The 72,089-nt window shown below is 33.2% G+C and overlaps 2 protein-coding genes across 4 annotated transcripts in view; both read right to left on the bottom strand.

Annotated features, from left to right (window-relative positions):
- The window catches only part of LOC132733005 (L-proline trans-4-hydroxylase-like), a 6,744-nt gene extending 3,825 nt beyond the window's left edge, over positions 1-2,919 (bottom strand). The window contains exons 1-3 of the mRNA XM_060719566.1: positions 2,762-2,919; positions 2,038-2,119; positions 1,130-1,240 (exon numbers count right to left, since the gene is read on the bottom strand). Of these exons, the coding sequence (XP_060575549.1) occupies positions 1,130-1,240; positions 2,038-2,119; positions 2,762-2,850 (282 nt within the window). The 5' untranslated portion in view covers positions 2,851-2,919. The remainder of the gene's footprint in view (positions 1-1,129; positions 1,241-2,037; positions 2,120-2,761) is intronic.
- Positions 2,920-13,887: 10,968 nt separating this feature from the next.
- LOC132733010 (spermatogenesis-associated serine-rich protein 2-like) lies at positions 13,888-66,221 on the bottom strand. Of its 3 annotated transcripts, none has more exons than XM_060719571.1 (15): positions 66,099-66,221; positions 50,954-51,033; positions 41,940-42,048; positions 36,481-36,527; positions 35,988-36,171; positions 32,743-33,093; positions 31,764-31,847; positions 30,780-30,912; positions 30,032-30,090; positions 29,037-29,146; positions 26,083-26,182; positions 19,610-19,738; positions 18,659-18,762; positions 16,869-16,959; positions 13,888-16,323 (listed from the first exon to the last, which is right to left on the bottom strand). In XM_060719571.1, exons 1-15 carry the CDS (start codon positions 66,124-66,126, stop codon positions 15,845-15,847), a joined length of 2,088 nt encoding a protein of 695 aa, XP_060575554.1. In that variant the 5' UTR covers positions 66,127-66,221; the 3' UTR covers positions 13,888-15,844. The 3 variants fall into 3 exon arrangements, with proteins under 3 accessions (XP_060575554.1, XP_060575556.1, XP_060575555.1); XM_060719573.1 differs by lacking the exon at positions 66,099-66,221 and adding an exon at positions 60,828-61,029; XM_060719572.1 differs by lacking the exon at positions 66,099-66,221 and adding an exon at positions 55,316-55,468.
- Positions 66,222-72,089: the final 5,868 nt, after the last annotated feature.

The following is a 72,089-nucleotide window of genomic DNA, read 5'->3' as shown; positions in this document are numbered from 1 at the left end:
AAATTGTTCTTATTTTGGCGTGCTTCTTTAAAATATGGAAATGACGGCAACGTTCTTTCATATCGTTTATAGAACATTTAAAAAAACAAGCGTCGCTACTATTTCTTATGTTTGTTGGAGATGTTAATGGAGACAGGGGTGTGCCACCAGAGAGGAGTACGACGTTGTTGGAGCAGAGAACAGTAATTAAGTTCTGTGTAAATCTTGGTATGACCCCAAAGCAAACTATCTTTATCTGGAACAAAAAAGTGTCTTATTCGTTAGTTTATAAGTGACACATACACTTCTGTGTGGGTAGAGAAGAACTTCAGGATGATAAGAGATGTGGCAGACCTATTGAAACTTGTTGCGATGCGAACGTTATGCGAGTGAAATTGAAGGCAGAGTTAAAGGAACACAAAGTTTAAAAACCGGGGTTCCATGATTTACAGTCCATAAAGGCATTGTCTGTTTGCCATTAATTGATACTTTCATTGCATAAGAAACATTTTCAGTCGGTGGGTACACAGCATGAACGATGTGTAGAAGTTGGGTGAGAAGATGTTACGCAGACGTCACGACGTAACGTAAGTGCGAATTTGAGCTGCGGCGATCAGCTTTAATTATTTCTGAAAACTGTCATTTCGGATAAAATATATGGATTATTTATCTGAAACTTACACATCAAATTGATAAATAATTGAATAAATGTCAAATATAATTATATTAACTTTCCTTCCCCAAAAAAACAATTTATGGAGTGTGTCCACGAATTTATTGATCAACCCTCGTATGTACAATTGCCTTTCAACTTATGCTTTGAATCAAGGCTTCAAAAACTTCTTGATTGGAAATGACTTTATACCATTTTAGCATTTTGTGTAACAACTACATCCTAACAATTAAATTACAAGTCTGAAATGTTTCTAAATAAGTTATCTTTCTTGATACCATAACAATGATAACTTTTTATGATGCAAAACATACATTATAAAATTTATTATTCACTTTCGGATACATATACATTGTACATGCATAGTGTATTTGAACCAAGAAAAGTGGCAATGAGGGAATTATATATATTGTACACGTATTTGAACCAATGTAATAAATATTAAGTCAAGAGAGAATAATTTGGTACTGTTTTCACCTGTTGACATGTGCCGGCGAGTTTTTCACACCTAGCTGCCATACCAAATATATCATTTCCTGGAAAATTCCAGGTAATCTGGGCACTCTCATTACCTTCTTTGTCTTTTACCTGCAAAATGAACAAATACAGATGATAAGAGGTTTTGAATGTACACCATGTCCGATGTTCTCAGTGCTAAATGTATATAGTGCAAGTAAAATCATAAATATAGTTTTTTTTCATAAAGTTTACAGTGGGTAATAGTTCAGCAAAAATCCATGCTAGAGTTATGAGTCTTGGTAAGTTGGAATCATGCTAGAGTTATGAGTCTTGGTAAGTTGGAATCATGCTAGATTTATGAATCTTGGTAAGTTGGAATCATGCTAGAGTTATGAGTCTTGGTAAGTTTGAATCATGCTAGAGTTATGAGTCTTGGTAAGTTGGAATCATGCTAGAGTTATGAGTCTTGGTAAGTTGGAATCATGCTAGAGTTATGAGTCTTGGTAAGTTGGAATCATGCTAGAGTTATGAGTCTTGGTAAGTTGGAATCATGCTAGAGTTATGAGTCTTGGTAAGTTGGAATCATGCTAGTGTTATGAGTCTTGGTAAGTTGGAATCATGCTAGAGTTATGAGTCTTGGTAAGTTGGAATCATGCTAGAGTTATGTGTAACATGCTAGAGTTATGTGTCTTACAAGTTGAAAACATGCTAGAGTTACGTGTCTTGGTAGGTGACCTGAAAACATGGATGCAGTTTCAAGTGAATATGTTTAATCATGTTATCATGCAAAACAATAACCTGATGCTATGCAAGAGCTAATAACTGTGGCAAGTTTAGGATAGTTCCCCATTTAATTAAACAAGTTTAGCTGAAAATAATATGTACTATTATTATTTACAGCTGTATGTAATATTTAAACAACTTACCATAAACTTGTTTTTATGATAGTCCTCCCCATCCTCGTAATTTTTCTTCATTTTTTGAAGTTCCTCATTGCAAAATAACTTTCTGAAATGGAAAACGAAACTTGATTGGCAATGACACAATTTCATATGAAGACTGTCCATAAATTCATATGAAAGAATACCTCAGGTGCCCTACAATGCCATGCATAACAAGCACTCAAGTAGAACCGTCTCTTTACCTGGACTTGCTCGCCCTGTTAAGCCAACCACCATCTAGGAACTTAGACAGACCCTCTTAGAGGAGTGGGTAAATAATTATGCTTGAAAAAAAAAATTCTGATGTTATGCAATGGTGGTTTGAATCCCACAAGACACCATATGCAGGCTTATCAGTAACATGAGGAGATGGTGTCAGGCCGTAATCAACGCAAATGGACACCACACTTGATAATGACATCATCTTTACACTTTTTGGTCCTTTCAAATTAATTCCACTTTCATCACCCAATTGCACCCATGCACAAAAACCTAAAAAGCCACCCTTGTCCAGATAACACTGCTGTCACGCTTCAGTGATTAATAAGAACATAACAAAAATAACAAATTACCACACTTTAATATCAAAATATCACTTCTAACCAATTAATTGTTGTTTACCTATAAACGTACGTACAATCGAATAAGTGATGCCAATCAAATTTTTAGTAGTATTTTATAAAACCAATATTACCTTGACATGGCTTACCTTACAATCAGATACCCATCTTTATTAAATGCATCTTTCATTTCATCAGTTATTGTTAACTGGTCTCCATTGGTGTAAGTAACTTCCATATTGACTGCAAGGCTCAGAGTGATGATTTTTTTTTATAATATCTCATACCCTACTTAGTAGGATAGTATCAGTAACTTGAAACACTGACCTTGAGTTGAATAAAACTTGATAAGAAACTGATAACTGATAATGCAACATACTGACAGTGAAACATAACAAAACAAGAGATGATTGTAAAATACGTATGTCATCCTATCACCTCAATGTGTAATTTTCCTTAACCACTGTACCAAATCTGAAAATTGATGGCCAGCTTCTGGGTTGTAGGTCATAGTGACCTTGACTTTTGACCTACTGACCTAAAAAATGAAAGGGGTCATCTACTTGCCATTAACAACCCCATTACCAAATATGCTGTAGGCCAAAGCATTTTTTGATTATTGATTGGATAAGTCTTAGTGTAAAAATCTAGTAATATTAGACCTTCTGACCTCAAAATACATATGGGTCATCTAAAGGTCATGACCAATTTCTACACCAAATCTGAGGACTTTAGGCAAGAGCATTTTTTAGATTAATCAGGCAAGTTTTTAGTGAATGCATCATGTATTCACCAAAATGTTACAAAGACATCAAAGGGAGTAGAATGTTTTGAATTGACAAGCTAAAGTTCTATTTTCAACCATAGTGACATTAACCCACTGTTAATGACCTCAAATGCCACCTGAGGGTCAAGTTCCAAACAAGGTCTTTGCATACCAAATAGCCATTATAATTGTCTACATATTTTTTTTTTTTTTTGGGGGGGGGGGGGAGAGGGGATATGGGGAACCACTGATGTTCAGTAAATTAGCCTGATAGCTTCCTCACATGAAAGGATCCAAAATCCCTGGCTGAATTCAACACACATTGGTACAGGTCAACAAATAACAAACACCATTGTCAGTGTAAATCATCAACTATAGTTGTCTCTGTTGGAAAATGTTGAGGGAGCAAAAATGTTGAGGTAATGTTTAACATTGGGTCTGTTTGCTTCGTTACATTTACACAGATTCTTTTTTTTATAGTTCTTGGTCACATCTTTGTGGTCAGTCCACTTAACCAGCTTTCCTGGTTTACTAACCAGTAATTACATATTTCTCTGCAAGTGACTGACTTCTTATCCTACACATTTTGAATTGTAAATCAATCAAGTGAGACAAAATTAATGACCATTAGACTTAAAGTTCGTGATCAACTGTTGTCACGGAGAAATTTTGCCTTGTCTGAGGATCAATCCAGCAACCCATGGATTACAAATCCAATGATGCCACTTTACAGCCATGCAGGTAGACAGAAATAGTGGGATCAGCTATTGTAGAAGGCAGCAAAACACAATAAGGCCTGCACACAAGTATTGTTTGTTTTTGTTTATTTTGGGTTTTTAAGTTGCACCAACACAATACAGGCCATATGGTGACTTTCCAACTTTACTGGCAAAAGAAGACCCCAAGTGCCCTTTATTGCATTATTTCTGTCACCCATGGACACCTGAGTAGAACCATCAACATTCTGTAAGTTGCATAGCTTCCTCACATGAAAGAATCCAAAATCTCTGTCTGGATATGAACCCACAGTAGTGAGACAGACAAGTATTCATGGTCATATAAAATAAAATATCATCAAATCTTGATTAATTTCATATAGTTTATTTGATATATTTATAACATGATTTGCATTAAATATATTTATCTCTATTCATATTTCCAACACAATGAAATTTTCCATTTTTTTCTAAATCGGCCAATCATCACATTTAAACCACAACAATGATCTGCTTTAGGAAACCAAGAAAAAAAATAGAATTATACGTCAATTTTTTTTCTCACATTGATTATGTAACAAAAAAAACCCCAGCCTTTTCTTTGAGAGAGAAAAAAAAACCTTGACAAAACCTTAAACATATCATTTTAACAAAAAAATAATATACATTCAACTTCTTCACATGTATCCCCCTCTCCCCAATAAGCTAGCATCACACGCTGTTTAATTTATACAATGAATACTTTAAATGTAGTATAAATAGTCATAGTCAATTAATTTAGTGTACAAAAATAGTGTCTACATAATTATACAATACCACAAAAATACCTTCTGCAATGCTAAAATTACAATAACATGAACATGTACAGTGCATTTTTTATTTTTTTTTATCAGGTAAAACATTCTACAATACTGATCAGAGATTGGTAAACTTCTTGTTATCACTTCCTGGGATTTACACCATGATAATACATTTACTCATTTTTCTTTTGTCCATCTGTCTTTATTATAAAATCTGACATTACAAAAATGTTCCTGGTTTTACTAATCAAAACCTTTCAATAAACAATATACTCAAAACCCCTAAATATATGATTTCATAAAAACCTCTCAATTTTTAAAATAATCAAAACCTCTCAATTAATAATATAATCAAAACCTTTCAATCCATGATATGATAAAAGCTTCTCATTTTTAAAAAAAATATAACCTTATTATTTTATTTGAATCAAAACCTCTCAATTCATGATATCATCAAAATATTTCATATTTTTATAAAACAAAACCTCTCAAATCATGATTATGAAAAACCTCCCAATTAACAATATCATAAAAACTGTCAATATTCAACATAATCAAGTCTCCTAATTTTGACACAGTAATTACCACTTTAATTTATGGCACAAACCACCTCTAAACAATCAAATCAAAAGCACTATATTTTTTTTTATTTAACTCAAAACCTTTTTTTAAATATGGTCAAATAATCTCATTTAGACATCATCAAGACATCTCTTAAACATTTCATTCACCAAACCAATTATATGTTTGACAGAGGTCTTTGGCTATTTCTTACAATTGAATGGTTATAACTATGCCTGGCAATTGAGTCTGACTACAAAATAGCAAAATCATCAAGAACCATCACCTGTCAAAGAAGTTGCTTTTCAAATCCTATTTTTTTCTCCTGTCTCACTAAATTAATCAATTATGTATTTGAAACTTTAAACATGATACACAGTAAAAAATAAATATCTTCCTAGGAGCTAACAGAACAAAGTAGGATGATAGGATTGCATTAATTTGCTAGCAGGCATGAAAAATAACAAGGCACTAGAATATGTAATAATTGATCTATGGTCATAATATGTAAGGACATATTTTGCTCATATTTTGTGTAATTACAAATTCAGCATACTACTAAACATAGTATGATTGTACTTTGTGTTACAACAAGAGTTGTTGGTAGGACAGCTTGCATGACTATTCTCAGTGCTTGATAGTAAAACAACAGCCTGAATAATGTAGAATTTTCTAAAATTTAAAAAGGGCCATAAATCTGTCAAAATTCTCTATAGAGCTTTGGACCTTGGAAAGTGACCTCCTATTACGCTCTAAATAAAGAAACCTGTCATGCATACAGAAATTTATCCATTATACTTTCCGGCTTTGTATTTCTAGGAGATGATAATAAAAACAAGTTATTAATTGTGACATGATTCATACAACAGTCAATTACAACCCAGTCATCCGTGTAAACCCCTAAAATAAAGCATGAATATACAACCTTAATCTACTCCTGCCTCCAGATTGAAATATGAATAAATAATGAGGTGACTTTTTTTTTATTACATATATTTTTGAAATTTCTTTGTGAGCGAAAATGGAAAATGTATGAGCAAATGAAAATGTATGAACCCAAACAAAAAGAAATTGAAATTATCCCAAGAGCTATTTCCCTTACTACATGTAACATAAAAAAATTCCCAAAAATATTTCCCAAATACCATTTTAATATTTTTTTTCCCCAAAAAAATATTTCCAAACTACCATTTTAAGAAAGTTTCCCAAAACTATTTCTCGACTAACATTGCAAGAAAAATTTCCAAACAACCAAAAAATATTTCCCAACTACCATTGCAAGAAAATTTCCCAAAATATTTCCCTACTACCAATGCAAGAAAATTTCCCAAAAATATTTCCCATACTATCATTCAAGATTTTTTTTTAGTGAAGTCCAACCAAAATTTTTGAAATTATGGTCCAGTCTAAAACCATGTCATCTGATTGGCTGATGATGGTCTTACTTAGTGATGATTGGTCAATTCATAGCAGCAATTTTAAATTCAACCACTGGTAGCAATTTTTTGTCTAGACTGTCATTATCTTTTTTAAAATAAATATTGAACACCAGTGACAAAGTTTTTTTTACATTATCTGTAACAATACAGGTATCAGTTTCCAGATTACTGAAACTTTTTAATGATCATTTAAAGTACCACTCTGTAATTCCCCCTTTAACATCATCACTGGTGTTAACAAAATTTCTTTCCAATTTTTTTTTTTTCCCGATTGAAGTTTAATATTGTTTTGAATTTTCATAATTAAACAATTAAATAAACTTCAATTGAACTGGATAACAAAAACCTGACACTCTTTAAAACAACCTTTGATGGTTACTACAGGTACATGTAGGCATACTATTGTATTTAACATCATTTATGAAGAACCCCACCCCACCACCACATGTGAAAAGTTGTTGTTTTTTGTTTTGTTTTTTTTTTAAGTAAAAAATGCAATTAAAGATATAAATATATGTCCCAGCAGTAGTAGAAGAGACGGGCCATAAAATATTTATATAGTTTCTGATTTTTACAATATTTACCTCCCTTGCCAAGAGTGGCAGCCATTTTGGGGGTCAATTATCGATATAGTGACAAAATATGAAAAGAAAAAAAAAATTCAATAATATAAACAGCTAACTTAGGTGAATCATCAAATTCTGTTTTACATATGAAGGAAAATAATAATATTATAGGTCCATTTGATATGTGAAAGATTTTTTGATCGATTTTCATGAAGGAGATAGAATTACGAGAGATTTTTTATCTTATCTTAGGCATATAATATATATTGGGAATGACCCTTAAAATGGCGGCAAGGGGAGGTAATAATTGTTATGTGAAAAACATATTTACATTGTACAAGTCACGTATTTGGATCTTCCACATGTTTAAACAACTATCTAACTACCTTCAGCAGCTGTTTCGTTAAACTGAGCAAATGTTGCAATGTTTAGCTGTTTTGACATACAAATAACAAACAAACAAAAACTCCACACATTTTATAAAATAACTTTGAAACAAATAATGGACAAACATGGACCACAGCAGTTGTTGCCTTTTTTAAATTTGTATGGCATCATGCCTTTTATGAATGTTTTAATGGCTATTTTTTGTTTTTGTTTTATTTTTTGTGTGTGAAAAGTTACCAATTTCTAAACTGTGCATTGTTACTTCAAGTAATTTCAATTTCTAAACTGTGCATTGTTACTTGCAGAGGGTTTCAATTTCTAAACTGTCTATTGTTATTTGGAGAGGGTTTCAATTTCTAAACTGTCTATTGTTATTTGGAGAGGGTTTCAATTTCTAAACTGTCTATTGTTATTTGGAGAGGGTTTCAATTTCTTAACTGACTATTGTTATTTGAAGAAGGTTTCAATTTCCAAACTGTCTATTGTTATTTGAAGATGGTTTCAATTCCTTAACTCAATGACTGTCTATTGTTATTTGAAGAAGGTTTCAATTTCTAAACTGTCTATTGTTATTTGAAGAGGGTTTCAATTCCTTAACTGTCTATTGTTATTTGTAGATGGTTTCAATTCCTTAACTGTCTATTGTTACTTAAAGAGGGTTTCAATTTCTTAACTGTCTATTGTTATTTGAAGAGGGTTTCAATTTCTAAACTGTCTATTGTTATTTGTACAGGTTTTCAATTTCTAAACTTTCTATTGTTGTTTGAAGAGGTTTCTATTTCTAAACTTATTGTTACAGTTACTTGAAGAGGGTTTCAATTGCTAAACTGTCTACTTTTTAAGACGGTTTCAATAACAAAACACTAAAATTGGAAACAGTATACAGTGTTGCCAGACAGCAGTGTGTTGTCAGATTGTCAGTCAGCAGTGATGTGTTGTAAGACAGCTGCTATGTGTTGTCAGGGAACAGCTATTTGTTGTCAGGGAACAGTGACATGTTGTCAGACAGCATGGATGAGTTGTCAGAGATGCATTTATGTGTTGTCAGCCAGGAATAACATGTTGTCAGAGTGCAAACATGTGTTATGGGCTGCATTAATTCCATATTGAGACCTGTTAAATCCTGCCAATACCTTATAAAGATTAAACAATAGTCAAAGATAATTTCCTTCTTGTACTTTGACTTCACTAAAATGTGTTCTTGGACAAGACTAGTCTTAGCTGTTCACTATTAGCCATTATAGCATTTTTCTTTGATAAAATCTTTTTCTTAATTTCACATCTTGCTCAATATAAAAAAAATATATTCATTTTTGATTTCCCAGTTAAACAAATAATAAAATCTGACCCAAGATACACAAAATTATTCACAAAACAAATACTGTACAATTATTAGACAGGGGTTAACAAAATTTTATCTTAGGAAAAAAAAATGTGCCCAATTTTTATTTCACAATAATGAAAAAAAAGAAATACCCATAGTACTGTGCAACAAGTAACAAAGCAAAACCTGAATATCTATGACTAGAAGAAAGGTATAGACACATGGATTAAATCAGTATATATAAGTATATGTATATCATAGTATTTATTGTAAGTTTTACACACCATAAATAACTCCTTTAGTTCTTTACCTCCTAAAAGTAAAAGTGATTAACCTTTGCCATAAGAAAAGTGCCTTGTGAGTCTGCACATCCATGCAGTCTGCCCAGGCTTTTTACCATTGGTAGCTGATATTTTATATTTTGATAAAGAAACACTTTAAAGGAACTCCACTCAGGTCCAAAAGCCTAACAAACATAGAATTCGAATTTCTTACATAGATCAACTGCGGCACCTAACACATAAAGATGTGCAAAAGATAATTAAGAAATATACTAAAAAAATGACATGAAAATTGTATTTTTGTCCTATTCTATCCTATTTGTTGTAACGCTCTTCAATTTTGGACCATTTTTCACATTTACAATGATAATTCTGGAAAACCATGATCAGAAATTATGCACACAACTTATTGGTCTAGCCCTACATAAAATGGAATATTCATCTCGAAAACTTTTTTCCATTCCCATCATGTCAAAAAAACCCAAAAAAACTAAGTAGAGTCCCTTTAAACTTTGAATAAACTATTCCAAACTCAAAACACAAATCCAGCAAGTGAATGGTCTGCAAAATTCCAGAATTACCATGTACAAATCATTGGGTACCATTTATATAAAGTTATAGCAGTCAAGATTTCCGTTACATCACAAATCACAAGCAAAAGATTACATGTATGTGTTTCCAAAACTTATATACTGGCTAAAATTACCTTAAAAAACTTACAACAAATATTTGAGCCGCGTCATGACAAAACCAACATAGTGGGTTTGCGACCAGCATGGATACAGACCAGCCTGGGCATCTGCGCAATCTGATCAGGATCCATGCTGTTCGCTTACCAACTCTATTACAAGAAGAGAAACTGATAGCGAACAGCATGGATCCTGATCAGACTGCGTGGATGCGCAGGCTGGTCTGGATCCATGCTGGTCGCAAATGCCCTATGTTGGTTTTGTCGTGACGTGGCTTATATAACAAATCTTTATCCAGAGAAGTATGTTTAATAAATAATTTTCAAAAAGATATCCTTTAAGCATATAGTAAAGGAACATGCTACTGTATGGTGTATTGACAACCTTAAATTAAATTTCAGTTTGAAAATCAGTGAACTGGCCAAGACTTAACAATACATGAAAAGTTTTTTGCAAAAATATATATATTTAGATCTACATGTGAAACTGCTAACTCTTATATATATATATTAAAAAATTAAAATTTTCTGTAACAAAAATATATAGATCTACAATGGAAAATTAAATTTGTTAACTCTTAAATAAAACAATAAAAAAAATATAAATGTGTCTTTCAAAAATATTTGATTATAAAGCTTAAACAAACATACTACACAGTTAATTAGGACATTTCATATAAACACAATCTGAAGGTGTCTCAAAAAAGTAATAACAATAATAATAAAAATAATTCTTTTAATCTTGCCCTTGTGTACAGAAATATTTCATTTTTCTTAATATTTCAAATTCATTTTAAAGATCAATAATAACTTCATAATTAGAAAGTCATCTGACATTTTTATGAAATGTTGTTCTTATATACAGAAATAGTAAATTTTTCTCTCTTTTTTTAATAAATTCAAAAATGATAAAGAAAGAGATTGTTTAGAATACTGTAATTCTGACCTGACCTGCAGGTATCTTTCTATCAAATCACACTCCCTTTCACACCCATAACTTTTCTTTTAAATTCTATCTCTAAAGTTAAGTATTTTCTAGCATAATACAGCAAAATCTCTCAAAATGAGAACCCTAACAAACCATTTTTTTTCGTTGCTAAAAGTAAGTCAATTCAAGCACAATACAGCTAAACTTCCAAAATATGAACCCTTATAAACTATAAGAAAATAATATACATAGTGACAATGTTAAATCCTGTACACAAACCCCCCCCTCCCCTACCCCCACCCCACAAAACCAAAAACACAAAAACAACCTCAACAGTTACAAGAAACTTTACAACCTTTTTTTATAAATGCCACTAATAATACCATTTTGCAATCATGTTAACAATGTGCATATCTCTAAATTTTATTTAATAGCCACATGATTCCAGACGAGTGAACAAAGATTGAAAAAAAAAATCAAATTTGAAAAAAAACAAACAACATGAATCTCGGAAATACATTTCCAGTCCCATTATGTAAAAAAAACCCCACTGGAGTCCCTTCAAAGTGTAATTTTGACAACACTTTCACTACTGAGAACAATCTTTTAAATGTTTATGAAAATAGGCAAAAAATCTATAGGCATGCTGCTTTAAGGTCAAAACTCACACTTATGAAGGAGTGGCCTAACATGTATAAAGAGCATAAGGCACATGTTGAAACATCTTTAGAATTAATAACTTCCTATCTTTTGCTTCCTTTTGTTAAAATAGCAAAGAAATGGGGGACATTAAAAGTTTTCGCATACAGAAGAATATTATACTTTTAGTTACTTAAAAAACTAATTTTTTTTTTGTTTTAACATAAGACATGGGACATCATGACTATACATAGATTAGCTCCTTCTAAACTTCAAAATGATATAATAATAAACCTACTGAAAAAAGGAAGCAAAATAAACTATATTTTATATATACAACACCATCTGCCAACTATTATCAATATATATGTATTTTATATATAATAAATCTCTACATCTACTAAGCAACAAATTTGGCACAAAACAACAACAACAACAACAACTTTTAAGTAGCTACTTTTTAGAATCAGGTGGCTATAAAATACGCTATTTAATATTTTCATTAACATATACCAGTACATTATAGCAAGAAATCAACACATCTGAGTATAGGTTAGAGTGCATATTGGGTGTTCCTCGTAAATAAGAAAGCTAAAAAGGAGCGGAGCTTGCGAAGCGACTGTAGCTTTCTTATTTACGAAGAACATCCAATATGCACTCTAACCGGCTTAGTGCTCCACCCACTTGCGTTTTATAATATAAAACGTCCAGTTTATATAAAATCTGTTCTATTAAGATTTGAAACCTGAAAATTTGAAAAATCCTCGTCGGTGATTGGCTTAAAAAAATGGCGAGCACTAAGAAAGTTTAGCTACTCCTTACCCTTCCAGATAAAATTTTTATGTTACTAATTGCAAGTTTATTATAATATGTTTGGTAATTAGGACTATAAAACAAAATGACCAATCTTATTTTTTATTAAATGCCGCAATAACATAAAATCTTGGCTGGAATATTAAACCATATTTAATCCAATGCAAGACTGGTTCCCCCTCTTCCCATAAAATTTCAACAACTATAGTTACCATGTGACTGGTTTCTGTACTTGTTGTGATCCCAAATGAGCTAATGAACTCAAAGGAGAAAAATTCAAACCAAAGGAAAACATAAGTGCAAAAATTTAGACCCCTGTCTTTTATGTGACCAGTTTTATGGGTGAATAACTACTGCAAACTATCAGAACACTTAGAGTTGATTTACAACATTGTGTATAACAAAAATGCCAGTTTAGAAAATCATTACAACAAAAGTTTTACTTAAGCAACAAAAAACAGCATGCAAAGAAAATAAAATTTCAAAACATTTACATACACATTGACTGGTGTTATTCTTAATCTTATCTTTGTTTAAACAAAGAAAAAATCTTGTGCATATTTCAATCTTGGAGGGATAGAAAATATTCTATATACAAATTTAATATCTCAGTCTGACTGTGGAAAACAGAAATTACACCAGAAAATATTTGACTATCTTGAAGAAAAGAATATATTCCTTTAACGTTCTATGGGAATAGAACATAGTCCATTTATTATCACATGTTTAAATCTCTAAGGGAATAAAACATATTTCCTTTAAATATTTCAATATGTGGGAGGGGGTGTCAGAAAATATCTATCATTTCTATTTTCAACAGTCTGGGAGAAAATAATATAATGTTAAAGGCACCTTTTTTCTTCTTTCGAGAGGCCGAACATGTGTTTGGTAATGTTTAAATGAAGGATTAAAGGACTAGAAGATCTTTTCATAGGAATTAGTACTGCTGAATGTGGAAAATTTGTCATAAAGTAAGAAAAATATAAGCAAAGTGGAAACTTGACTTCCATACATTTTTTTTTTTGGGGGGGGGGGGGGGGCTTCATGGTCCTTTAAAGGGACTCTGTAAGTGTATCACAAAAATGTATTATTTACAACCATTTTCTCTTATTACATAACAGCTTTTTTTAATAACATCTATTTCTATAACATAAGTTAATATGAAAACTGGTTACCATGGCAACCTTTTCCCCCCCTCTATGATTGAAATTAAAACAGAATCTGTGGCATAGTGTGTACTCAAAAAGTAACATATCAATACTTGTTAACCATGCATATAATAATACTTCTTATTTAACACATAAAAAATATTGTAATAAAATTCAAGGACATAGAAAAAAATTTATTCTACAACATTAACTCAGATATTTATTTCAGATTTTATTTTCCATTTTAACTGATAGTTTCACTATTTCTAACAATATCAATAGTAAGGTTATACAAAATATATACTATATATTCTTTTAAGTTCACCTACTTGATATGTACCTTGGATAATCCAGTTAAATACAAGACAATGATAAACATATATAAACCCTTGACATTACGAAAGAAAATATACTAAAAGTGCATAGCTAGAAATGTGAAAGTGAAATGCATAATTCAATAATGCAAGTTATATATGAGAAAAAAGCTTTTTTTTTGTTGCATGATTAGTAAGTAAGGCAGCTGCATCAATTTACATCAACAACATTTCTCAATGAAAGATGAAAATCCAACATAGTGATTGTCTAAATCTATATAAATGATGTTTGTTTTACTAATTATGTTCACAGTCTGAAATTTAATTGTTATAACCAGTCTAGGAATTAAGCTCTACCATTGGTCAATTTTCAAAAACCATATTCAAAATCAACCAATCAGAATCTTTAATGAGTCTAGGCTGGTTTTCAAACTTAATTTTTTTTTCAAAAATCTGGGAAATATTAAAGATTTAATGCAATCATATTATTTAGTTACAATTAATTTCATAATGAAAAAACATCTTAAAAAATAAATCACAAACACATATCATGAAATATAATCACATCTTACGAAATATATCACATGGAGATTAATGGGTGACAAAAAAAACCCAAAGCTTATTCAATCACAAATCTCAATAAGTATTTCAGCCCTATTTTACAGACATATGGAAATCATTTTAGTGAATTTCTCCACAATAAACAGAAGGAAAAAATACCAACATTATTAACCTAGTATCATTTACACAAAGATATCAAAAACGATTGAGAGAAAATAATAGGAATCTTGAAATTGAAAAAAAATCTCACTTAACTAACACAGGCTTAAGAAGATTCTAGTTCCAACAAAAGATGTCAAAAAACTTAGCACATGTTCTTAAAATATTTAAATTTTGTAAAAGGAACATAATAAAGATATAAACTTTGCATTTGTTTCACACATTATCGAAAGTTTGTGTACCAGGGTAAAAGATTACGTCTGGAAATACAATATTTATTAGCACGGACAGTAAAATAATTTCCAAGCACAGCTCAAGACTTTTGCTCATACAACACATGCCCGACTAAATAACAACACTATCTTGATTTGACTAATGAACTAACTCAACCATGATTATATTAAATGCATCAGTAAATAATTGAATGAATGGGCACATTATATATATATATATAATAAAATCTCTCCGTACAATACCTGTGATGTGACAATAATGTGCGAACTTTACATATACAGTGAAAATGAAGTAGCAGTTTCTATATCCCCAAAGCAAAGAGGTGACCGAGAGACAAAAAAAAAAAATTAAAATAAATGACAGAAAAATGAGATGTTAATTTTTTTTCTCAATGAATACATGTTATGAAATGATGGCATATTTTTTTTTTATTAATACAGATGTATAAATCACGAAAAAATAATGATATTTCTTCAATAAATATCCATATGACTAAGAATTAACACCTTTATCCAGAAAATCGCTATTAAAGTACATAAAATACATAACATAATTTACATGTGAATCATTCCAATAACGAAAGTATTATACTATAATATACAACAATAATCACCTACAGGTACAATTAGCGTATAATGTACACACGTACACCCTGGCGGTAACAGTCAATGAATAATTTACATCATTTTGAACATATATAAGTAGATTGCATATTTAACAGACAAAAAAAACGTGAAATCAAAAATAGAATCTGTAATAGTAACAATGATTTTTTGTTGTCTCTTGTTTTTTTTGTGATTTTTTTTTTCCTTCAAAAAAAATATAACAATTATACATATATATATTTACATAAACACAGAAAGTAGCTGGGCTACTATTCGTTGACTAGTTTTAAATCTTTTTTTTCTTTACCCTTCTGTTTTCTTATCATTAGAACTATTCTGCTGTATATTTGAGGCGTTGGAACCGCTTGGATTATTACGACGCCCAGGTTGGCCTCGACCCCCTCTTCCTCGACGGGGGCTCCCTGAACCCTCACGCTGTGGCAATGGTTTGCTAGGACTTGAATCTTTACTACTAGAAGAGGTTGACGAACCTTGCACTCCCGACCCTAAATTTTCTTTAGAATTATTTGAAGTGTCTGTATTCGGTCCCCTATTCATGTTTGGACCGCCTCCTCTGCCTCGCCCACCACCACCACGGCCCCGCCCACCTCTAGGAGGTCTTCCTGAGGTTTGTGGGCCTGTTTTACGTCCAATTAAAATCACTCTCTCACCATTTGGAGCTTGATTAAATGTTGCACGATTATCCTCTTTTGGTCCATCTTGACGCGGAGGTCTATCACGGTCATTTCTACGTCGGTAACGATTGTTTCTTCTTGCACCAGCTGTAACCGGAACAAAACAACAATAACTATCAAATGCGACTTGATACAAATATCATAGCTGGCAAACAAATGACAATAATTTTTGTTGTCGAAAAGGTACGAAAATTATAAATGGTAAAATTATGTTGTTTCCATAACCAAATAGTAGTCTCTCGGAGAGTTGTAGCATAGAATAATTCTGTTATTTTACACAAATAAATATTGCAATTAACTCGTAAATAAAAAAAAATGTTTCGGCACAAAATATCATGCCGATATTTTCAATAAGGTTTTTACCGTATAGCAAGGATTTCATGCAAGTACCATCTGCTGTTAAGGACAAATGCAAACATATATCTATCATATAGGTATTTTGAATTTATACTTGTGGTCAAGGTGTCATTCAAACCAGGAATTACTGGTTTGAGCCCTCCTGGGAGTCTCAACCACATTACCTCATATGCCAGTACTGGTCAGTTCTAGGGAGCTGACTGGAGAATGGTTTCAAATAAGCTTTAGACTTTCTTTCTCAATTAAGCTTAACAGAATAATATCTAAAATTTTACCAGTTGATGGCGTGCTATTATTTCTAGCTGTGGAGTTAGTTGCTGTCGGAGCACTCTCTGGTCGTTCAGGGTAAGTCTTCACTGGTATACCCTATAATGTACATATAACAATTATCCATTGTGTTACATAGAGTGGTGTACCCTACAATGTACATATAACAATTATCAATCGTGTAACAAAGAGTGGTGTACCCTACAATGTACATATAACAATTATCCATTGTGTTACATGAAGTGGTGTACCCTATAATGTACATATAACAATTATCCATTGTGTTACATGAAGTGGTGTACCCTATAATGTACATATAACAATTATCCATTGTGTTACATAGAGTGGTGTACCCTATAATGTACATATAACAATTATCCATTGTGTTACATGAAGTGGTGTACCCTATAATGTATATATAACAATTATCCATTGTGTTACATGAAGTGGTGTACCCTATAATGTACATATAACAATTATCCATTGTGTTACATGAAGTGGTGTACCCTATAATGTACATGTAACAATTATCCATTGTGTTACATGGAGTGGTGTACCCTATAATGTACATGTAACAATTATCCATTGTGTTACATGAAGTGGTGTACCCTTTAATGTACATGTAACAATTATCTATTGTGTTACATGAAGTGGTGTTTCCCTATAATGTACATATAACAATTATCTATTGTTGTTACATGAAGTGGTGTACCCTATAAATGTACATATAACAATTATCTATTGTGTTACATGAAGTGGTGTACCCTACAATGTACATATAACAATTATCCATTGTGTTACATGAAGTGGTGTACCCTATTATGTACATATAACAATTATCCATTGTGTTACATGAAGTGGTGTACCCTACAATGTACATATAACAATTATCCATTGTGTTACATGAAGTGGTGTACCTATAATGTATATATACAATTATCCATTGTGTTACATGGAGTGGTGTACCCTATAATGTACATGTGTGTACCTATATGTAATATAACAATTATCCATTGTGTTACATGAAGTGGTGTACCCTATAATGTACATATAAACAATTATCCGTTGTGTTACATGAAGTGGTGTACCCTATAATGTACATATAACAATTATCCATTGTGTTACAAAGAGTGGTGTACCCTATAATGTACATATAACAATTATCCGTTGTGTTACATAGAGTGGTGAACCATATAATGTACTTATAACAATTATCCATTGTGTTACATGGAGTGTTGTACCTTACAATGTACATATAACAATTATCTATTGTGTTACATAGAGTGGTGTACCGTATAATGTACATATAACAATTATCCACTGAGTTACTATGTACTGGTGTACCCTATAATGTACATATAACAATTATCCATTGTGTTACATGGACTGATGTACCATATAATGTACATATAACAATTATCCATTGTGTTACATAGAGTGGTGTACTGTATAATGTACATATAACAATTATCCATTGAGTTACAATGTACTCATAATAGTTATCTACAGAGTCAGAAAACACATACCCTCCTGCAGATGTGAAATGGACTCTTCCAGTCCTGAATTGTCCGGTGTTATCATATTACAATTTGCATTACCCACATTCTAAATTTGAGAAAACTGACAAAGGAATATGGTAGTATTGAAGATACCAATTTCCGACAAAAACTTAACTGAAATGTGATCTTGATGCTTGGGGTAAGAACAATAGCTCTTCCTTTTAGAAACTTTCTATTCCTCCAATGGTCAAACTAAATACAGAGAAGTATATCAATTAAAATTGAAATTACAACATTACCTCTAAAGTTAAAGAATGTTTCAACCTTCGCTGTAATTCTGCCATCTCGTGGGTCTCGTTACTATCTAACTTGGGTATACTAGGCTTCTGGTTGGTATCTACAACTAAAACATGTAAATTTCACGATAAAACTCCAGTATTTACTCATATATAAGACGCATTTATTTCCATCAGTTCAAAAGGTTTGTACCATATACCTCGACTTTTAGGTGAACCATAAAATCATAAAGGTGTTTCTTTTACATAGTCTTATAAAAAAATTATACAAGTCAAAAGAAAATTTGAACAGTTAACAAATCTTTAAAGATAACCACACTAAAGTTTTATACACCATATTTCTACTCCTTCAAATTCTTTTTGTCAATGGAAATTTGCTGATACATGAAATTTATTTTGATGTGAATTTACTATTTGGTTGTCCCATTAGCTCAGAAAGACTTTGGGATGTAAGCAAAATGGGGTTAAATCAAAGCAAGAGAAATGTTTGGCATCAGACAGTACTAGAGTTAACAACTTCTCGTTTATATGCTGAATTTGAACACATTTTTTGGTCATATCTCAGTTGTCTATCCACCTAACTGGTTTTCCTCGATAACTAACCAGTAATTACCAATATCTCTGCAGGTGACCGGCTTCTTATCCTACATAACTCTTAAATCAACAGTGAAAGACATAGTCAATGTCCCAAATCAATTGTCACAGAGAAATTACGCCTCACTAGAGGATCAGACCAGTGACCCCTGGTTTATTCACAACTCTGATAATCTACAATTTTTTAATAAGGAAATAAATGTCACAGGGTGAGAAGAATGGGCAGTCTGACCAGGACTCAAACCCGGAACCTTGTAATACCATACCGCGGCTCTACCGACTGACCTATCTGGTCACCTACACATCTTCTCCCCTAATTAGTGAACAGTTCTAAACTGTGACATAAACAGTAATACTTACCATTTTGAATAATTGGGGTAACTACAGAAGGTTTAGGTATATGCTCCTGAGGCTCTGGCATTGTCATACCACCTGGTAGACCAGCCATTGATCCTTGCATTTGAATGTATTGACATTTTACTGGTGTAACTACAATATACAAATTATGAACTCATTTGATATTATGTTAGTTTGTCTGAGCTTTAGTATAAATAGGCTGGGATTGCCTCATTTTGAGGAGTCGTAAGTCAGAATTAAGAAGAAACAAGCAAATTCGTTGAATTTATATCCCCCGCCGAGTACTGGTTATTATTAACACAACAACTGAAGACATAAGGCTTTATTTATATATCAATCATGGCATAAACAGTAATATTCTTTGAACTTGATAAATATTCAGGGCAATAACAGAGCCATAACTCTGTGTTAAATAGTAAAATCTGGAAATGCCAATGAGATGTATGCATACTACATAACTAATCAAGGGCCATAAATCTGAGTTATAAGTATCTGACTGGAACAAGGCGACTATATGCACATCTCCTCTTAGTATCCCATAAAGTTTCATTGAATTCCAGCCAGTAGTAGCAGAGAAGTAGCGAGGAAACAAATATTTTTCTATATGGATACTGCATAACTAATCAAGGGCCATAACTCCGAGTTAAAGTGTCTGACCGGAACAAGCCGACGATATGCGCATCTCCTCTTGATATTGATGATTCCCATACAGTTTCATTGAATTCCAGCCAGTAGTTGCAGAGAACTACTCCGGAAACGATTTTTACTCCATATGCATATTGCATTACTAATCAAGGACCATAACTCTGAGTTAAAGTGTCTGACCCAAACAAGCCGACGATATGCGCATCTCCTCTTGGTATTGAAGGTTCCCATAAAGTTTCGTTGAATTCCAGCCAGTAGTTGCAGAGAAGTAGCGCGGAAACAATTTTTACTCCATATGCATACTGCATAACTAATCAAGGGCCATAACTCTGAGTTAAAGTGTCTGACCGGAACAAGCCAACGATATGCGCATCTCCTCTTGGTATTGATGATTCCCATAAAGTTTCGTTGAATTCCAGCGAGTAGTTGCAGAGAAGTAGCGCGGAAACAATTTTTACTCCATATGCATACTACATAACTAATCAAGGGCCATAACTCTGAGTTTAAGTGTCTGACCCAAACAAGCCGACGATATGCGCATCTCCTCTTGGTATTGATGATTCCCATAAAGTTTCGTTGAATTCCAGCCAGTAGTTGCAGAGAAGTAGTGCGGAAACGATTTTTACTCTATATGCATACTACATAATTAATCAAGGGCCATAACTCTGAGTTAAAGTGTCTGACTGGAACAAGCCGACGATATGCCCATCTCCTCTTGATATTGATGATTCCCATAAAGTTTCGTTGAATTCCAGCCAGTAGTTGCAGAGAAGTAGTGCGGAAACGATTTTGACTCTATATGCATACTACATAACTAATCAAGGGCCATAACTCTGAGTTAAAGGGTCGGACCGGAACAAGCTGACGATATGCGCATCTCCTCTTGATATTGATGATCCCCATAAAGTTTCGTTGAATTCCAGCCAGTAGTTGCAGAGAACTACTCTGGAAATGAAATTCGGACTGACAGACAACGCCAAAACTATATCCCCCTCCCGATTCCATCGGCGGGGGATAATTAAGGTGGAAAATGAAATTTACTGACAATAAAATAATGATACCTCATGATACCTCTAATCTACTGGTCCACTATCTTTATTCAAATTAATACAGCAGACGATTTGTTTCCCAATCTTCTATTTTTAAAAACAAACATCACTGACGCATTATAATAAGCTGTCAGGGTGCAATTTTGTAGTGATAAAATGCACTTTTCCATGATAAAATTACTGAAATACTTTGTCTGAAACAACAAATAACTGTTTTTCCAACAGAAAATGAAAGCTAAATACAGCTTTAAAGAAGGAAACATTTATTTGTTTCTCAGTCATAATGGACCTTTAACTAACTTGACTTCTGAACCTGAAGACAAGAATTCCTTGAACAAGTGAATCACTGTGTTAAAACATACATATAAACAAAAATAAATATGATAACTGATGATAACAGATTTATTTATTTTAAGACATTTATGAAACCTTGCGGTTTGTGTCAATAAACATCTGCGTTTTATATAGTGCATGTGTGTAAATAATCATTACTTTGTGGTTTTAGGATACACAACAAAACAAATTCTAATATCGTGTGGCAAGATTAAATATTTGTTGACAGGGAATGACAAGAAATTTGATTTTTTTAAGTGTACAAGTAAAGTAATACTTGTAAATCACTGTGTAGTTTACATAAACTTAATTGAGTGTTTTGTGTGTACATTTAGAGTATAAAAAAGTAGCAGACATAACTTTTAAAACAAAATTCATACAACATATTGGATAAAGAATTCTATAGAAGATTTAATTGAAGTAACATAACAGTTTGACTGAGAGAAATAGTTTTCAGCTGGTTGTTTGAAGTTAGATAACAGACTGACTGAAGTAGAATTTTGATGAAGTAGCATTTAGTTGGTTGAATGAAGTAACATAACAGTTAGAATGAATGAATAAGATGTAGATGAAGTAGCATTTAGTTGATTGTATGAAATATTGTACCAGTTTTTATGAAGTAAGATGTAGGTGAAGTAGTATTTAGTTGGCTGTATGAAGTAACATAACAGAATGAATGAAGTAAGATGTAGATGAAGTAACATTTAGTTGGTTGTGTGAAGTAACGTTACAGATTGAGTAAAGAAGTATTTACCTGGTTATGTGAAGTAAGAGTGAATGAAGTAGTGTACATATACATAGATTTAATGAAGCAGATTACTGCACTGTAAGGCTGAATAAAGTAGTTTATTGCACTGTAAGGCTGAATGAAGTAGTTTATTGCACTGTAAGACTGAATGAAGTAGTTTATTGCACTGTAAGGTTGAATGAAGTAGTTTACTGCACTGTAAGACTGAATGAAGTAGTTTACTACACTGTAAGGTTGAATGAAGTAGTTTATTGCACTGTAAGACTGAATGAAGTAGTTTATTGCACTGTAAGGCTGAATGAAGTAGTTTACTGCACTGTAAGGCTGAATGAAGTAGTTTATTGCACTGTAAGACTGAATGAAGTAGTTTATTGCACTGTTGAATGAAGTAGTTTACTGCACTGTAAGGCTGAATGAAGTAGTTTATTGCACTGTAAGGTTGAATGAAGTAGTTTATTGCACTGTAAGGCTGAATGAAGTAGTTTACTGCACTGTAAGGCTGAATGAAGTAGTTTATTGCACTGTAAGGCTGAATGAAGTAGTTTATTGCACTGTAAGGTTGAATGAAGTAGTTTACTGCACTGTAAGGTTGAATGAAGTAGTTTACTGCATGTAAGACTGAATGAAGTAGTTTACTGCATGTAAGACTGAATGAAGTAGTTTACTGCATGTAAGACTGAATGAAGTAGTTTACTGCACTGTAAGACTGAATGAAGTAGTTTACTGCATGTAAGACTGAACTAGAACTGCCACTATCTTGGCGTGAATACCCCCGCATACCACTTTGTCAGAATCAACAGTGGCCATTTAGAGCGCAAGGACAACCTCCCTGCCAAATCTGAGGTTACTAAGCCAGTGCATTGCTAAGTTATGTATTCTACATGCTTCAAATGTGAAAATGTCAAAATCAATACATTGCAGACAGGACATTCTTTAGCAATTGAGAAGAAAAGCTTTTTTTTTTGTCAAGGTCCCTGTGACCTTGAACTTTGACCCAGTGACCTCAAAATCAATAGGGGTCACCTTATAGTCATGATCAACATCTGTGCCAAATTTGAAGACTTTGGGTCAAAGGAATCTTAAGTTAATGGGTGGACAAACTTTTTGAAGTCAAAGTCCCTATGACCTTGACCTTTGATCCAGTGACCTCAAAATCAAAAGGGGTCATCTACTTATCATGACTAACCTCAATGCCAAATATGAAGACTGTGGGTCAAAGGAATCTTAAGTTATAGGGCGGACAAGCTTTTTGAAGTCAAGGCCCTGTGACCTTGACCTTTGACCTGGTGACCTTTAAGTCAATAGGGGTCATCTACTAATCATGACTAACCTCCATGCCAAATATGACGATTGTGGGTCAAAGGAATCTTAAGTTATAGGGCGGACAAGCTTTTTGAAGTCAAGACCCCTGTGACCTTGACCTTTGACCTGGTGACCTCAAAGTCAATAGGGGTCATCTACTAATCATGACTAACCTCCATGCCAAATATGACGACTGTGGGTCAAAGGAATCTTAAGTTATTGGGCGGACAAGCTTTTTGAAGTCAAGGCCCCTGTGACCTTGACCTTTGACCTCAAAATCAATAGGGGTCATCTACTAATCATGACTAACCTCCATGCCAAATATGACGACTGTGGGTCAAAGGAATCTTAAGTTATTGGGCGGACAAGCTTTTTGAAGTCAAGGCCCCTGTGACCTCGACCTTTGACCTAGTGACCTCAAAATCAATAGGGGTCATCTACTAATCATGACTAACCTCCATGCCAAATATGAAGACTGTAGGTCAAAGGAATCTTAAGTTATTGGGCGGACAAGCTTTTTGAAGTCAAGGCCCCTGTGACCTTGACCTTTGACCTGGTGACCACAAAATCAATAGGGGTCATCTACTAATCATGACTAACCTCCATTCAAATTATGAAGACTGTGGGTCATAGGAATCTTAAGTTATAGGGCGGACAAGCTTTTTGAAGTAAAGGCCCCTGTGACCTTGACCTTTGACCTGGTGACCTCAAAGTCAATAGGGGTCATCTACTAATCATGACTAACCTCCATGCCAAATATGACGACTGTGGGTCAAAGGAATCTTAAGTTATTGGGCGGACAAGCTTTTTGAAGTCAAGGCCCCTGTGACCTTGACCTTTGACCTGGTGACCTCAAAATCAATAGGGTCATCTACTAATCATGACTAACCTCCATGCCAAATATGACGACTGTGGTCAAAGGAATCTTAAGTTATTGGGCGGACAAGCTTTTTGAAGTCAAGGCCCCTGTGACCTGACCTTTGACCTAGTGACCTCAAAATCAATAGGGGTCATCTACTAATCATGACTAACCTCCATGCCAAATATGACGACTGTAGGTCAAAGGAATCTTAAGTTATTGGGCGGACAAGCTTTTTGAAGTCAAGGCCCCTGTGACCTTGACCTTTGACCTAGTGACCTCAAAATCAATAGGGGTCATCTACTAATCATGACTAACCTCCATGCCAAATATGACTACTGTAGGTCAAAGGAATCTTAAGTTTTGGGCGGACAAGCTTTTTGAAGTCAAGGCCCCTGTGACCTTGACCTTTGACCTAGTGACCTCAAAATCAATAGGGGTCATCTACTAATCATGACTAACCTCCATGCCAAATATGACGACTGTAGGTCAAAGGAATCTTAAGTTATTGGGCGGACAAGCTTTTTGAAGTCAAGGCCCCTGTGACCTTGACCTTTGACCTAGTGACCTCAAAATCAATAGGGGTCATCTACTTATCATGACTAACCTCCATGCCAAATATGACGACTGTAGGTCAAAGGAATCTTAAGTTATTGGGCGGACAAGCTTTTTGAAGTCAAGGCCCCTGTGACCTTGACCTTTGACCTAGTGACCTCAAAATCAATAGGGGTCATCTACTAATCATGACTAACCTCCATGCCAAATATGAAGACTAAGGGTCAAAGGAATCTTAAGTTATTGGGCGGACAAGAAAAAACCGACGGACGGCCGGACGGACGGACAGCCGGACGGACGGACGGACAAGCTGATTCCAGTATACCCCCCTTACAACTTTGTTGTGCGGGGGTATAATAAAGTAGTTTACTGCACTGTAAGGTTGAATGAAGTAGTTTACTGCACTGTAAGACTGAATGAAGTAGTTTACTGCACTGTAAGACTGAATGAAGTAGTTTACTGCACTGTAAGACTGAATGAAGTAGTTTACTGCACTGTAAGGCTGAATGAAGTAGTTTACTGCACTGTAAGACTGAATGAAGTAGTTAACTGCACTGTAAGGTGGAATGAAATAGTTTACTACACTGTAAGGTTGAATGAAGTAGTTTACTGCACTGTAAGACTGAATGAAGTAGTTTACTACACTGTAAGGTTGAATGAAGTAGTTTACTGCACTGTAAGACTGAATGAAGTAGTTTACTACACTGTAAGGTTGAATGAAGTAGTTTACTACACTGTAAGGCTGAATGAAGTAGTTTATTGCACTGTAAGACTTGGTGAAGTATTTTACTGCACTGTAAGACTGAATGAAGAAGTTTACTGCACTGTAAGACTGAATGAAGTAGTTTACTGCACTGTAAGACTGGGTGAAGTAGTTTACTGCACTGTTAGACTGATTGAAGTAGTTTACTGCACTGTAAGACTGAATAAAGCAGTTTATTGTATTGTAAGACTAAATGAAGTAGTAAACGATGTAAACACTTACTTTCACCAAACTCTTCAATGTCCCTCTTCAGTTTATCATCATACATAAACCTTGTAGTTTTTGCCAGATCCTCATCTATCTTTCTATCACTTACAAAATGCTGAAATGTTCACACACAAGAAAAACCATCAAGTAATTACTTTGTTTATTAAGGTTTATCAAGGTTAACAGATTGTTGCAGCAAAATTTCAAACTACAAAGTATTTAACTGATGGGCAAATAGGAAAAAAAGAACCGTCTTGATACTGTGTGTACAATTAATTAAATTAGTCAACAACAAAAACTTTTCAAGGTTGCCTTCAGTTAAATGAGTTCAAACTATTAAATCAACCAAGAAATTTTCTTGCTATGATTTTGGAACAATTCAATTATTAGTTTGATCTTAAAACTAAACCTAATGAATTTCTGTATCAGATTTGTCCTGATGTGTATATGGAACAGTACATTCAAAGTTTAAGGGATTTCAATATTAAAATACAAATAAAATACAATACTGCAATCATCAGCTTAATAATAACAAACCTCTGTCAGTGTACAAAATGGCAAAACAAGGCCTAGGACATGACACACCCAAGAGCCTACAATACGACAACTCCAAAACTCTACAACATGACAAACCCAAGAGCCTATAACATGACAAAACCAAAGAGCCTACAACATGACAAAACTCCTAGAGCCTACAACATGACAAAACCATGACCCTACAACATGACAAACCAAAGAGCCTACAACATGACAAACACAAGAGCCTACAACATGACAAAATTAAGAGCCTACAACATGACAAAACCCAAGAGACAACAATATGACAAACCCCAAGAGCCTACAACATGACAAAACCCAAGAGCCTACAACATGACAAAACCAAGAGCTTACAACATAACAAACCCAAAGAGCCTACAACATGACAAACCCAAGAGCCTGAAACATGACAAACCAAAGAGCCTATTACATGACAAACCCAAGAACCTACAACATGACAAAACCCAAGAGCCTACAATATGACAAAACACAAGATCCTACATGACAAAAGCCTACAACATGACTAAATCCAAGACCCTTCAACATGACAAAACCCAAGAGTCTACAACATGACAAAACCCAAGAGCCTACAACATGACCAAAACCCAAAAGCCTACAACATGACAAACCAAAGAGCCTACAAAATGACAAAACCAAGAGCCTGAAACATGACAAACCAAAGAGCCTATAACATGACAAACCCAAGAGCCTACAACATGACAAAACCCAAGAGCCTACAACATGACAAAACACAAGATCCTACATGACAAAAGCCTACAACATGACTAAATCCAAGACTTTTCAACATGACAAAACCCAAGAGTCTACAGCATGACAAAACCCAAAAGCCTACAACATGACAAAACCAAGAGCTTACAACATAACAAACCCAAAGAGCCTACAACATGACAAACCCAAGAGCCTGAAACATGACAAACCAAAGAGCCTACAACATGACAAACCCAAGAGCCTACAACATGACAAAACCCAAGAGCCTACAACATGACAAAACCCAAGATCCTACATGACAAAAGCCTACAACATGACTAAATCCAAGACCCTTCAACATGACAAAACCCAAGAGCCTACAACATGACAAAACCCAAGAGCCTACAACATGACAAACCAAAGAGCCTACAAAATGACAAAACCAAGAGCTTACAACATAACAAACGCAAAGAGCCTACAACATGACAAACCCAAGAGCCTGAAACATGACAAACCAAAGAGCCTACAACATGACAAACCCAAGAGCCTACAACATGACAAAACCCAAGAGCCTACAACATGACAAAACCCAAGATCCTACATGACAAAAGCCTACAACATGACTAAATCCAAGACCCTTCAACATGACAAAACCCAAGAGTCTACAACATGACAAAACCCAAGATCCTACATGACAAAAGCCTACAACATGACAAACCCAAGAGCCTACAACATAACAAACCCAAGAGCCTACAACATAACAAAACCCAAGAGCCTACAACATGACTAACACAAGAGTCTACAACATGACAAACCCTGCAGCCTAGAAAATGACAAAACCACGAGCCTACAACATGACAAAATCCAAGAAAAGACGTTCATAGACGCATGAATGTAATTTACAAGTTATGAAATCAATATAAAATGTAACAACATGTCAACTTCCTGTAACATCTGTCCGACCCCACAAGATACTATCTATCACTGACTGGTTTTATATTAAACAGCTTGAACAGACACTGTCTTGTCAATGTGTTACCAAGTTTATTAATTATAGTCTGCCTTAACATCTAACTATAATTTTAGACAGATATCAAGATTTCTCAAAATTGATTCAACAAAATTATTTGCAATTTTCCCTAATAATGATGGATGGTTTAGTCCATATTAAAAGATGGACAAGTCCATTTCAGATATTTAGCATGATAAGGTTTGTAAATATTTCATATATATCTACATTTCAATTATAGAGAGCTTTCCTGGATAAAATTACCAACATTTTGATATTAAGAACTCTTAACTATAAGTGATTAAAGGTATATGTAGGTATCTGAATAAAACAAAGTTCATTATCATATAAAATCATCTTCTGCTATAGAGGACTTGTCATATCAGGAAAAATAGTTGTGACCCGAGTAGGGCTCAAACCCATGATCCCTAGGTTGAAAGGCAGATACCTCAACCACTAAGCCACTGCTAACTTGCTAAGTATCAATAAATGAAACAAATGGTACAAAACTCCTATTACAATCACTATCACATCCTAACGTGTATCTATATAAAAATGTTAAAATTAAACAGTCAACCGTATAACGAACATCTTGACAGTCTCCAAAGATGTGCAGGCTGGCCTGGTTTCATACGGGTGACATAAATCTATAATCATCATCGCTAGCACTACAAGATTTATGCTATAAATAGCGTTTTTTTAAAATTACACATACCTTTATATCAAGTCGTAAGTCAGACAGATCTTTTTCACCCATCGCCTCGGCACGATCAATCTTCACCTTGAGGTCATGGGCAAGTCCTTGACGCATGGTGAATACATCACCTGAAAACAAAAATTTGATTTGAACATATATATCTCTTTTCTTTTCAATGTCACTTATATAATTTCTAGCTTTAACATTTTTCTTTTTAGCACGATTGAGAAAGAAAGCTTGTAGTTTTTTTCCACTGCTCTTGAAACTGACCAGTACCGGTGCTATAAAGACAAAGTGTGGTTGTCTACCCAGTTACAGACATATGATTTTGTTTTCAAAACAGCATACATGTATATCAGGTTTTACTTGTATATATGATTAGTGTATGTGCTGGGGTTGACAAATTATTCACAATTTATTTGAAATTTAAAGCATTTAGAGCTCCACATACACATTGTTTGTGACACCAGTAATGTTTCATACCAAGAATTATTTCACACTGGAGTGGGTATGTTAGCAAAGTTTTCAATTTGCTTGTAAGCAAGATAGATTCATTTCACAGGTAATACAAAATACAGAACAAAGTATCCCCCGAGATTTACTATATACAATTTTTTTTTAGTCTGTGTAGGAAGGTTTAAGCTGATAGAGACACTCTAGAATCTGTATCTAGAACAATCCAGTACCTAGCGATAAGTGTACCGTTCCTTGCTCAAGAAAATAACAGCTTTCTCCGGACGGGGTTTGAACCCACACAGCAAGAAATCCTTAGATTAATAGTCTGACGCACTAACCACTCGGCCATGCAGCCACTCCCCCAAGTTTTGTTCCTGGTAAGTGCCTTTCACTGCCAGGGTTAAATGTTCAAGACAAAACACTATATTCTATTTGGCAATAACAAAGATGACAAATATAATAGCGATGCAGTGTATTTATGAATCTATGAGATAGAATCTTAACATGTCAAGCTTAAAAGCACAGAAAAAGAGGAGGAAAAAATAACTTTAAAATACCTCCTGCTCCTTTAAGAGCGTCCACTTCAGCCATCAGTAATGTCTCCCTTGTATTTAAACTGTAGGAAAAATAAAATATCATCTCTTAACATAGTGAACATATGATTGCGTAACTATCACAATTACTATAAATACATTATCTGACAACAGTAATTGAGGGTTGATGGCAAAACTGAAGTAACTTATATGAAATAAGGAAGGACTTAAAACAGTTTTTCGGTGAACCCTTGATTATTGTCCCATCTTGAATTGAAAACAAGTTCTAGGAAATTTGTCAAAGAGCCAGGTTTTTTTCTTATGCAAAAAACGTATTGTGCAAAAAAAAAAAAAAGAAGAAGAAAAAAATTGCAAAGAATGAAAAAATTACAAAATTCCAAAAATATGTGTCAGGACACTTAATGATGTAAGTTTGGTAGAAATCCTTGGAGTAATGTAAGGAGCAGTAACTGTTATGAACAGAAAATAATTGTTTATACTGTCTATACCAAAATGTTTATTGTGTTAAAATGTTTAAGCTCATAAATGCAGGTGTATAAGCCAAAGTCAAAGTTGCCCCCCTCCCCCTCCCAATCACACCCACCTTCAATCTTAATATCAAAGCTAAGGCAATTTTTTTTTCTTAAACACTCCCACCACCTTTATCCTAAATCTTAAGCTGAAAGTTTTGAATAGGATTTTGTTGCTAAAATAAAAGATTCAGTATGGTACTTTGAACAATATCATTATCAAATTCATGAATAGCACTTACCAACTTCTGATTTCATCAAACACAGTTTTAATTCTCTTGTACGACCTGTCAACTTCCTCATTAAAGATTAGTCGTAAACGGTCAAGGGATACCGTCTGTCTATGAAGATCCTTCGCTGACCTCTCCAAACCCACTGAAATATAAAATAGTGATCTCCTACATACAGCCCCACTTACTTTATCACTTAAGGAAATCACACTCTAATGCTTCCCTCATCATTCCCACCCCCCTCCACCTCCAAATTTTTTTTCAAAGATCGGCCAACACGGGAATAAATCAGCTATTTCCGAAATGCCATTTTGTCTTTATCTTGGTCATTTTATCATTTGAGATTTCAAGATTCTCATATGGAAAAATAATTGGGACCTATTACAAGGTAAGTCATTACTGAAGATCTACAAATAAATTTACAACAAATAAGATAAATACATTGTGTGTAACTTGTACTTGATTTTGATGGTTTTTGTGCCAGACCATTTAGTCATTTTTGTAATTCCTCCTCTAAGGTTTTGTGATTCATCTTGCTAAGTCACTTAAAAATGTAAGAAATTAAGTTACATTTACTTTGGAATTTAGAATATTTGTGATTTTTTTACAGGTAAATCTGGGTTTGAAATTTTCCAGGTAATTCCGGGTTTGAAATTTTCCAGCTAATCTGGGTATAATCGAACTTTTACAGTTTATTACTTCTAGGGTTTGCACTATTTAATGGAAAATAAAACAGAAACAACTGGTTGATCACTCTATCGTGAAAGGTAGTGCATTATCACTGTACTGGTAAAAGTTTGTTCGTACCACCAGTAACCCTACATTTTCAAAGTTCCAGATAACATCTATTAAACCAAAGTTATAAAATCGATTAGCCAACAACATACAGCCTTGATAAGACAGCACAGACTATGGTGTCTACTCAATTTTTGGCAACTAATTACATCCACATACATAGGAAAGGGTTGAAGAAATATAAATTTTCAAATAACATACAGTGAGCATGTTTTTTCCCTGTTTTTCCATCTGTAGACGATGTACTTGTAGTTCTGTCCCTAGTGTCATTGTGGCCATGAGATCCTGGTAAAATATAATTACATTGATAATAAATATATAAACATAACTATGTATTATGTAAAACCACTAAGATTGGTACAGGGTTTAAACCACAATAGTTTTTAGCAATGTATGTAATACATATAATATAAGCATGGTTATTGTTTTTTGTTTTTTTAGTTTTTATACTGATTTTAACTAATGTTTTGGCATATCTCAGCACCTGAACCATTTTTAACCTGCTTTCCTGGTTTCTACGCCCATTACACAATTGTTTGGTCCTATCTTGTTGGACAGTCAACCAAACCAAAGTTCCTGGAAAACTAACCAGTAATTACCAATTTCTCTGCAAGTGACCAACTACTAATCCCACATGATTTCTGAATTAGTGGTGAGAGACAAATGTCCATCAGATCCGATGGTCTAGATCAAATGTCACAAAGAAATTTCACCTCACCCAAGATCGATTCAGCACCCCATATAATTATTACTTATTAGATTATTATTAGTATTTCCAGATTTACTGGTGGAGGAAGACCTTAGGTGCCCCAACATGCATTATTCCAGGCACAAACGGACACCTGAGTAGAACCACTGACATTCGTTAAGCTAGCTGGATCGCATCCTCACATGAAAGAATCCAAAGTCCCTCTCGGCATTTGAAACCACAGAAGTAAGGGGCAAGTGGTCAACAACCTTCATTACTCGGCCATGACACCCTTGGACCACTTTGGTGTCTTGATAAAGACCAGATGGCATCAAAATAAAATTCTATTCAACTCTTTTTGTCATATGTCAATGGTCAGTCAACCATACCATGTTTTCTGGATACCTAACCAGTAAATTTGTCCGCAAGTGTCCAACAACATTGTACTTGTTTTGACATCTATCAAAAAAATACTTCTAATAATGAATATACCTGAGTGTGCTCGTTGTCTATTATGATGATGATGATTTGAATGATGCTGTCTTTGAGGTTGAGGACTAGGTGATTTTTCTTTGGCCCCTTTATTATCTCCTTTGACCTTCAACTCTGGTTTAACCTTGACCTCTTCTGCTGACTGGGTGACCTTTGACCCTGACTCACTTGTTGTAATGCTGTTAGGTAAGCTGACATCATAGTGGTTGCTATCTCCTACAGCTGTTGTAAAGGCAGAGTGGGTGGGGTAGGAGGAGGTGGGGTCAGAGGGGGAGTCAGTGGGCGGGACATGATATGTTTTTGTTGTTGGTCCATTAGAGAAAATTGTTGCCGAACTATTCACATCTAATTCTGAAAGGCATAAAAAAACCATAAAAAACAATGCAAAATAATAAATCTTTATAATATCATACAAATATATACAATGTAAGAGTATCTTGTAACTATGAACAACAATAATGTAATGCTACAACTCCTCAAAAGCAAAGTTTCATGTATCATTTTGGGTATGTTTTCAATTCAGGCATTTTCTTAGCATTTTGTTTTATTTCATAATACAATGAACTTAAAGGTGACCATAATTTCAATGATTCCTAGCACAAGTCTAGTCATCTGTTAACCCTTACTATACTAAATATTTTAACATAAATGGACTTGTGCATCCTGTCAATCTGGAGAAAACCGTGCCATCATTTTGAAGGGAATTTTTGAGTAACAGACTGAAAGCGAACAGTGAAGACCATGATCAGATGGCATGCACATATGTGCTGGTTGATCTTGGTCTGCACTTGTTGCATGGGCATTTTAGTTGTTACCAGTAGGCTACCTATACTCATGGGTAAAAGTTAAAAGATGTAAATCAAAAATCCTGAAAATCATGAATTAAATATTATTTTTATAGTAATAAGTTTTAAGTAGACCAAGAGCTGTTGGTAGAACAATGTGCTCAACTTTTCTCAATGCTTGGTAGTAAAACAAGAGCCTGAATCATGTAGAATTTTTAAGCGCACAAAGGGCCATAATTCTGTCCAAATTTATGTTAGAGTTATGGGCCTTGGACACTGACTTTTTTTTAATTACGCTCTCAAATAAATGTTTGAAGTTTCAACCCATAACCATCAATTTTTTTAGGAGATATCAACTTGCATGCAAAAACTTAACCAAAGTGTGGCGCCAAACCATGGAGAGTACAATAGCTCTCCTTATTCTTTAAATATTCGAGCTAACAAAAAAGCTTTTTGAGAAGAATACATTCAGAAAAATAACTGACAACATTTGCCCATGCATTAACATCTAAAAAGGTTTTTATACAAAGAATATTCCATTTACATCTGACACTTTGAGAGGAATGCTTGGATACTGAAATATCCCTGAATAATATTCAAAGCATTCTATATTAAGCTTTCACTTTTATAGAAAAGCTGAGTAATTTAAATCTAATCAATAAACATGTATACATAAATCTATTTACATCAGGTAAAGTGCACTGCAGATTGCATATTGATATTGTTAATTCTGCCTACTTTATAAACATTTTGAAGAAATTAAAATGAATGCAGGAGATATTTCTGTAACAGCCTATAACAGCCTAAAATTTTTTGACTGCCTATTGCCTTGTCCTTGGCATGTGCTACAACTTACAATTCACTTAGGATTTAAAACAAAAATGCAGCCCTGAGTATTTACTCCATAGATTTTGGATTCAAATTTCATAGAGGATATTTGTTTGTTTGTGTGTAAGATGAAATTTTATTTCATCGAGTGGGCTTTAAAAACAGTATTCTCACGAGTGGCGAAGCCACGAGTGAGAATACTGTTTTTAAAGTTCACGAGATGAAATAAAATTACATCTTACACAACAAACAGACAAATTTTCTTTTTATTTTATGCTTAAAAACAAGTTAAAACGAAATTTCCATAATTTTAACGTTAATATTAAAACTGTTTCCCCCATTGAGAGCCCCATTTATTCGGAATTTCTCATTAAAAAAAGAAGTCTTGAGCTGAAAAATAAGTCCGCCAATCAACATTAAATGACGGTGATATTTATTAATTTTATTAAAAAAATATGAATGATCGCTTGTTTTGATAATAAAAACAAACAATTCTTGTAGGAGAAAAAGTCCAACCATCCATCCATATTTCTGTTACTTAGCGCGAATTTATATTAGACTTGGCTTTGTAAATTGTAAGCGGCAGCCATTTTTTAAAGTTGTGTATTTCATGGGAGGAAAATAATTGTGAAAGATTCAGAGGGATATAATTTGGATTTGTTAGTCATACACATTTTTAAAAGAAAGAAAACTTATTTGAGGATTGTAACAGACAAAAAATAAGTGTTGACAGATGTGAAAACATTCAGAAAAGGAGCTAGGAAAATGGAAAACTTGGAAACCTGCTCAAGAACGCTGGGTTGATTTAACTTATTCTTCGAGTTATGGCTGTCAATGCTTTCAATTTTTCATAAAGCATACGGCAGTTATTGCTCGTAGGATACTTTAATATGCCCAAATGTCATCAAGAGCAGTTTTGCATGGGGAAGGAATGTATTTTTGAGACTGTCAAAATGAAACAAAAAAACGAAATTTGGTGATTGGAATTTCATGAATTTGAATGAATAGAAGTAAGTTTTCTTTTTATTACTTTTGACATTTAAGTTATTTATCAATTTCAGTTTTGCTTTTTCTTTAAACAGCCTGACATTGTCAGAATTGTCAGCAAAAATAAAATTGAGGTACCACATGGGGAAAATCTTAATAAAGTAGTTTCGTCATTGAAAAGAGTGAAATTATATTTTGATAATTTTCACTGTGAAATTACCAAATATAATTTTCACGGATAAATCAGTAATCCACTGAAAAGCATAAAATAAATCTACTTATTCCGTAAATATTTTTTGAAAAAGATTATTCGCTCCTTAAATAGCATACCAAAACATGGGGGTTATATAATTATATTGTGTTACATAAAATAATAATGAAAAGATAAAAAAAAACTTAAGGTAATACAAATATGTAATATTCCGAATTCTGAGAAGGGGAAACATTACATTGGTCTCAATATGACAAACCTAATTCAGAACAGTTTAAGTATTTGTGAAGATAAGGGAAATTCAGGGAAATCAACAGTCTTATCTAGAGAAAGCCTCTAATTCATGCAAAAAATAAATCTACCAAGGACATAGATTCAACAGGAATCTGACTTTTAATTTAGAGAAATAAGGATAGATTTGGCCTTTTTTTTACCATGATCTAAAACTCCATTTGTGATTGGAAGATGGGAGATATCTCCATTCACTATAACACTGGTGGCTGAACCGGATTCGCTGTCTGGAGTTTGTATCGTGTTCGTAGACTGTGCTCCGCTACGAGGTGCCTGAGATGATGACGATGATGATGTCTTTTTCTTGTTGCGTTTTTTCTTCACTGGCTATAAATAAATGAAAATTTCAAACATTATTCACATGTCATATTTCTAAGATACCTTTTTTCCGGTTATAGGACTTTATTTACTCATCCATTAGACTAAGCACTTGAAAGGCAGGGTCTAGATCTTACATTTTGAGCAGCTCATTTTTGCTTTGATACTTTTATATTTAAGACAGGTTGAAATTTCTTAGGCGTTTGCGTACATTTACTTTGGGTATAATTCATGGTTAAATAAATATCATTATCTGAGGTATACCCTAAGGAAAGAGAACGAAAGAAAGTAACCTTAAGAAACTTTGGAGTTACCTACCTTTGTACCTGAGAACTGCCATTCTTGTAGAGCCTCTTTGGCTCCATCTGAAAATAGACAAGCATTGATTTTTCTCCTCGTATATCTTTATTTAAACAACATATCAGAATACCATATTGACACTTGATCTAAACTATGGCTTAACTTCACCTTTAAAGGCACACCATGACCAGGAGATGAATAACATTTCTTTGTCCTTCTGTAGAAAGGGCAAATGATTGTGTTTATGAATGATGTAAAAATAGATTTAGAACATGGGAGTAATAAATGTTTATCACCTGAAGAAAATAGCATTAATTGTATGTGAAATTCCAGGTGATAAAAGCAGCAAAATGTAAACAAAATATTATTTTGACTTCCATACAAACTATTAAATGGCTATAACTGTACTAAGTGCAAAAACCCTAAAGAAGCAAAATGTTGCCCAGCAATTAAAGGCCAATGAGTAACTTTTTGGAAACTATAACAAGGTACCAAAAAAACAAGCTTTTGAAAAATAAAATTTATAGCATTATTAGGGCTCAATGGGCCTTTAAAGCTCATTAAATTATAATAACAGTAATATATTGAAGATTTAGAACACTGTAATGTGATCTCTTCAGCCGTTAAAGCTAACAAACATGGAGATATATCACTTATTGATACGCCTACAGCATGATCTTTGACTCAGGTTGCAATTCCATGTAATATAATGATATATACATACTGAACAAAATTCTGAAAAACAACTATGCAGGGTCAGAAAAATCAATTTTCTGTATTGCCCAGGGTTGTTCCACAGCCTGTGCAGGGAAGTGATATTTTTTCATAAATGTCATACGGACAGTAAAAAAATTATTTAAATGAAACGGACAAGTGTCAGGGTCAAAACCAGATTTTGCCGACCCTGGCTAGGTAAATCATTACGTCTTCAATTAAGTTTCGGAGTCTTGACACTTAATTTGAGAAATGCCAACATACCCTAATATACCATATATGTTACATTCTAAATTATTGTTATAGGTATTTGTTTACCATTTGTTTGATGACAATGAAAAGCTATCATGTTATATCTTAAAAAATGATATATTACGGATTCTTTTTGTTAATAAATGCATCGAAACAGTGGCACTGTGGTGTGTAATAAAAAGATGTTTATACATGAAGCCTTAATGAAGCTGCTTGTTCTAATAAAGGCAATTTAAATACAGTAACTAATATTTCTTTTATTTCATTGAAAAAGAAAATTCATAACAAGAACCAAACCTTTTACTTAAAACTAAAATGTCTATAGCATTAAGTTTGACTGAAACTTACTAAATCCTTATCAACCAACATTTTGAATTGCTAATTTTTGTGAAACAGTTATTTATTAATTAAGCTACAGTCTCACTTACATCCCGGCAGAGCCCCGGCAGAGCCCCGGAAGACGTCCGGGGTGATCCGGGAACGACCGGGGTACGACCGGGAACAACCGGGGTACATCCGTAACTCTGCCGGCAACGTCCTGGATGATCCTGGATGATCCGGGAACATCCGGCATTCGACCCCGGATGGAATAAAATATTTAATATCACCGGGGTGGTCCGGGATGATCCGGGAAGGTATAGCTTTACCGGCTTCATCCTTAGCTCTGCCAGGAACGACCGGGGTTATACCGGGAAAGCACCGTAGCTCTGCCGGCACAAACCGGGGATGATCCGGGGTATGATATAGCCGGTAGAGCTAATGTAGAGCTACGGTAGAGCCCCGGTATATGCCGGCAGAGCCCCGGTAACTACAGGCAGAGCCCCGGAGGATAAAGGTTGAGCTACGGTTAATCCCGGTAGAGCCCCGGTAGAGCCCCGGCAAAGCCCGGATCATTTCAAAAGAATAAGGACAATTTGCGATGATTGAACTTGTTTGTATTAAAAGCCTTACCTTTTCCCTTCTATCCAGTATGGCATAGGGATTTTTCAGAAAATCATCATGAATTACTATTCTGGAGCAATAGATATTATATTAGATAAAAATTATGTATCAAAGTTATCATTTTCGGGCGTTTTCAATCCACCGGGGTTCTACCGGGGCTCTGCCTGGATCGTCCTGGGCTCTGCCGGGGTTCTGCCTGGGCTCTGCCTGGATCAACTGGGGCTCTGCCTGGGTCAACCGGGGCTCTTCCGGCGTCATCCGGGAACGACCGGGGAAGCACAGGGATGAACCATAACTTCACCTGGGCTCTGCCTGGATGATCCGGAGCGCATCCTGGGTGGTTAGTAGGGAACTACCGTAGTGCTGCCGGGGTAAGTGTGACCGCAACAATAATTTCATCCCGGATCGTCCCGGATCATCCCGGTAACTTACCGGGATGGTCCTGGGCTCTGCCGGGAGTAAGTGAGACCGAGGCTTTAATTGTTTTCTGAGTGGTTACTAAGATATGTTTAGTTTCATCATTTAAATCTATAAGTATTTTTCTTCTTTTTTTTATATACTCTAGGCTAGGAAGTAATTGAAATGACGGTTAGCGATAAGAATTCACATGGTAATTGAAAAATTCCATCAAGTTAACAAGAGCTGTCCGTAAGACAGCGCGCTCGACTTTTTTATTGCTTGCCAATAAAAAAAGTTTTTGCAGTAAAAGGCAATACAAGAATCTCTGTATTTTTAAAGTGAACAATGGCCATGAGCATTAAGATATTTAGTGAAGAATTATTTTACTGAATTGTGTGATACCCTTGAACACTGCAGCAAAGTTTGAAATGTTTAAGTCAAAAGAGGGCTGGTAAGAAAGAAAAAAAAACTGAGTTGAGTTTTTTAGTGCTTGCCTATAATACAAAACATTGACAGTTAAGGGCCATAATTCAAATAAAATCTTTGACAGAATTACCTTCTCCTGGACATGTTTGGGAATCATGATTGTAAACAAGTATTCCAACTTTCAAATTAATATCTCAAACAGTTCAGTCAAAAAGTGGACTGGTACTAAAAACTTAACCAAGATTCTAAGTCGATAAAAGGCCTTAATTTTTAAAAACAAATCCTTGACAGAGTTACCTTCTCTTGCGTACAGATGGGGGTAATGATGTGAAATAGCATTAAAAGTTTCAAAGCAATATCTCAAAGGGTTAAGGCAATAAGTGGATTTTTACCCATATTCAATGTATTTTCTAAGTCAAAAAGGGGCATAATTCTGTCAAAAACCTTGACAGAGTTATGTCCTCTTGTCTGTTGATGAAGGTCGTGATGGTAAACAAGTATGGTCAGTTTCAAAGCAATACCTCCAATGGTTTTGAAATAAAGTGAGGTGGTACAAAAAACTTAACCAAGCTCAATACACTTTCTAAGTCAAAAAAGGGCCATAATTCTGTCAAAAACCTTGACAGAGTTATGTACTCTTGTCTGTAGATGGAGGTTATGATGGTGAACAAGTATGGTAAGTTTCAAAGCCATACTTGTAATACTTCTGAAATAAAGTGGGGTGGTACGAAAAACTTAACCAAGGTGTGACGCCAACGCTAACGCCGACGCCGACGCCGGGGCGAGTAGGATAGCTCCCCTTTTCATAGAAAAGTCGAGCTAAAAAAAGAAAATGTTTGTGGTTTTGGTTATAAATAAGTAATTGATAAATAAAAACCTATTAATTAATTCATGATGGTTCAGTTATTAGACTCTCTGACAATACATTTAAGAAAACAAGAAACTGCACAAATGCCCTCCTTTCTAGTCCTTAAAATTGGCTCATACTATTGATAATTTTGTTAAAGTGGGTACATGGAAGTGTTTACTCATAGGAAAAGAAAAATCATGACAAAAATATGAACTGAAACTGAATGAAAGCTATCATTAGTATTATGAGTGGAAACCATTCATTTAATGTCCCTGTGACCTTGACCTTTAACCTAGTGACCCCAAAATCATCAGGGGTCATCTACTAGTTATGACCAATCAGTATGTGAAATATGAAGACTGCCCAGGCTGTATACTGGTGGTAACTCAATGTTTTTTGTTTTTTTTTCATATTAAGATATTTGAGATTCTTAAGGAAATAACAAAATATATTTCTTTTATACAGGTGTTTTAAAATAAACTCTTTTTCAATATTCATTGAATATTTTGGAAGTCACAAGCCTATATATAAAGGAGTAAATGACTCCAAAACTTCCACTAACAGATGCCCTGTATCAATTTTTGCAGCAGATATATAGCTTTATACATTTAAATATAGAAAACCCAGAAAATGCTTAAGAACAACGAAACAAACATCCCCTTACAAATGGCAAGACAAACAATGAAGCAAAAATGCCAATAAAAAACAATTTGCCTAATATCAAAGTTAATTATAGTGTATGCCATAACATCAGACACAAAATGTAATCAAGTGACCTAAATCTGATAATAATACATGGTTCAATCAAGGACATAGTAAGTTCACCAAGTTATACACCAAATACTGAATATATACATACACCAACAACTTAGATAAGAATAAAATCTTCCTTACAAATATATAGTGTCCCTAATTGCTGATTAAACTATTTTTAAACACTGTGATGATAATTATGCCTATTAAATTGTCAATGAAAAATTTGAGCATAGTAAACATGAACCTACCTTATCTATATTGATTTGAACATGTGTGACATTATTTTGGCTAAAATTATATTGTTTAAACCTGCCTGACATTATTTTGGCTAGAATTATATTGATATATGAACCTGCCTGACATTATTTTGGCTAGAATGACATTGATTTGAACCTGCCTGACATCATTTTGGCTTAAATTATACTGTTTCAACCTGGCTGACATTATTTTGGATAAAAATATATTGACTGAACTTGCCTGACATCATTTTGGCTTGAATTTTTTATTACCCCATTTATACTTGAACCAATCTCACATTATTTCCTCTACACTTGTAATTCTTAAAAATTTATAAGATCTCTTAAAACTGTGTAAATCTTTACGTAACAAGTAGCATAAGAGCAAGGTCTTCAATAACAGGGAAATGAATAGGGGAAAACTGACTTATTTTAAATTACTCCAATGTCACATAATTTAATGGCCTTGATATTTTTTTTAATTTCTTCCTTACATTACTAAGAAGCCCACCTTCAGTAAATACTTAATGGCAAGTTATATACACTGATATACCCCCACTTCTTAACTGCAACTTTTTTTTTTTGTATTTTGGTTTGATTTTTATGTTGCACCAACACAGTAATATATATCATATCATCTTTCCAGCTTTACTGGTGGAGGATGACCTAAGGTGTCCTTCTCTGCATTTTTTCAGGCACAAAAGGGCATCTGAGTAGAACCACTAACATTCTTTACTCTAACTGGATAACTTCCTAACATGAAAGAATCCAAAGTCACTTTCGGGATTCGAACTGCGAGAGTGAAAGGCAAGTAGTTTCAAAATATTCTAGTAAGGCCTGTATATAATAAATTCCTGCAAAAGATCCAAGAAAGGTCAAGGTTACTGAATGCCGTCACTTACCTTCAAGATAGGCCTGTATAGTTTTCTCTACATCATAGTCGTAAAATTGTAGCACCAGAATAATTTCATTGTTGCTTCTCCCACTGACAACTTCTCTTACTGAGTTTACCTGAAAATAAACAAAACATTGAAATACATAATTCTTTTGTCATTTTTTTCTCAGTTGGGTTTTATGTACCATCATACACAGTATATGTTTGTTTGTTTTGCTTGTTTGGGTTTTACGTCACACATACACAGTATAGCTGATATAGTGACGTTCCAGCTTTACTGGTGGTGGAAGACCTCAGGTGCCCTTCCGTGCATTATATCAGGCTATAACAGGCACCGGAGTAGAACCACCAACATTAAGTAAGCTAGCTCCAGGATGGCTGCCTCACATAAAAGAGTCCACAGTCCCTGTTGTGATTCGAACTCACAGTGGTGAGGGGCAAGTGGTTTGAAATCAACGACCTTAACCACTCCCCCACAGACACCCTTGAAATATATAATATACCATTTATACATATAAACCATAATTATAAGTACGTAAATTACCAAAAAGAGGTCAAAATATGCAAAAATAGCACTTATCTGTATACAGTAGAAATTTGGTGATAAATACTGCAAAATCAGTCATTAATCACATTCAGCATGTAAATTATTACATGAATATTGAATCTTTTTTTTTACTTTTCTTAAAATCTTGGTACATTTTTTTTTTTTTGCAGCCTGACTGAACATATTTCTATAATTTATTTGACTAGTATTACAGACAATTTTTTTCAGGACAAACAAATAAAAAGTGTTTTATTTTTCTATAATGCACATATTCAGTTCAATTTAACAATTTAATTAACTTGTATCTGTTGCCAGTCACACTATGTCACCATTAATTCATGTTTCAGTTCATCTAAAGTACTTTTGTGGTTTTTTTTTATCAATTTCTATTTGACAAATCTATATGTCAAATCTCTTATCTACACAGACAACAAGGTATCAAGTCACAATGAAAAATATACGCATTAACAAGCATTAATGTTCTATCAATGGTTATCAAGTACATGTATAACCTTCATATACTAAAGATTTAATAGGCAACTCTTCAAATAGAAACACATAATTACTATGAAGAGTCTGGCATCCTAGTTTGCAGATTTGTTGACCTAATTCTGCCTAACTATGACTGACCTAAATTTGCCTATGACTGACCTAATTCTGCCTAACTATGACCTACCAGTCTAGTACTTCAAACAAAGGTCTCAATTAAAAAAAAACTCTCTTAAAATAAAATGTGAGTAACTGCAGACATTTATAAAATTATTGTGGCAAATTGTCCTTTTATTTACTGCTTACTACACTTTAAAATCTTACTGCTTACTACACTTTAAAATCTTACTGCTTACTATACTTTAAAATCTTTAAGGCAGAGATAGAAAATTCCACTCATCTGATTGTATTTGCTAGTATACAGTATTTGAGACAGAACTCGATGCAGGACGAGCAGAAAAATGATGCCTGCACACTGGATTTAGGGTTGAGAATTGAGTACCGCTCACGCCGGTGCTGGCGGGGGGGGGGGGGGGGGGGGTTGAGGGATGTTGCACTATATCACTATTCCTAATGTACAGACCCAATCAAGCAGAGTCTGTAATTTTCATGTAATTTTGCTGTTTTTAATCCTTCTGAGGGATCACTTTTTTCCAGATATTTTTACGTAACAGAAACAAAGGCAAACAATTTGTATGATAAAATGATGGATATTTTATAAAACAAATTATGGACGCATATCTAAAGGTGAAATAATTTTACACCTTTTCAACAATAAAATATGACACAAGGTTTTTCCTGTTTTATATTTTTTTAATATAGGTAATATATCATCTGGTTGTAGCATTTATCAAAATTAACATCCATTTATAAAATATAAGCTTATTAATGACTAGTTGACAGTTGTCTGCATGATAATGCCCAATAAAAAGTGAAGCAAGCTGATTTAATTTAATTATGCACAGGTATGCTAAAGTCTTAATAGGTAATAGTGCTAAAAATAATTTTAAAGATTTTTTTTTTTCTTTTTTTTTTTTTGGGGGGGGGGGGATAATGGGACTAGTGCAGACCAAGTTCAGCTGGAAAATCTGTGCTGCCTGATCATGGTCTGCACTGGTAATGAGTCAGTCAGTACATTTTTTTTTTAATTTCTCCCTAAAATTGATGAATGATTTAAAGTCCAGATTAAAAGATGGACAAGTCCATTTAAGATATTTAGAATGGTATTGCTTAAGCCTTCACTATGTAGATTATTTTAACAAATTTCAACACTCAAAGCCTGTACAGACAAATAAGATTTCTTCCAAAATTTACTTTATAAATAATGACAAATAAAGAAATGCCTCAGATAAAGCATAGTAAGTGAAGATGCTTAGCATCATAGACTTTAAACCTTTTGCCTTTCATCAAAGACCTAAAACCTTTTGCCTTGCATCACAGACCTCAAACTTTTTGCCTTGCATCACAGACCTTAAACCTTTTGCCCTCAAACTTTTTACCTTGCATCACAGACCTCAAACTTTTTGCCTTGCATCACAGACTTACCTTTTGCCTTGCATCACAGACCTTAAACCTTTTGCCTTGCATCACAGACCTCAAACATTTTGCCTTGCATCACAGACCTTAAACCTTTTGCCTTGCATCACAGACCTTAAACCTTTTGCCTTGCATCACAGACCGCAAACTTTTTACCTTGCATCACAGACCTCAAAACTTTTTACCTTGCATCACAGACCTCAAACTTTTTGCCTTGCATCACAGACCTCAAACTTTTTGCCTTGCATCACAGACCTCAAACATTTTGCCTTGCATCACAGACTTACCTTTGCCTTGCATCACAGACCTTAAACCTTTTGCATTGCATCACAGACCTTTAAAACATTTTGCCTTGGATCAAAGACCTTAAACTTTTTGCCTTGCATCAAAGACATTAAACTTTTTGCCTTGCATCAAAGACAATAAACTTTTTGCCTTGCATCAAAGACCTTAAAACCTATTTTTTTGCCTTGCATCACAGACCTTTTGAACCTTTTGCCTTGCATCACTGACTTTAAACCTTTTGCCTTGCATTAAACCTTTTGCCTTGCATCAAAGACCTTTTTAACCTTAAAAATTGCCAAAAGATGCTTGTATCAGGTACATGTAAAAGGTTAAGAAATACTTCATACAGTATCATTAGGAACTGAAAGAGCTAAATAATTCACTTGTGACCTTGACTAATTAACCTTTACTATAAGCAGACATTTGGTTTAGAATAGATTGCCTAAACAGCCTTGCCAAAACTGCCCCTAAGATAATTCTATAGAAGTTAAAGAAGAACTGATATTCCAAGACATTCGCCTCTAATTTGACCTTAGTGAAATAAAAGATCTACATTATGTCAAATAAATCACACTGTTAAGTCTGCATTAAAAATAATTAAATTCAATTAAGATAACTGTTTATTAAATCTGTTTTAAATTAAACCAGTATAGTACAAATGGTTTTCAAACAATCACTATTATAGTTAGATTAATTTTGGGTACTGTGAGTACACTTTAATTGTAGGCATGGAACTTCATGTTAATGTCACAAAGAACATTTCCGTTGGTTGTATATTTCATAGACTGATTATTTTTCCAAAAAGTAAAATGTAAATGATGTAATGCAAAATAATCTTACAGCAGACAGAAGGGCATTTCATTGCATATTAAATTCGTATATTGACCAGGTAACACTGATTATTGAGTAACACTGATCACAAAAATGTAACACTATCACAAGATGTAACAAGATCACAAGGTTAACACTATTTACAAAGGTTAACACTGATCACAAATTGTAACACTGATCACAAAGTGTAACACTAATCAAAAAGTGTAACATCAATCACAAAGTGTAACACTAATCATAAGTGTAACACTAATCACCAAAGTAACACTAATTACAAAGTGTAACACTAATCACAAGTTTTACACTAATCACAAAGTGTAACACTAATTACAAGTGTAATACTTATCACAAAGTGTAACACTAATCACAAAGTGTAACACTAATCACAAAGTGTAACACTAATCACAAAGTGTAACACTAATCACAAAGTGTAACACTAATCACAAAGTGTAACACTAATCACAAAGTGTAACACTAATCACAAATTGTAACACTAATCACAAGTGTAACACTAATCACAAAGTGTAACACTAATCACAAAGTGTAACACTAATTACAAGTGTAATACTTATCACAAAGTGTAACACTAATAATAAAGTGTAACACTTATCACTAAGTGTAACACTTATCACAAAGTATAACACTAATCACAAAGTGTAACACTAATCACAAAGTGTAACACTAATCTCAAAGTGTACCACTAATCACAAAGTATAACACTAATCACAAAGTGTAACACTGATCACAAAGTGTATTACTGATCACAGAGTGTGACATTGACTAAAAAGTATAGCATACCTTTTCCTTAATGTTATAATCTTGAGCCACATCTGCCATGACAGCCTTTGTGCGTGTGTTGAATGTAAGAGTAGAAGAATCACCTTGACTAATTAACCTTTACTATGGACAGACATTTGGTTTAGAATAGATTGCCTAAACTGCCTTGCCAAAACTGCCCCTAAGATAATTCTATAAAAGTTAAAGAAGATATTCCAAGACATTCGCCTCTAATTTGACCTTAGTGAAATAAAAGATCTACATCATGTCAAATAAATCAGTTATTTGTCTAAATCTTGTAATAATCTGTCAAGGATGTTGAAAACAAAATTCCTCCAATTTTGACATTAAAGAAAATAAAGTTTTCCATAAACAGTAATTAAATTAAGGATATCATTGCAATATTATAGCAAAGAAATGTTAGGCCAAGGCCTTTGTGAGAAAGTGTATTGACTCCTTATACAAGCATTTTCATGAAGATCAAATTGAGATTGTTAAAGCTGCATGCCTAGCCCTCCAGATCAGCCAAAATATTTCAAGAAAATACAAGTTAAAATGTAGATTTTTAAGAAAAGTAAAAAGATTCAAGTAATAATTCACATGTTATATGAGATTTACGACAGACTTTGTAATACTTACCACCATTCAAATGTATTTCTACTGTTTGGCCTAATTCAGCAAAGGCTATTTTTGCATATAATGACCTCTTTCTGTAATTTACTTGGATTGTAAGTGTCATTTGCATGACACAATGTTTTGCTTCTAAATACACTTTCAAAATTTTCATGAAAATTAGCATGAACCTTGAAGCATGCTGCTTTAACAAGGTTTTTCTGTAATTTGACTGTGTGGCCTAGTTTTTGACCCTAGATAATCTTTTGAGTTAACCAAGAAGTCATCATTAGATAGACACTTTTAAGCAAGTTTCATGAAGACCTGCTAAAAAAGCAGTTTCATCAGAAGGACTGATTTCCTTCTGATTCGACCGAGTGACCTAGTTTTTTTTTTAACACTTCAAAAATATCAAAGATGAATTACTGAGATATGCAATCAAACAATTTTAATTATAATCCAATTAAAAACATAACCAAATTATCAAAAAAGCTGAACATCCCCAGTGACGAAGCATTTTAACTATCTGCTCAGGTGCGGAAAAAAATGCAAGCTATAAAATTTTTAAAAAAAAATTAATATTAAAAATAATAAAACAAACAAAAAAAACGACCATAAAATGCAGCTTTAAAGTTCGAAAGACAAAAAGCCTGTCAAAAAAATAAAAGAACAATATAAATCATGCATTTAATTAAATGAACCATGAATGAGTAATGTTAATTATCCACAGCCTACATGTCAATCTAGGTATGTCGCTGAGGGACTTGTGCATATGTTCAACATTTTGTCAATCGTTAAAACATCAGCTTGGAAGTGGCAGTATATATTACATTTTCATAAATGATTTATAAAACAAGGCCTCCATCATCTTTTATTACCAGTTGTAATTCATGTTAAACAGTCAGGACTATATCAAGCTATGGCAAATATTCCCTGTAGCCATTTTTTCTCGCCAGCCAAAATTTTGTTGTTCATTTTTTCAGAGGCCAGCCAATGAAAGTTAAACTAATTAGAAAATACTGTTAAATGAAAAGAAAAAAAAATAATTGGTATTACTTGCTTATATCTAATACTTTGATTCCAGATAAATATCAGTTGTGGTGGTTGACATAGATTTGAAAATGACCAATTAATGTACTGGTCTTGGTTGATAATGATGATAATGACACAGATTATATTAAATTAACCAATGGAATTGGTTGATTACTGACACAGATTGGTAATCAACCAATGGTGTTGGATGATTTACTTTAATTGACCAATAGTATTGGTTAATTACTGACATAAATTTGTAATTGACCAATGGTGTTGGATGATTTACTTTAATTGACCAATAGTATTGGTTAATACTAACATAAATTTGTAATTGACCAATGGTGTTGGATGATTTACTTTAATTGACCAATAGTATTGGTTAATTACTAACACAAATTTGTAATTGACCAATGGTGTTGGATGATTTACTTTAATTGACCAATAGTATTGGTTAATAACGGACACAAATTTGTAATTGACCAATGGTGTTGGATGATTTACTTTAATTGACCAATAGTATTGGTTATTACTAACATAAATTAATAATTGACCGATGGTGTTGGATGATTTACTTTAATTGACCAATAGTATTGGTTATTACTAACATAAATTTGTAATTGACCAAAGGTGGTGATTGATTTTTGTCATACATTTGGTTTAATTATCAAATGGTGTTGTTTAACTTAGAAAAAAATGACAATACCCCATGGTATTGGTTGATTATTGACACAAAATTGTAATTGAATATTGGTATTGGTTGATTCATGACAGAGATTTGCTTCCATTGACCAATGGTATTGGTTGATAATTGACAAAAAGTTGTGACTGCTCAATGGTTGTGGTTGGGTCTTGAAACAAATTTATAACTGACCAATGGTTGTGGTTGGGTCTTGAAACAAATTTATAGCTGACCAATGGTTGTGGTTGGGTCTTGACACAAATTTATAGCTGACCAATGGTTGTGGTTGGGTCTTGACACAAATTCATAGCTGACCAATGGTTGTGGTTGGGTCTTGAAACAAATTTATAGCTGACCAATGGATGTGGTTGGGTCTTTGAAACCAATTTGTAACTGACCAATGGTTGTGGTTGGGTTTTGACACAAATTTATAACTGACCAATGGTTGTGGTTGGGTCTTGACACAAATTTATAACTGACCAATGGTTTAGGTTTGGTTTTGACACAAATTTATAACTGACCAATGGTTGTGGTTGGGTCTTGACACAAATTTATAACTGACCAATGGTTGTGGTTGGGTCTTGACACAAATTTATAACTGACCAATGGTTGTGGTTGGGTCTTGACACAAATTTATAACTGACCAATGGTTGTGGTTGGGTCTTGACACAAATTTATAACTGACCAATGGTTGTGGTCGGGTCTTGACACAAATTTATAACTGACCAATGGTTGTGGTTGGGTCTTGACACAAATTTATAACTGACCAATGGTTGTGGTCGGGTTTTGACACAAATTTATAGCTGACCCATTGTTTGTTGATGCTTTGAATAAATTTGTCTTAATTGACCAATGGTAATCAAACATTTGCTGAAATGGACCAATAGTAACAAACAATGGCTCACATAAAAACACAAGCTTTCAATAAATTCAAGTTGCAATGGGGGAACATGTGTAAACAAAACTGCTCTTTTTATCTTAACGATACAAAGATGTAAATTAGAAAACTCTTTCAAATTCCACTTGTCACTCAAAAAATGATTGTACAATCTATGTTTCAATTCATCTTACCAAACTACTCTTACACTGTTAAGTCTGCATTAAAAATAATTAAATTCAATTAAGATAACTGTTTATTAAATCTGTTTTAAATTAAACCAGTACAGTACTAATGGTTTTCAAACTATCACTATTACAGTTAGATTAATTTTGGGTACTGCGAGTTCACTTTATTTGTAGGCATGGAACTTCATGGTAATGTCACAAAGAACATTCTGTGGGCTGTATATTTCATAGACTGATTATTTTTCCAAAAAGTAAAATGTAAATGATGTGATGCAAAATAATCTTACAGCAGACAGAAGGGAATTTCAATGCATATTAAATTCGTATATTGACCATGTAATACTGATTATTGAGTAACACTGATCACAAAAATGTAACACTATCACAAGGTGTAACAAGATCACAAGGTTAACACTATTTACAAAATGTATCACTGATCACAAATTGTAACACTGATCACAAGGTTAACACTTTTACAAAGTGTAACACTGATCACAAGATGTAACAAGATCACAAGGTTAACACTGTTTACAAAGTGTAACACTGATCACAAGTGGTGACATTGATCACAAAATGTAACAATAATCACAAAGTGTAACATTAATCACAAAGTGTAACACTAAACACAAATCACAGTGTTACACTAATCACAAAATGTAACACTAATCACAAAATGTAACACTAATCACAAAGTGTAACATTGATCATAAAGTGTAACGCTGATCACAAAGTTTAACACTAATCATAAAGTGTGACACTGACTACAAAGTGTAACACTAATCACAAGTGTAACCCTGATCTCAAAGTATAACACTAATCACAAGTGTAACCCTGATCACAAAGTGTAACACTGATCACAAGTGTAACCCTGATCATAAAGTGTAACCCTAATCACAAAGTGTAACATTGATCATAAAGTGTAACCCTGATCACAAAGTGTAACACTCATCATAAAGTGTGACACTGACTACAAAGTGTAACACTGATCACAAGTGTAACCCTGATCACAAAGTATAACACTAATCACAAGTGTAACCCTGATCACAAAGTGTAACACTAATCACAAAGTATAACACAGTCACTAATCACAAAGTGTAATGCTGATCTTAAAGTGTATTAATTTACTGATCACAGAGTGCGACATTGACTAAAAAGTATAACATACCTTTTCCTTAATGTTATAATCTTGAGCCACATCTGCCATGACGGCCTTTGTGCGTGTGTTGAATGTAAGAGTAGAAGAATCTGCAAAATAGAATCATACAAATCATAAATGTTTCAATTCCTTTTATTGTCTTCATTAAAAAACATGCCCAAACCCAATTTGCTCATATTTCTAATATGTTCTGTTTTTTCTATCTCTCTTAAAAACTATGTATTATACACGGTATGATCAAAGAATTATGCAAATAAAAACGCATGTGTCAAAAGATATGTTTAAACAATTATGAGCAATATAATGCAACTTTGAATAAGGAAAAATCACATCATTCATTTTCTCTTTCTCTCAATATATTAAATCTACACATAACAGGTATCAAGACATCACAAAAAAGATGACGTTTTTATTCAGGCCATTATTACATACATTTTGTAATTAAAGTCCACCAAAAATTAAGTAAATTTATTGATATAAAAGTGAACCTTGTATTGTTTATATAAGTATTATCATGGTTGTAGTCACTGAAAGTTCAAAATGTATACCTGTTGACATTCAAATCAGATTTGGTAATTACAATGTATTAATGTACACAACTGGGTGCTTTAAAATGATAACTATTGTCCCTTTGTCACACATTTTTTCAATCATAATTTTGCCGATATTGACTTTAGTCTTCTTTGGATGTCAAATACATACATTTCTTATACATTATCAAAGATTACACCCTCAGTTTTTGTTAAAATCTAAAACCCTGTGGAAGAACCCTTTTCAAACTGTAATAAGTCCCAGATTATCATAAATAATAGTCGAGATGTTCCCATTGTCATCTAGCATCAATACACCAAACTTGACGAGTTCAAAATACTTGTGGTTACTGTGAATCCGAGATATCAATCCAAATGTATAACATCAATAATTGTTTTGCACTTTCAATTAACGTTCAGATAAAACAATTTAGTCTTATAACAAGTGTGACCAAGCTGACGTAACTCTTAAGATCTTTGTTTTTCACATTCCACCAGTACGGCAACTTTTCAGCTTTACAAACAAGGCCCGGTCACCCTCAAATCTCAGTGTCAGCTTCATAGCTGGGACTTTACCATCTGTCTAAGGTGGGCGTGGACTTGTGAGCAAACACCATGTTTTATCTCACTGTATTAAGCAAAATATCTTTCTGATTTATTATTTATTTATCTGTCTATTGTTAGTCCTATTGCCAATCAATAACTCTTACCATGTTAAATATCTGAAATGGATTTGTCCATCTTTCAATCTGGACAAAGCCATTTACATTTTTAAGGAAATTTTCAAAATATTCCATACTGACTAAAAAACGAACAGTACAGACCAGAAGTGCAGACTGATATTGGTCTGCACATGTAAAGGTCTGCACATGTAGCATGGTAAGAATCTGTAAACTGCCATCAACCAGCTAAAACATTTCTTTTGTAAATCTTAACAATTTTTTTTTTATTACTTAAATTATTATTGATCTATTATACATAATTATATATTGCAAAAATCTAATTCTGCACAATCAAAGTTTACAAATTCACAACAAAATGTCGTCATTTTAAAAAAAAATTCCACACATTTATTTAAAAAAAAATTCCACACATTTTGCAAGCTTGCAAGTGTTAATTTCAAGCCCTGCTTTTTTTTTTGGTTTTGAATAAATAAATACAATGTTAAATGCATGAAAAATATTTAAGTATCCGTTTCAATTACTTTTACTGTATTGAAATAAGTCTCTCTTTAAATAAACTGAAAAGCATACACCTTCAAACATAATAGTTCCTTATTAATTCATCTCATATGTAAATAACCATAGACGTAATTGTAAAAACTTTTAAACAGGCAACACCCATCCACATTTTTTTTATATATTGAAGGAAATATCACCTTTTAAAACTTTTTTTCTAAATCATTCCATCTACAAAGCAGAAATATTTTTTGGAATACACATGTACATCATTAAGATTGTATGAATTCATATATTATGACAATTTCTTAGCTAGTATTAACTTGGTAAGTCCAAACTGGAGCCCCAGTTTCCAATCACAATATGTTAACGCCCACTGTGGTGACTTTTCAATAACACTATACATTTCATATTGTATTCCTACATTTTTTCATTTTTTCTTATTCACTTGTGAATTTGTGGAGGAAGACCCTATCTCAACCTGAACATCTCTCTTGTTCATTTCAAGCAACAACCAGCACAATGGATAAACCCCAAGTCCAAATACCAGCACAATGGATAAAACTCTAACCTAGACCATAGACCAGCACAATGGAAACAACTCTAACCTAGTACATACTACATAGACCAGCACAATGGATAAAACCTCTGTCTGTAGATTTGCACAATGGGTAAAACCCAAGTTCATAGAACACCACAATGGATAAAACCTCAGTCCATAGACCAGCACAATGGAAAAAACTCTAACCTAGTCCATAGACCAGCACAATGGAAAAAACTCTGACCTAATCCATAGACCAGCACAATGGATAAAACCTCTGTCTGTAGATCTGCACAATGGATAAAACCAAAGTTCATAGAACACCACAATGGATAAAACCTTAGTCCATACACAAGCACAAAGGATAAAACTCTAACCTAGTCTATAGACCAGCTCCATTGATAAAACCTCAGTCCACAAACCAGCACAATGGATAAAACCAGCACAATTCCATAGTCCAGCACATGGATAAAACCTCAATCCACAAACCACCACAGTGGATAAAATCTTAGTCTACAAACCAGCACAGTGGATAAAACCTCAGTCCATAAACCAGCACAGTGGATAAAACCTTAGTCCACAAACAAGCACAACATGCCAAGTGATTTATTTATTGGTTGGGGATGGGGGGAGGGAAATGTCCATATACCCTCCCAAGGAGCACCTTTAAAACAACCTTCATTGGGTAATTCAATGTTCAATGTATAGCAATATTATTATATTTTGGAAATTCAATGTTTTTATTCAAATAAAAATTTGGTTAAAACCCCTCCCCTTCTATCCCTCCCCATGTGATCTCCCTTTAATCACACATCCACCTGGCAGAAATTTTTATTCCTATCCCCACTAACCCCAACTTACTTTGGAAGTTTTCAATATAGTCATTTTACTGTACTATTGTACTTATGTACTATACAAATACTGGAAGTAATTCCTACTATATATATCTAGATTAAATAATCCTCAGCACGGTGACCAAGTTTTTATTCAGCTTACCGTAATTCATTATAAGGTCAAACTGTAATCTCTTAGATAATGTTTAATTCTACTTTTGGTTCCATTTTCAATTGGTCATACTAATAAAATATCAAAATAAGCCTTTTCAATACCAATGTATAGAATAAACATGGAGTGAAATACAAATATGATCTGTATAATTACAAACATTTTAAAGAATTCAGCGCTTTTTTCCCCTTGTATAGCAGGCGCCATTTATTAGGGCAGATTCCCAAAAGAATTTTTTTTATAATGATAAATCATGCAGTTTTCCCCAAAGATTGAATTGACATCAAGTTTTTTCTACCCCTTTTGCAAATATTATACCATATAATTTCCCCCAAAAATTAAGGACAAGGCTGCTTCCCCAACCTGTGAATAAAAGTCCTGGTGTTATTTTAAATGCAGAGTGGTACATCAGTTTATTTTCACAAGTACAGTCAAACCTGTGAATAAAGGTGATGCAAAGGAGAGACCAAACATGGCCTTTAAAGTGGGCTTTATGTGGAGGTAACTTTGTTCTTTCTTATCAATGAAGGATTGCCAGAGAATGCCTGGCCTTTACCAACAGGGAGATCTTTATTCCGAGCCTCAGGCGGGAGGTGGTCTTCAACACAGTGTTGTCACTGTATACAGTTCAATCTTAGTTGACCTTATTTTTGGACATTAAGTGTAAGTTTCTTTAAAAATAAATTTAAAGATAGAAAATGAATATTATCACAATGTTTGTTTTCATGATGTTAAGAATGTTATACTTCCTAGTATAAAAGCTGCATTTAATTAATTTTTTACATGAATTTAAATATTTTGCATGCCTTAATAGCAGTGTAGAAAAGAATTATCACTTACATTGTATAATTATGTAAATCAAATAAAATTTGTCCTTAAAAGTAAAGTACTTAAATATTGTGCGATATCACTAAAGGTATCGTTTTCTAGAACAGTAATAAATAACTATAATATAAATATATAGGTAAAGAAACATTGTCATCCTACGATATTATATTCTCTCCTTTAACCAAGTATAACCTAATAATAAATATCATCACATAAGCAATTTATAGAAGAGATATTACGTGACTAAATATATAATCGTGTCGGCTATTTTTAGATTTTCTTTATTTACCTAGCATCACGAATCTTAAAGTAACACCTCCATAAGGAGAAGAAAACTAAATCTCTTTAAAAACTAAAATCCACATTTCATCCAGTTCAAAGGCGTTGAATATACACCTTTTAAGTAATTATATGTACAGTATAAGTAAAGGTATACAAAAGCTGTAAAGTGAAAGTCCAAACTAACAAAAACACTGATTATCTGACATGATTTATATGTACATATCTGTGTATCTAACATGATCAACAGGGGTGCTTCCGTTATCTCAGATTTTGAAGGCCGACTTTCAAAAAAAAAAAAATTTAACATTTCATCAAAACAAACAATAAACATGATATCATTATTTATAGATATTAAGATAATATGACATAATTGGTATGTTATATATTCACACAACTAGGGCCTAAAATAAAATATTGTTTGTTTCCCCTCCCTAGATTCAAAATGCAATTATCATATTGGATTCATTCTTTGTTTATCATATTGGATCAAGCTTAATATTGATATATTGGACTGTGAGTAGCTTTTTTTAATAAAACAAATATTTTACCATAACCTTTCCCAAACTGGAATGGGTTACAAAAGGGGAAACAAAGATAATTTAAAGAGTTGCCTATAAAGTTAAATGACAACACTAATTACATCAGGAACAAAATATTCACCACTATTTGGGAATTCTTAACATTTGACTAAAGTAATTATAATGCAATAATATAGTACTAAAATCTGTCATTAATTAGTCAAAACAGTGTCAGTGGTAACAAAATCTAAACCCCACCAAAACAACAACAAAATTATGTATTGACAATGTTATTTACATCATTAAAATTATAAGATTAATGTATATCACATTAACAGTGGAAATATCTTGAATGAAAACTGCATAACATTATAGCCATGGTAATAAAGTATGTACACAGAACACAAACTCTTTCTGAATAATTTGGGAAACCCTTCAAAAACAATTACTGATAAACACACTAATTCTTTCTTTTGAAAACCCTCCAAAAACAAGAACTGATGACTTGTAATTCAAAAACCTAGAAGTTAACCCTGTTTCACAGGATTGTCACCGTGTGTAATTGACTGGAACTTTGAAAGAGGCATAGCATCCGACTGCTCAGCAGCGGACCAGAGGTAGGACAAGCATTTCAGTAGAAAGAAGTCTGATTTGACTTGTTGAGCAAGAAAATCTGTATATCCCGCCCCAAAATAGGAGCATGAAAATCAATACAGTCGCTAAAAAACACATTATTACCCTAAGTTTCTATTAAAGTATTTCTAGTAAAGTTTAAATATTCCCATTATAAAGTGAAATCCACTTCATATGAGACTTTTAAAAAGAATTTCAAACCGCATATTTAGCATGTTTACAAAGACATTATTATGACAAGTGCATAGAGCTCGAAGTTTAAATGTCATATCATTACATTTATAATTCATTAATAACTGCTCACAAAACTGCAATAATTATTATTAAAACTGCAATATATATACCTTTAATGCTGATATCTAATTTATAACAAGATTTTACATCATACCAGTGAGATGATTAATTTTATATATCTGTTATAAAAGTTACAAACCTTAAGGTCTCGATTTTCATATGAATAAAACAAATAATTCCAAAATTGGGATAACACTTAGAATGAAACACTTAACAGAACGTAATAAGGCGACTCACTGTGAAAACCAGCTTTACATACATACATACATTATACATGTACACGAACGAATTCTTTTAACAAGCATGTGTTTTTTTTTAAAGTACACATCGGGAAAATTAGGGTGTCAGATTACCATTTTGTCTGGGATTCTGAGATCCTTATCATTCAGCTGCATGCGGGATCTAACAAAACTACATTACATAGAATTTGCCCCTACTGATAATAAACTAAAATTCCTTAAAACATAATTTAAAACATATATACAGTCATATTATATAAACATCAAGCTCTGTTCAACCAACTTCCAATGTATGTCAATATAATGGTTTAACCAATTACAGAATTTCCTTAAAACTCTTTAATACATTGTTTTAATCAAATACCATAAACTTGAGCTTGGTGCTGTCTGATACCACATTCCAATGTGCGTCAATTGAATGATACATAATAAACAGTACATGTATATAAGTAAAGTATATAAAAGCAGACTCAAAGGCACATCTCTAATCAATGAATATTACATAAGACCTTAGATTGATAACAATATATATTTATATTCATAAAAATAACTTAAATATTTAAGGCCAACTAGCACGAACGATTTGCAAAGGCCGCTGATGTGTAGCGGTTATCATACCAGACCAGCAATCCAGAGAACTGTGGTTCGAGTACCGGCTGCAGCATGCCATCCTTTCATGTAGTTTTTCTGTGTATTGACTGTATCCCATTCATATTAATGACTTTGATATAAGGAGCCTTAAACCTAAAGTGACCAACCTTTGACACCAGCATAGAGCCAGTGACATTGTTAAAATAAAATGGTGACTTTTCAGCTTTACTAGTGGAGGAAGGCTGCATATTTCCTTATGTCCATTCAAGAATAACCAGGCATCTAAGCAGAACTACAGACACTCTTCAGATTATCTGTACCTTACACAGAACAATCCAAAGTCTTTGTCAGGGTTCCAACCCAAAGTGATGAGTAGCAAGTAGTTTGAAGTAAGCTATACCTTAATTACTCAGCCATAGTGAGAAGTTGCAGCACTTTGTAATAAATTTTGATGGAAAAAATCGAGGCAAATTAGTCAGATTTTGGGCAATTATGAGACCTCCCCTTGTTGCCATGGTAACAGGATATTTAAGACTGAGCATGTTGTTACAAAGGCAATGGTCCAGTCAACATTTGTGCCAAGTTTAGTATTGAAGCATTTTTCATGGTTTCATAGCAGTTTGAACTTGTAACAGGAGGCTAAAAAAATTTTCAATGAAAACGGCCATTTTTCACAATATGCTCATGAGGAAAAGGGTTAAGTTTTAAAGGTAATAAATGTAACTTTCAATTTCATAACAAAATGGTTTTAGATATTAAGTTCAAACAAAGCTTATTTGCCTGTAAGTGCTTTAGATAATTAGTGTACAAGAGGCATTTATTCGGCCAATATTTTGAAGTTACATACTAAACTGCACATTGGTCTTTCAGGTTATCAACTTTATCAGATTGTTAACAAATATAAAATGATAGTATAGAGCTTTAACTTTTCATGAACTATTGTGTTTTTATCTGTTAATAATTGATGAATCAGCTCTTCTATAGGAGAAAATGCATAACAAATATTATGTAGGTTACCAGGACATATCTTGTCAAAGACATGGGTCGGAAAGTAGTGCACCTGCATGCAGCCATTTGTAACCTGGCAGCATGCCTTCACGATTTGATGCAAATTTTCATGAAAATTACGAAAATGTATTTAAAAGTAAAATATTGTGAAGTAAACAAAAGAAGTAATTTATACACTGCAAACACCACTTAATCCAAGTAATATAACCAAGAGGAGGTCAAAATACGCAAAAACAGCCCTTACTGCTTTAGATATGCAGTAGAAATATGGTGATTTCGCTTACTTAGCAACAATTTCCGACAAATAGTCAATATCAAAACCCTGTTATGGGCCGAATATGCCGTAATTCTTTTATACAGGTGAAACAAAACTTGCTTTGAAAAATATCAATAGAATAACATTTATTTCATTGGAAAGAATCAAATATCAATTTTTCTTTGTATTTTTTTTTTTCATTAAAAAATCAGGCATGAGAGGAACCAGTTATTCTACAATAAATAAATAAACATGAAAGGTTATTCACATTAATAAAAGGTCACTGAACTTTGTACATGTACTTTGTAGCTGTCTCAGCATACAATTTGCTCTGAGCCTTAACTTAATTACATGTATTAGAAATGTAACTGACTAAAAACAAGCACAAAAACAGGTTCTTCACCAATACTATCAACTTCTTCTTGCAGTGCAGTCAGTGAACACTTCAATTGCCCATAAAATTGCTTGCTTCAGCAAAATAAGTTCCAGCAATTTTTGTTTGACTAGTATCATGGATATAATGCTTTACAACAACTCAGTCACCAGTTGTGCTCTACCATTGACTTGTAGACTACCCATTAATTTTCACAGAATACTAAAGTAGAAATTTAAGTTGAAAATTTATTTCTTGACCTTTGCCATATTCTATAATATTGGACTTATTTTATTTTCACCAGTTCATTGAGGGCCGATTATTTAGTCTAAGAAATGTTTCTTTAAACTTCTTCATTTTGAAATAACAACATAAGAACAGAAAATTTAAATAAGCCAGAATGATTTATTACAAAACATGACTGAAACATGAAACATTCTCTCTGATAAGAAATTAGCATACTATAAACTCTTTACTATATCTTTATTTCTGGTTAAAGTTAATTCTATTTTCTAGAAGATAATATATGACCAATTTGATAGTTTAATTACAGGGATTTTTTGGGGCTTATTTTACAACTGATATTCAGTCATATTCCCAATTGAAATTAGTATATTATTTTCCCAATCCACAGGTGAAAGTTCCCCAATTGAAAGTTAAAAAAAAATAATATTGGATAACAAAATCTAAAATCTTCGAAATAAGGGCTTCTTCACAGTTTAACTGTGCTTAAATGTTTGATTTGAAAATGCCATCCTAGACAATGATTCTTTGCACTCATTTAATCACTGCAAAATTTAAGTCATGCATTTTTTTCCGAATTTTTAACAAAACGTCGCTAAAATTCCCAATTTCATGGGTATTGGTCATGTTCCCAAAATCCTGGTAAAAAAAACCTGGACTATTTAGTTGATAAAGGTAGTGAAAAAAAAATCCATGACTTTGTTTTTTGTTTTTTTTTCAATTATACCTTCTTCAAAGAATTTGTTTTAATAAGGAACATTTTTTAAACTTCTTCTCTAACCACATCAAATTCAATAAGATATCTTTGTGGACAGGGAGTACACAGTTTTGTTTTACTTTATATAACTTGAAAATAAAAGGCATAATTATAGACTTTGGAAACCTAAGTTTACCAAGTAAGTACTTTAGTACTTGAACAATATGTTCCTCTTAATAAGCCAATTATCGTAGCTTGCATTTTTACCATTGTATAAATACTATACAACTTTGAACTTACTAGCAATTAGCATTTGTATTTTAAAAAAAGCTATTTTCTAATCAATATTTCATGGTTTACATTAATTTTAAGTCTGTAGAGATTTAAATGCTTATAAGGCAAAACTTTACCAGCCTATCAATCTTAAACCTTTATACTACTTACTTTGTTAAATAGACTTGTCCTGTATTAAAGGATTTACCAACGTAGAATAGTCCAATATTATTTTTAAGGGTAAATTCAGTATCAAAAAACCAACAATTGTAGAGTCTGGATGCACAAACTAGTCTTAATTTTGCAGCAAGCATTCAAAAAGTTGTATTTTCTAACTGTTAAAACAAGTAATAACTCTACAAAAAGCTGCAGTATAAATGCAGGCAAAACTTACAATTTTCAAGAGGCAATCATAAGCCTGTTTTTCAGTCTACATTCCATGTATCCATTATTGTTAAAAGTAAAGATTTTCCCAGGGAGAACTCAAATCAATTATTCTATAGCGAAATAAATCCTAGATGTCAATAAAATTATCAAAAAGATATCACAATAACTGAAGAGGAATTATATAAATATGTTCATTTGAACAACACAGTGTTTTCAAACCATCTGGTGTCAACATACAGAAGTTATCAGTTAAGTATACTGTAGTACATAGATATAAAGTAATTACATTGCAAATAAAAATAGCACTTCCTGTTTGACAACTTTTAATCATTTTCGAAAAAAACCTTGTCCATGTCCTAAAACATGACCCCAAATCTATATGAGCCTCTGCCTTACGTAAAGTAATTATTTATACATACGTATTCTCTTACCAATCTATAGATGAATGATTTCATACAAGGCATCAGCTGACATTTGATATTTAGCTTAACAAGTATCCGTTTTTTGAATGGTCCACTGACCAGGTTTCATTAGGTCAAAATCTAATCTTTTAAATAAATGGAGTAACTCACTGTCCGTGACAATCAATTTCTATCTAACCTAAACACTAAATAAAGCCATTAATTCTCTTTCAATTTCTATCTAACCTAAACACTACATAAATTCATGGATTCTCTTAGAAATTACACTACACTCATCACTGTATAATAACACACTTAGACTTTGACTTAGTTCCTTTAATTATTCAAAATGTATCTTTATGTTTAAATTAAATACACTATTACGGTTAGTATTACCCAGTTTGAAGGTGGATAAAAACAAGATTTGTCTGTAAGATAGTGTGCTTGACTTAATTCTCAGTGCTTGACAGAAAGGAAAGGGGCATAACTCTGTAAAAAAGTAACCCAGAGTTATGTGACCTGTGCCTACAATGTTACATAATCACAGAGAACAGATATGTGAAATTTCAACTCCAATAGCTCTCCCTTTTCTTGGAATAGTCAAGCTAATTAACAACAACTTTACCCATTTACGTACATAGAGTTCCAGCGTCAGATCAAAAGAAACGCTTCTCTATACATGTATTGATTGATATGAAACAAGAAAGCAAATCTGAACAGTAAAATGTTGTACCAAAGAATATCTTTTATCTCTCTTCGGGTGTTAAAGGTTATTTTGTCAATCATACTGAATATTTAATAAATTTCTGTTTTGTTGGCTGATATTGTCATTATAGACCGAGTATGACCAAATTTACCAAGGAATATACTGTAGTGCATTAGTAGAGATGTGGATACAGGGCTTTTTTAAAAAATATATACTAAAAGGCCTATAAAAGGCCTCTTCCCAATTGAAATTTGCTTTAAAGTCATGCAGATTTCCCAAAAATCTTAACATATACCAGGTTTGAATTACTCAACAAAATTTCAGCAAATATTTCAAGTATTATACAAACAGTAGCAAGGTTTGTAATGTGAAAACCTGTGAAATATGTATTGATAATTTCATGCTCATTTAAAACAGGAAGACTGTAAAAAAAGTACATAAAGTGCAACAGGGACTGCTTTCAGAGCAAATGCCCTCCCTTTGAGCTGGGATTTTCTACAGGCTCCTTCCCCAAGGGAATTCAACTATATCATGCAGCTTTCCCATAAAGTCCCAATACACATCAAATTACACCTTTCCCTTTCCAAAATTACCATATGTGTCCTTTGGTCTTTAAACTGTCCATAGTTTTTTCAACATATTTTTATATATCAATGTGAGGAAGAAAAAATTAAGAGCCTTGTGTGAGTGGTACACTAACTGCACAAATTTGTTTGTTAGCCAGGAGGTGTGGTTCAGGTTGCAAAATTGTTTAAAGCAATGTATCCTAAAGGAAATGTAAACCCCAAGCCTTAAATAGGAATAAATGCAACCAGCTTAACCCGTTACCTCATATATACGCGAAACGCACTTTCGAGCCCCCCCCCTTTTTTAGGCCTGAAATAGTGAAAAAATGTTGTATTTGGGCCCCAAACACATGTTTTCGTTTGAGAAAACTTTGGACTTGTGAGAGGCTTAAAATGACCCCAAGTCGATCATAAGGTAACATGTAACCAACGTTGAAAAGCCTTTGACTCTATCTCAATCCCTTGAGAAGTTGCAGCACTTTGAAATAAATTTTGATGGAAAAAATCGAGGCAAAATAGTGATTTTTGGCAATTTTGAGATGTCCCCTCGTTGCCATGGTAACAGGAAATTTAAGACTGAGCATGTCGTTACAAAGGCAATGGTCCAGTCAACATTTGTGCCAAGTTTGATTAGTATTGCAGTATTTTTCATAGTTTCATAGCAGTTTGAACTTGTAAGAGGAGGCTTTTCAGTTTTTATTTTTATAAGCATCATGATGTACATGTAACCAGCTTTTGAAGTTATATAATAGATAAATTTTACAATGAAAAATGCTTTATACTTGAATAAATGTCTTGTGACATTCAAAGTAATATTTATTATGTTAAAACTTATGAGGAAAATCATGGGAAAAACATGGTGTGATGCAAAAATTAAGATTTTTTAAAAAGTTAATAAAATATCATACATTGTTTTATTTCTCTTTACATTATACATGTACATGAGGATCAATGTTCTTTAATTTTGTTTCAATTATGCTCGGTTACATAATTCCATAAGTGTGTTCTTTATTTTAACCGAGTATATTTTTTGGGCAGGGGGGGGGGTATTTTTTTTTGGGGGGGGGGGATACATTGTTCAGCCAATATTGATTTTTGGATTGGGACTGGGAAATATTTCTGTTTTTTCAATTAGGACCGAAGGGTTGTTGTGACCAAAACAAGGAGGGGGGAAAAAATCGCTGAAAGTTCATGTCACCATAATTATACAACCCATCATCAGAAACAGCAGATGCAACAACAAAAGATCAATAGAAAACTAATTTTATGACAACTTTTGTATTAACTTCTATCAGAAGCTGAATGAAAAAGCCCCATGCAAAAGCTACCTTTTATTAAAATGAAAAGAAAGTCCTTGGACATTATTTACCACTTGAAGGAATCTGTCCCAATCTTTAAAAACTCCAAAGTACAGATTTGCCTTCTTACCTTATTTCATTTCTATATCTACACTAAAGAGAGCTTACACTTACATCACAAGATGAAATAACAAAAGAAAGACATTAAGCTATAATTGTGCGTAAACACAAATGAGATCCGTTTCAAGAAACTGTAAAATTAACTTCTGTTCCAGGTCACTTTCTTTAAAGATTTTTGTACAATTAAATTAATGATTTTAATGACTTGAATTTAAACTTTTCAGTACTCAAATAATTAAGTAAAATTATTGAGAATCTTTTGAACTTCACTTATCATTCACTTAAGGGTAATACTATTATGGGACAAGCAACTGGAGATAAGCACTGCCTTATCTTTTCATTTATTGCCATAATTGTGAAATTATTGTTTTTTTTGCCGGTAGTAAAATGAGTTGATAAGTCATTAAGTGAAATATTATGCTCAAGCTATCATAAGCAGACTGGCATATATAATATTCCTAAACATTTTTATTTACGTGGTCTTTACACAATGTTATGATAATAAAAAGTATTACTGTAATTTTTTTAAGGTAACAGTATCAATGTATCATTGAAACAAAACGCTTAAATCAGCTGTCAATTGGATGCCAACATAAGACCGCTAATCTAGTCTGTCAAATAATGGTGAAAATCTCTTGTGGGGACTTAGTTGGTTGCTTGTCCGGTAATATTATAAAACTACAAATTTATCTACAAATTATATACATGTTGTCCAAAATAGACATAAACCACAGATTTGAAGTAGAAGCAGTTTTTTAAATTATCAAATACACTTTTGCATTTTCCGACATATCTAGAACAGTAAAAAAAGGAAAATGCGAAGTCTTTCAATAAAGGAAAATACAACATGTAGACTGTAGCTGGTATAGTGGAACCCCATTGTATCGTGCTATTCATTGTATCAATCTATTTACAAATCTTTAGATTTTTTGCAAAATACGTAACCTAATGATTGTTAACATTTACGACAGTGTCACGAAAATCTTTCGTTCGCATTTATTTCGTGATGCAGTAAAAATGAACAAAAACATGTTTCCAGTACCGTAAGACGTTGTAGATAATAAATAGATTATAATATTGTTTCTTATTAAAAGTACATTTACTGTCTGTTTAAAAGTTCCTAATTTTTATGCCTGACATTTTTCAAAGCCAGACATCTATGTTTTCTAATTGACTGAAATATCTAACATAAGATGGTTAAGGCTTCCCCAAACTTTGGCTAACTTAGCGATTCTCACAATGCATGTTATATGGCGTGACCTAATTCTTCAACCTGTTTGACATGTCTGTAAATATCCGTATATTCCAAAGCTAAAAACTATATTTTTCAGTGATGTTTGCCATGTAAACTATTATGGCAAAAGGATAAAAAATAAATGCATTACCAAATATAAATATTCAGGGGAGATTTTGATTTTTAAAAGCAGTTGTGATTAATGGGTAAATAGATTGATACAACGGGGTTCCAGGCTACTGTCTTAGTCCGACTCATTAGATTTGTCAAAGAGACATCGAGATAATTTTGGTTGGGCAATGTTTTTTCCAACGGTTAACAGTTTGACAGTAAGAAAAAAATATGGGTCAAACCGTTCACCCTGAATTAATTAGGCTAGTACGTAGTACTAACGGAAAAGTCTTATGTTATAGGACTAGTACTGTCTTTACAAAATTTCCTGTCAATAGTTAAATAACCAGAGATCGACCCCCCCCCCCTTGTCCGCTCGTAATTACGAGTAGAATTTTAGAAAACTTGATGCAGGTCAAGTAGAAAAATGTTGAAATGTTGCCTGCACAACATTGCATTTAGAAGCTTTTCATCCTGCAGGATGAGTGACTCTGAAAATATTTTTTGTTGCCCGATCTGCACATAACCAGATTACAGTATGGCAAATAACGAGAAAAACGACAATGCTCTCTTATGTCAGTTGCAAATGAAATAAATTCAATTTGTTTATTCACAATGTTTTAAAACGAAAGTTGACAGAAAAATAATACAGTATTACACAACACTTTCTTCAAGTTATGGCCCAATTTTCACTGATTTTCAAGAAAGCAAAATTCAGATAATATTTACAACATTTTAACATGAATTTTAAATTAATTATTATTTCTGCAACAGTAAGAAACAGTTGCATCACGAAATTTAAATGTGTAGTAAATATTGTTTACAATACAATGTTTATTTACCATTCTTTAATCCATTTTTTCGAGCCATGTCAATAAATTTGCACAACTTCGTCTGCCGGAAGTTATTCGTATAAGTTTCTTACTTTTACTTTATCGGCAATCCGTTAGATATCCGAACGTTTGAGCACGCCCACAAAATATGGAACGCCGTTAAAGTCTTAATTACATTTCTCAATTTTTGGTCTTAAGTACGTTATTTTAGCGGTAAACCAAAAGATGTTTTTAAATAATTCAGCACATGCCAGCATTATCCTGTCAAGATGTGGACACTGAAGTTCACATTGCTAAAAACAGGAAACCACCGATTGGAACAGATTGGAACAGAGCCTAAAATAAACATACATTGGCTATTTTAAATTGGCTAAAATAAACATACACATTTGATTTTGCGATGCCATAAAACTAGTGTAAAATATTCTGTTTTTATGATGAGATTAATTTGCCTTTGTTGCATAGAAATCAGTAAGAAAATAGTTTTTTCTCTGAGCAAATATAATAGAAGTTAATTTTTATATGACTTAGTATAATTTTATGAAATAATTAAGAGCGTCAACACTTTTACGTATTCAGTATTTTTAGCATTTTTACTACTGGCATCAGGTAGTAAGCATATTTATCTAATGAGCTTTAGTTAACAATACATTATATATAATTACTTACTCATGAACTTCCAACCAAAGACAAAGCCAAGAGACCTTAATATTATTTAAAAATGTTTATATAGAAGTGCTCCGTAGTTTCGTAGGTTTTTTTTTTATCACATATGGATCTCTTCAGCATCTATGTAGCTCAAATGAATTTTTTAAAGTCAGATTCAAATAACTGTTTTCAATAAGGGCTTTCCGCTGAACTGTTGAACGATCGCGTTTTTGCCGATCGGATATTTCGTGACACGTTGTTTAGTCCATTTGTGCATTCCGACATACCCAACTTGGCATGTTTGCGATCACAAAGAATTTCATTGGAATAGCTGCGAAAGTGTCACATTTGAAGTTTCCATGATTAGCGCCGCAGGCATGTTTCTAATTCAAATTTCACATAACCATGTGAAATGTTTGAATTGCTTAGTCGTTGTAGGGGGGCGTGGACGTACTTTGCAGTTTCGCATTACGTCCAATGAACAGGCTTAATCAACGAGGCCTGCAACATTTTTCCACTTTTGTCGTTTTTATTCGTTCTATATGGATTCGTCTATGTGTTCTTCTCTTCTTAACCACGATGTATGAATGCTGCATGAAAACTCCCGAAATAATTAAGATAGTAGAAAATTTCAGGAGTGTAGAATTACACTGATTTGATATAACAAAAAAAAGTATGAACAAATTTACCGTCTATGGTAGGACCGCGCTCTCCGGAATCACGGAATGTCAATAGAGTATCTCTAACACCAGTCCAAAGTTAACTGAAGATGACATGGTGTCACCACTGAAAATAATCAGAGTATAAGGGTGTAACGAAAAGAGTGTTTTTACAGACTCGGGACATTTACAGTTTGCTAATTAATATCGTTCCAGTATGGAGGTTAGGACCAGTCTGTTATTCCGGGTAACTCTTGAATTGGATTCTCAACCTATAAACCCATTGAAATTACAAATGAATGACACCGAATTCAAAACAGGGAAATTCCATTAGATATATTTGCATGTAAGGGTTTTAAATTCCCATTCCTGCTGATAACCGAGACTTGTACACCACAACACAATATAATTAATATATTGATAAAACAAAGATTCTTACGTACATAAAATACATCTTATAATAAATGGTAATTAAATAATAATCGGTCTATGCGAATTATTATCAAGGTACAGAAATGCGTTAACGGACAGATGTTACGTATAATATATATCGTTCAGTATTTCATTATATTATTATATTTATATAGATGGGTAGCGAAGTAACGTTCAAATTTCTTAAAGGCCCATCAGCCTAAACTGGTATAATCTGTGTTTTTCAAAATTTATTTCATTTTTGGTTTCCAAGCTGTTAAAGGCCCATTATGTAGAAATGCTTTTCTTTATTTCTCAAAAGCTCTTTAGTTTAATTGTCCTGTTATAGTTTCTTTAAAGATATACTCACTTGTCAATGGAATGAAATTACAAACTACATAGGTAAATTACATGGATAAAACGAATTTCGGATATATCGAAGCAATTTTCTATGTTCCAAGAAATTCGTGAAAGAACATGTATCAACTGCAGATAAATTTACAGCTGAAATACAAACAGCTAAACTGGCTTCGTTTGCAGCCAAGGTACGCAACTGGTTCGACTTATTATTCGGTATTGTGTATACTTAAACGAACGTCAACAATTTTCTAGATGAAAATCATTTCAGTTTGCAGATATTTCACAAGATTTTATGTTGAAATGATTTTTAACACTTATAACGTTTACTTATTGTACAATTCACCACAAGTAGTTTTAACATTTAAAAATTTAATTGATACATAAATAACTGAGACATTAGGCTGATAATATAAGCAAGTTTTGGTAATGATAATTTCTACTTTGGATCAGAGATTATTTGCCCTGGTAAGGTAAGTCAACCTTTTAACCTAAGAGTTTAGTGGACGGCCATTTATTATATGCTCTTTTAAGAACAGATACCCTAGAATGCCATATGGTACTTGTTCACCGTCATTTCGTGAAATGTAATGAACTTTACCTACTAATATTCCATTTACCGTAACCTGACGAAGTATTACATATTCCGGAAACCCATCGACTAATTATGATAATTATCCTATCAATGTTGACGGAAAGGGTCGATAGCTGCGAGTTGGCCGGAAATATATTTTGCACCCGGAAATACCTTAATAGATTTTTAATTTACGATGTAATAGCTAGATACTTTTGGAATTGTCAATATTTTATCTTTATCAAGATGGTAATAAATTTGCCAATGGTCTAGTATGTACATACATGAAGCAGTTTCGAGTTTATCATAAACAACGACCTTATTAGGCCAACATTATTTATTATATCATTTCTACATCAGTTCAATGAAAACAAACGCTTTTCATTAGCTTTCGACGTTTAGTTTTCTTTGTTCATTTATTGTTCTTTATTTTTTTTTATTTCTACATTAGATAAGTCATAGAGCAACGTAACTGGTGGACTTCCAGAAATGCCCATCCGGGCATTGTTCCAGTTGGCAGATAGAACCCGAGTAGAAAAACCCGCATTCAATTCAAATTAAGTTATAAATACATGTATATTACAACACATATCAAGACCTAAACTTTATGTACATGTATGTGATGATTAGGGTAAAAATAAAGTAATAAAAAGACAATGTTAAAAAACAACAACAAAAAACTCAAACTTTTTTCACTTTTCACATAATTTATTGTAATCCAGGTTCAAAAAGACTCGTCATGTAAAATTGAAGAAATAAATGCATATAGTGATATGGAAAGTATATCAAAGCATGTCTTATTAGTTATTCTTCTAAAATATATGAATTTACAATAATACACTATCTATGTTCTGTTGAGGAAAAATTACACAGTATTGTCCCCATAACAAAGCTGTTTTTGTAAAGGATTAATATCGAGCATAAATGATGATCGCTAAATAGATTCGTATTTAGGCTCACTATTAATAACAAAAAACGCTATTTCTATTATTTTTAAAGCTTTTCTGTTTTTGTTTATCCTATATATTTCTAAAGTTACTTATATTTTTATACATAAGCCAATTGTTGTCCTTTTGCGATATTTGGTAACTTTCCATAAATGGTTAAAGTCAAAATATTACGACTGTTTACATTTTTGAATAATTAACGCACAAAAAAAGTTTCAGATTTAACGTTTATTTATGAAATCTCGGGTGTTCTAAATCTTTATTAACAAACATTATGATTGCAGATATACGTACAAACCTATTCTTACCAGCTAATGTGGATTTTTTCTGAACTTGAAGGGTGCGCAATTCTTATTACATGTATGTAATTCAGATATGTAATCATGTAAGTTTTGTTGTGGTGATACTGATCCCGTTTAATTAACTATCCAATGAGTGCGGCAAGGGTCTTGTACTCCGACTGCTTTGTTAACAATTCTATGCGACAATATTACCCAAAATTAAACAATTGATATATGATTGACTTTACTAAATAATGTGAATTGCATGGATCGTTTAGTTTGAATTCTTATTATACATGAAGACTGTATGTTAGAAGATCTTATTTTTATATCATTTAAGTTCAAATTACGCTAGAGTTCAGACGATTTTTTATTTTTGTTTACTCTCAAACAAATAAACATTACTTATACTACCTTTACACAGTGGAAGATATGTATCATACATTAAATGCTACATACTTGAAAGTCCAGTTTTCGGTAGAGTTTAAGTCCAAAATCTCTATTTTGCTCCACTGGCTAATATATATATAGGAAAATATATTAATTGCCGTACGCTGGAGATATTGTTAATAAAAAGAATAAATATATTGTCTTCACTTATAAATAATTTTTATTGTGCTGGTGAAAGCTTCACCGTGGATCCACAAAAAGTTCATTTTATAAATTTTACAGATGTTTTTCGTGGGGACTGTTTTATTTATCGGTGACACAGTAAATGTTGTAATGCCGAATCTGGTTCCGTTTTTTAGGACCCATTTCGTGCCATTATAGTATTATTTCGAAACACCATGCAAGGAAGTTAAAAATTTATAATGTAGTTGGGGAAACCTCCTAGAGGAATTTCAAGCACAAAGCAGTATGTACGATCAAAACGGATAGTCCCATTTTTATTAGAATAATTTTAATTGCAAGAATTGTTATATAAAATTATACATTTTATAAAAATGCTATTGAGAAAGCTATACGTAGAGTAAATTTAAAACACGTTGATGACATATGATTGTATTTCAGCTCTCGATGGTGTAAACACTCTACACTAACATAAATTTATGTAGACATATGTAGACGTGTAAGTTGACTTTTTGAAATTGTATTTCTATTGGCATTGTATTTATAGAGGCGTATGTTCAGTTATGTATGTGAAATGCGAATACAAAACAATACCCGGATAAAACAAAGCCCCCCTTTAAGTACATAAGTGCCTATCGAATATCTGGAGGTTAGGTTTTTTCAATATTTGCATACTATCAAACTTATTGACAAACGCCTTAAAATTACTACAAGTTTCCAGTACAACAGTTTGCACAACACACAAAAACAAAACAAAGTCTTTGCGAAACATGCGTTATTGCATAATAGGCGCGGTGAACGTTCTGGAAATCACGTTTTCAAGTCAAGTACAATGATGTCGATATTGGTCATGCTAGCTTTTTGATCGGCCCTCTCTAATCAAATAAGGCCTCATATGGTAACAGCTTGGGAAAGATAAAAGACGGTTAAGTTCAGGGATATGTTGTATGTATAACCATCACTAGAGATAACGTGAAATTTATATATGTCAATGATTGAATGCATTTTAACTTGCACATTGCCTTTTGACATAAATTTACTTTTCGGAAAATGACTTTAAAGCTTCTGATTCGAAGCTTGAACGAAAAATAAATTAATTCTTTATTTAAAGTTAATTCCGAATGACGTAAAGATGACTGTGATGACCGCAAGCGATGGGGTTTTTCATGTTGCTTCAATATTTAAACCAGTAAACGCCGGCTGATTTAGGCGGGGGCTTGTTCAGATTGAACCTTCCATTGGTAACCCCAGCCAGCGTTCCTCGGTTGTTTCTTTTTTTTCTTATTTATTTGTTTGTTTCCTTTTCGTTAAAAATCTCCAGATACGAGGTCACAGCGTCGCAATGTTTGGTCACTGCTCGCTCCTATGTTTGGCGCCTAAACGAAACCAGCCAGCTAGAGAAGGTTTCCGCGTCCGATTTCCACGGTATGGATAGGAAGTCATTTTGTGGCACAAAAACAGTCAAAATCCTGAATGAATATTGGAAGGAAAAGTCAACATTTTGTTATTTATTTTTCAGCGTCATATACTGTGCTGCAACCCGCTTTAATTCT

The sequence above is a fragment of the Ruditapes philippinarum genome, unplaced genomic scaffold (assembly GCF_026571515.1).
Source record: "Ruditapes philippinarum isolate M1 unplaced genomic scaffold, ASM2657151v2 ctg2344_1_1_1_1, whole genome shotgun sequence".
Lineage (NCBI taxonomy): Eukaryota > Metazoa > Mollusca > Bivalvia > Venerida > Veneridae > Ruditapes > Ruditapes philippinarum.
This window is presented reverse-complemented; position numbering and strand designations above follow the sequence as displayed.

Excerpts from the sequence above, each read along its gene's own strand:
- LOC132733010 (XM_060719571.1), bottom strand. The coding sequence starts at position 66,126 with ATGGCTCGAAAAAATGGATTAAAGAATG. Across the intron at positions 29,147-30,031 it reads CGCTCTTAAAGGAGCAGGAG|GTGATGTATTCACCATGCGT; the intron begins GTATTTTAAAGT and ends TTTTGTTTTCAG. Across the intron at positions 19,739-26,082 it reads CATTGAAGAGTTTGGTGAAA|TTACACCAGTAAAATGTCAA; the intron begins GTAAGTGTTTAC and ends TGTATATTGTAG.